This window comes from Hemiscyllium ocellatum, unplaced genomic scaffold, assembly GCF_020745735.1.
Source record: "Hemiscyllium ocellatum isolate sHemOce1 unplaced genomic scaffold, sHemOce1.pat.X.cur. scaffold_103_pat_ctg1, whole genome shotgun sequence".
Taxonomy (NCBI): domain Eukaryota; kingdom Metazoa; phylum Chordata; class Chondrichthyes; order Orectolobiformes; family Hemiscylliidae; genus Hemiscyllium; species Hemiscyllium ocellatum.
In genome coordinates this window covers 1,059,848-1,131,936 of record NW_026867652.1, presented here as the reverse complement: position 1 = coordinate 1,131,936, position 72,089 = coordinate 1,059,848, and positions in this window count along the sequence as shown.

Sequence of the window (72,089 nt, the reverse complement as noted above, 5' to 3'; positions counted from 1 at the left end):
AAAATAGGAATTGATAGGATTCTGAAGAATATCTTAACAAAGTTTTTACGCAGAACTTGTAATATTTTCTGAAAATATGTCAATGGCAAAATTAGGGGGGAAAATGTGCAGCTTTCCTACAGTTCGATACCAGATAATTGAGGACCGGGAAATAGCAGAACTATGGGGCAAATACTTCAGTTATGCCTTCACAGAAGAAAGCAAAACAAAAAAGAAAATTTCCTAGCAATACGAGGGAACTTTAGTCTGTTGAGAAAAAGGGAATTGACTTAAATTATCAACTAAACAGTTTATAGACTGAAATTAATGGGCATAGACAAAGTCAGCAGAGATTCGGAAGCTCCGAGTTAGAACAAACAGAGTTGTAGTCTCTGGTTTGTTACCCGTGCCACGTGATAGAGAGTCGAGGAATAGGGAGAGAGAGCAGTTAAATGCGTGGCTACAGGGATGGTGCAGGAGGGAGGGATTCCGGTTTCTGGACAACTGGGGTCCTTTCTGGGGAAGGTGGGACCTCTATAAAAAGGATGGGCTACACCTGAACCTGAGGGGCACCAGTATCCTTGGGGGGAGGTTTGCTAGTGCTCTTTGGGAGGGTTTAAACTAACTCCGCCGGGGCATGGGAACCTGGACTGTAGCTTTAGGGTACAGGACCTTGAGTGTAGGGAGGTTAGGAATAATGCAGCGATCTCTAAGGAGGGTGCCTGTAACCAGAAAGGTGGATTGAAGTGTGTATACTTCAATGCCAGAAGTATAAGGAATAAGGTAGGTGAACTTGCAGCGTGGGTTGGTACCTGGGACTTCGATGTTGTGGCCATTACAGAGACGTGGGTAGAACAGGGACAAGAATGGCTGTTGCACGTTCCAGGGTTCAAATGTTTTAGTAGGATCAGACATGGGGGTAAAAAAGGGGGAGGCGTGGCATTACTTGTCAAAGACAGTATCACAGCAGTGGAATGGACGATGGAAGAGGACTTGCCATCTGAGGTAGTTTGGGCTGAGGGTAGAAATAGGAAAGGTGAGGTCACCCTGTTAGGTGTTTTCTACAGGCCTCCTAATAGTCCTAGAGAAGTAGAGGATAATATTGCGAGGATGATTCAGGAAAAGAGTGAAGGTAGCAGGGTGGTTGTTATGGGGGACTTTAACTTCCCAGATATTGACTGGGAGAGCTATAGCTCGAGTTCATTAGATGGGTCGGTGTTTGTACAATGTGTGCAGGAGGGTTTCCTGACACAATATGTCGACAGGCCAACAAGAGGGGAGGCTATATTGGATTTGGTTCTAGGTAATGAACCAGGCCAGGTGTTAGACTTGGAGGTAGGTGAGCACTTCGGGGACAGTGACCACAACTCGGTGACTTTTACTTTAGTGATGGAGAGGGATAATCGTGCGCCGCAGGGCAAGAGCTATAGCTGGGGGCAGGGAAATTATGATGCAGTGAGGCATGACTTAGGATGTGTGGATTGGAAAAACAGGCTTCAAGAGAAGAACACTAATGAGATGTGGGATTGTTCAAGGAGCAGCTACTGCGTGTCCTCGATAGGTATGTACCAGTCAGGCATGGTGTAAAGGGCCTTGTGAGGCAGCCGTGGTTTAGTAAGGAATTGGAGTCCCTTGTGAAAGGGAAGAAGGCGGCATATGTAAAGATGAGGCGTGAAGGTTCAGTAGGGCGATTGAGAGTTATAAGGTAGCCAGGAAGGAGCTAAAGAGGGAGCTAAGAGAAGCGAGAAGGGGACATGAAAAGTCTTTAGCTGGTAGGATTAGGGAGAACCCAAAGGCTTTCTATAGGTATGTCAAGAATAAAAGGATGACTAGGGTAGGTATCGGTCCAGTCAAGGATAGTAGTGGGAAGTTGTGTGTGGAGGCGGAGGAGATTGGAGAGACATTAAATCAGTACTTTTCATCAGTATTCACTCAGGAACAGGACACTGTTGCTGATGTGAATATGGAATCACAAATAATTAGAATGGATGCCCTGGAAATATGCAGGGAAGAGGTTTTGGGAATATTGGAAAGGATGAATATAGATAAGTCTCCTGGGCCTGATGGCATTTACCCCAGGATCCTATGGGAAGCTAAGGAGGAGATAGCAGAGCCATTGGCCTGGATTTTTATGTCGTCATTGTCTACGGGAATAGTACCAGAGGACTGGAGGATAGCGAATGTGGTCCCATTGTTCAAGAAAGGGAGTAGGGATAGCCCTAGTAACTATAGGCCAGTGAGTCTGACTTCAGTGGTGGGCAAAGTCTTAGAGAGAATGGTAAGGGATAAGATTTATGAACATCTGGGTAGGAATAACGTGATCAGGGATAGCCAGCATGGTTTTGTGAAGGGCAGGTCGTGCCTCACAAACCTTATTGAGTTCTTTGAGAAGGTGACTAAGGAAGTGGATGAGGGTAAAGCAGTAGATGTTGTGTATATGGATTTTAGTAAGGCGTTCGATAAGGTTCCCCATGGTAGGCTAATGCTAAAACTACGGAGGTATGGCATTGAGGATACATTAGAGGTTTGGATTAGGAATTGGCTGGCTGGAAGGAGACAGAGGGTAGTAGTTGATGGATTATGTTCATCTTGGAGCGCAGTTACTAGCGGTGTACCACAAGGATCTGTTTTGGGACCATTGCTTTTTGTTATCTTTATAAATGATCTAGAGGAAGGACTTGAAAGCTGGGTAAGCAAGTTTGCGGATGACACAAAAGTCGGTGGAGTTGTGGATAGTGAGGAAGGAAGTGGTAGGTTACAGCGGGATATAGATAAGTTGCAGAGCTGGGCGGAAATGTGGCAAATGGAATTCAATGTAGCTAAGTGCGAAGTCTTTCACTTTGGTAGGAATAACAAGATGATGATTACTGGGCTAATGGTAGGCTACTTGGTAGTGTGGATGAGCAGAGGGATCTTGGTGTCTATGTACACAGATCTCTGAAAGTTGCCACCCAGGTAAATAGTGCTGTGAGGAAGGCATATGGTGTACTGGGCTTTATTGGCAGAGGAATTGAGTTCCGGAGTCCTGAGGTCATGTTGCAGTTGTATAAGACTCTGGTGAGGCCTCATCTGGAGTATTGTGTGCAGTTTTGGTCGCCATACTATAGGAAGGATGTGGAAGCTTTAGAACGAGTGCAGAGGAGGTTTACCAGGATGTTGCCTGGAATGGTAGGAAAATCTTATGAGGAAAGGCTGAGGCACTTGTGGCTGTTCTCATTGGAGAAGAGAAGGTTTAGGGAGATCTGATAGAAGTGTATAAGATGATTAGGGGTTTAGATAGGGTAGATACTAAGAACCTTTTACCGCTAATGGAGTCAGGTGTTACTAGGGGACATAGCTTTAAATTAAGGGGTGGTAGGTATAGGACAGATGTTAGGGGTAGATTCTTCACACAGCGGGTTGTGAGTTCATGGAATGCCCTGCCCGTATCAGTGGTGAACTCTCCTTCTTTATGGTCATTTAAGCGGGCATTGGATAGGCATTTGGAAGTTATTGGGCTAGTATAGGTTAGGTAGGATTCGGTCGGCGCAACATCGAGGGCCGAAGGGCCTGTACTGCGCTGTATCCTTCTATGTTCTATGTTCTAGATTCATGAAATAGGAATCATACTTGAGAAAGTGGCTTTTAGCAAAATTATGTAGAAGCTATCAATGCAATACGAGTGGAATTTCTGAAAGAGTTTTGATAAAGCCCCAAGCCTATTGTGCAAATTTGAATCGTGTGGGACTGGGGCTAATACATGGACATGGTTCTCGAAGGACAGAGCTGGCAGGAAACAGTGAGTAGGAATAAAACAACTTTTTTTTAATGGAAGGCTAGGCGTATACAGCAAGGATCGTGGCTTGGGCGCCAGCTATTGCCAATACACTTCATAAATTTGGTTGAGTGTCTCAAATGCAATATTCCCAAGTTTGCTGACAGCACTAAACAATGTCAGCTTATGAGTGGTGAGGAGGATGTAAAAAAGCTCCAAGGTGACTGAGACAAGTGAAATGACTGGGCAAATATGTGGCGGATGGAGAGCATGGGAGAGATGAGATGCTAACTTCATTGATGGGAACAATAGAATGGCAGCCTATCATTTGAAAAGGGAGTGGTTGAACAATGTTGCTCTATAAAAGAACTTAAGCTGCATTTTTGTTTATTTCTGTGCAGCCCTCCGAGTCCATGTAAGGCAGTGAGTTCTGAAACCAGGAGTCAATACTGGGAATAGCATTGGCACGCTGACCAGTGTATATAGACCCAGCAAAAGGGGAGCTGTAACATTGAAAGGAATCTGGATCTCCCTGTACACCAGTCACTGGAAGCAATATTTCAGGAGCAGTAAGTAGGGAGGAAGATAAATGCTGTATTCACCTTCATTTCAGGGGGATTTGAGTACAGGAGTAAGAGTATCTTACTGCAGCTGTACAGGGCTTTGGTGAGACCCCATCTCGAACATTGTGCAGCATTGTGTGCAGTTTTGGTCTCTGTTCCTAATAGAGGACAAACCTGACATTGAGAGAGAGCAGCAAAGGATGAGCAGACTGATCTCTGGGATGACAGACTTATTATGGGATCTGAGTTTGGGAGGGACTGGACTTGTGTGCCATTAGGTTTAGGAAAATGAGTGGAGATCTCAGTGAAATATATCACACTCTGATTGGCGAGACAGATTGGAAGCAGGGATGGTAATTCCCCTGGCTCGGATGTCTAAAGCAAGGGGCCACAGTATCAGGTACAGACAGGCCGCTTTGCATTGAGGTGAGAATAAATGTCTGCACTCTGAAACTGGCGAACCAGGGGTACTCTCTCCCAGATCAGGCTGTGGAAGTCATGACGCTGAATATAAATAAAGACTTCTGGAAACTAAAGGGATAGGGAGAGAGCAGGAGTACGGTGTGAAGATAGAAGATCAGCTATCAGTCCAGGTTGTTCTCCAATAACGCGGTAGCTCTGTTTCTGTGCAACACTGTGTTGTCGAAAATCGTGCAATATTAATAATGGGGTGTAAGGAAAAAAGAGAGTAAGGGGCGAACCCCCAAAAATATCAGTAAAATCTAAAAATTAAATTTGGTCTTGGACAGTCTAAATAAATCTTTAAATCACATGTTGTAATGGAACAGTGCTGTAAATGTAACACTTTCACACTACAGTCACTCACTGGAGCACTGTACCTTTCACCAGAAAGCACGTGGGGGTTGACTGACCACGTGATGCCAATGGGGAATTCCAGGTCTCCTCAAGATTCTCTCCACAGTTTGGAATAAAGGTCTTTCTAAATGTAGTCTACAATTTCCAGTTTCAGGCTCAGTTTCAAGGCTTCGTGAGCACATTGCATTCCTGTTTTAACTGAACACATTGTTTGTACATTTTGCAGCGAGAGGATCCTGAGGCAGGGTTTTGCTGTTCAGCTGGTTCCCGGCAAGGAATCGCGTCACAGAGAATGAGAGTTCACTTTATAGAAAAGGATACACGAATCACATTGCAGCCAAATTGTATTGAATCAACACGCGGTATCGGAGAACTGCCTGTATATTGAATGGAGGAGCAAAACTGATGGGCTGAAGGCACTACAGAAGTTCTCTTTTAAATATTTCACAATGTTTAAACATATTAAGGGATATGAATATTTTATGGGGAGAACTTCACTGAGGAGATGTTCGGCCATTAACGAGCACAGGGAAAGCTCAATATGTTGCATGACCTACCTCTGTCACAATGTTTCTGTGCAGTCTGTTGGAATGCTCTGCAAATATTGTCACAAGCTCTCAGCTGTTAGGAAGGAGACCTCTGCAGGGTCGACAGGATTGTGTTTCCCATTCCCTTTTCTAATAAAGAGGCTGGGGCCTGGTGTTCGTTATAGGTTCATCCTTTAAGACCTTAGTGCAGTATGATATAATTCAGTGTCTTGCTTGGCCGACTGAGAGACCATTGAAGAGTTTATCACATGTCTTTGCGTCTGGAGTCACTTTTAGGCCAGACCAGGAAAGCATGGGAGATTCGTTTCCTGAAAGTACATTTGGGGAAGGAGATCGATATTTACAAGTGATATTGCACCCAGGATCACTATTACTGACACCAGAGTTTAGATCTTGATTTTTTTTTATTGTTTTTACTTTGCACCAGCTGCCAGAGCATTAGCCTGGTCTGGATTAGTAATCCAGTGACATTTCCACAACAGCACCATCTCCACATGAAGACCTATTGGAAACCAAACTGAACAGGTTATTTCTGTGCTGCTTGACAGCTCTGTCAAAGAGAACTCAGACTAATTTAACTGTCGTGATGGGACTGAAGGATAGTAAATAGTCAGATTGCAGTAATCCTCCTCTTAGCGGATTGGACATAGTTGAGTAATTTTCCACATTGCCAGGGAGATGTCAGAGTTGGAGCTGGAATGAAACGGCTTCCCCAGGGACACGGCTTGTTGTGCAGCACAAGTCTTCAGTCCTATTGTAGGAATGGGGTCAGGGCCCATTGACTATGTCGTATCTACTGTGTTCAGCTGTTTTTTTTTCATCTCAAGTGCAGTGAATCGAATTGGTTTGTGACTGCCATCTGTGATTCAGAGGGCATCATGACGAGGGTGAGGTGGATAATCGACTCAACGCTTCTGGCTGAGGATGGTGCAGATACTGCATCTTTTACACTGACGTACAGGGCTGTTCCTTTATTTAGGATGCGGATATTTGTGGAGTCATCTCTTCTAGTAAGTTATTTAATGGTCCATCGGCTTTTATGCATGGATTTGACAGGCTGACAGAGCTTAAATTTGAATTGTTAATCTTGGGATCATTTCTCCCTCTGTATCAGATGTTAGCTGTGCTGTTCGTAGTGTAACCAGTCAAGTCTGTTCGCATTAATGGGATGTCATCAGGTTTAGGTGCACGTGATTCCGACCCTGGCATGTTCACACACACTCGTCACTGAACCATGGATGGTAATGGTAGACTGATGGATTATCCTGAGGAAAAAGTCACAGATTGTCATTGAAAACAATTCTGCTTCTTCTGCTGCTGTGATCTACATCATCAGATGATAACCCAGTTTAAGCCTCAATATTTAAAATTCAATTCTACTGACTGTTCCCCATTTCACACCGAGACCCATTCACCCATCAGCCCTGTATTCAGTGACCTACTCTGGTTTCTGATGCGGAAATACTTCCATTTTCATATTCTCATTCTGCTGGAAGTCTTTCCTTGGTGCCAAGCCTCCAAATTGTTGCATAAACTCAATCCATTTAAGGTACTAATCCGAATCTTCTCCTTTCCAAAGTGCCATGTTCTGTGTTCGAAGTGAACTTGTTTCCCACTGCTTTCTCCCTGACCATGATTCAGAGCTCTGTAGTGTCAGTGATACCAACCTTATGCAATTTCAGAATCAATGAACTTCTGCACCATGCCTTCAGTTCCCAGTGTACGGCGCTCCATGGTGGACAAGATGTTTGGGAATCTTTGACATACATCATTGGAAATTGTTCAAAAGAGTTGAACTTTCAGGTCCAGTGAACCTTCTATAAATCTCCCAGTATCTCCAACATTTTTAACAGTCTTATTTCCAGTATCCATAGTCATTTGTTTAATTTAAAATTTGTTCTGTGCTTATTCATTTCTGGAGAAACTCAGCAGGTCTGTCAGCATCCGCAGAGACAGAGAAACAGAGTTAGCGCTTCCAGTCCAGTGTGACACTTCTTTAAAACTGAATACAATTGCAAAATCCCTTGCCAGAAGAGGGGGATGAGTTGCAGGGAAAAGAGGGTGTAACAAACGATAAACGGGCTTTTAGCAGTGGTGAATGAGAAGCTACTGAAAAACGGGTTTAAATTAAGTTGTGAATGGGGGAAAGGTGTTCTCTCTATTGATTGCAAGACAAAGAAGTCACAACCACACCCGGTCATAGGGAGGCCAGGAGGGAGAATGTTGACTGTGAGGTATTATATAGGTCTGGCCACAGATACGTTTTCACTATAGTGATCATCACACCCTTCAGACAAAGAAATTCAGATGCTTGACTTCTTACTGGCACTAGTAAGCGTTTCATGCCGCCTTAGTATTGTAACATGGAGAAAAACAAATCACAGTATGAAGTTTGGTCTGAGTGTTGGTTACCTGTCATGTTGAAGATAGTTCCAAATTTGCAGTGCTTATCTTTAAATGCTTGTTCTTGAAGTTAGTATCAGATGGAGTGTAGAAGATTGCAGGCTGACATTGTAGAAATTTATAAAATCATGAGAGGGATGGATAGGGTGAATAGCCAAGATCTTTTCCACGGGCTGGGGGAGTTCAGGCATAGAGGGAATGGGTTTAAGGTGTAAGAGGGAAGATTTAAAAGGGACGAAGGGACAACGTTTCTACACAGAGTGTGGTGTGGGTATGGAATGGGCTGCCAGGGTAAGAGTGGGAGGTGCAAGTACAGCTGCAACATTTAAAACTCATTTGGACAAACATATGACTGGGAAAAACTTGGAGGCATATGGGCCAAATGAAATCAGATGGGACTAGTATAGTTTGGAAAACTTGTCCAGCATGGACATTTAGAAAAGCTTCACGCAGAGTCAGTGTGGGTTTGTGAATGGGAAATTATACTTTGCCCTGTAAAATCATGCAAAGTATTTCTGGAATGCCTGAGAATGTAACAAGTGGACTTAATAAAGGGGATCTGGTAGGCACGAGGCTTTCCAGAGATTTTTCACAAGGTATTGCAAAATAAAAGTTCTTACACAAAACAGAAGCCTTAGGACGTCGGATATTGTATTAACATGGGATGTTGACTGGTTAACACAGAAATCGAAGAGTCAGGATTAATGGATCTTTATGATAAGGGAATCTGCTGGAGGACCACAGATATCAGTCCGATGGCATCAGTTATTGACAATCTATACTGATAGCCTGAAGGAGGGAGCTGAGTGCAATATACATCCGAGTTTGTGGAGGACACTGAGAACCAAAAGGCAGGTTGCTATTTAATGGCGAGGACTTCCAGAAAAGGAGCAGTAGAAAGGGATTGGAATCTTCCTGTATATGAAACATAAAGTCAGCATGCTGATACAGCAAGTAACTAGGTGGGTGCATGAGGCAGCTTCCTGGGATGGAAGGGTTTAGTTATTGAGAATCTCTAAAATGGTGAGGCGATCATCCATTGGCGTTTAAATGAATGATGAATGATACTGCTGAAGGATACAAGACACAGAAGAGGCTTGAGAAGGTAGGTGTTGAGACGTTGTTTCCATTCCTGGGCAGACTGTCGCACTCGAGGATATAGATACTGAATCAGGAGTATTGATTTCAATCTGAGATGTAAACCGATGTCTTCTCTCCGAAGGTAGTGAATGTCTGGAGTTCCCTGACCCAGAGAGGTGTGGAGGGATACAAGGCGTCGGCAGGAAAGTGGAGCTGAGCCCTGGATTAGATCAGCCATGTTTGTATTAAATGACAGGGCTAGCTTGAGGAGCCGATTGACCTACTCCTGTTCCTATTTATTAATTTCACGTGCTGTGCTATTGGAAAGTAATGGGTTATTTTCTTGGAAATCGTGTTGTAAAAAGTTGCATTCAGGGAGAGCAGAGGATTTGTTGTTTTAACCCTGGGTGGAGTATGGGGCTGTATTCCCAGCGTATCTGGGGCTGCAATATGTCCCACATTTGGAGCAGACATTACAGAGAGGGGAAGCCTGAAAACAGGGATTGGGGGGTGGTGGGGGCACTTTCTGGCCCAGCCTACATTTTCCAAGTACATTTCCACAACTGCACCTAACTATGGGAGTGGCCTCGATCTGCCCCTGTGTAGCAGGTCCGAAGGGCTGAATGGAACATCAGAACACAGGGCTGAGGGACACGAGGGGGCCATTCAGCCCTTTGGCACTACTCCACCAGTAAATAAGGTCGTGGCTCATCTCATTGTGGTCCCAGCTGCACTTTGCTCTCCATGCACCATTATCCCTGAGTCACCTGTCTGTAGACAATCAGACAAAGCCAGCCTCGGTATAATATAAATATCTGGCCATCCAAAACTTCTGGGAAAGAGAATTCCCACTGGAATGAAATACCACTTTATGAATTTCTCCTAATCCATGCTCTGAATGGTGTTGGAGGGTGTCACTGTTTCCTTTTCTCGTCCCACTCCGCCACTGCTCACAACAAATTTTAAATGTAACCAGGTTGGTGATTTGGCTGATGATAAAGTTCTCAGACTGGGGGAGGTTCAGTGATAGGAACAAGACAGGGAGATTTGTTTAGTCAGCCACACGTAACTAATAGAACTAACGGATGCACCATATGGTGGATCTGTGGTTAGCACTGTTACCTTCCATCGCTATGGAGCTGCGTTCAATTCCAACCTCGGACAACCTGGATTTTGAACATTCTCCCCATGTCTGCGTGGGCTTCCTCCAAGTGTTTCAGTTTCCTCCCACAGTCGAAAGATATGCAGCTTAGAGTGGATTATCTATGCTAAATTGCCCATAGTGCCCAGGGATGTGTACGTTAGATAGGTTAGTGATGGGAAATGCAGGGTTACATGGATAGAGTACGTGGGGGGGGTGCAGTCCAGGGGGTATACAGTTCCGAGGGTCAGTGTGGACATGATAGGTGGAATGTCTTGCTTCCACACTGTAGTGATTCTATAAAAAATGACAAGAAGTTTGGATTTTACAAACACCCAGTGGGTATCTATCTGATCCACTCTCCTCTCGGCTTTGTATGTTTCAATAACATCACCTCTCATTCCAAGAGTAACCTGTTAAAGCCTTCATAATATAAGACACTCTTCCCTGGAATACATGAAGTGAAGCATCTCCAAACTGCTTCCAAATTAATTATGTCTTTTCTCAGGTAAGAAGACAAAAATAATCTCACACTCACTTGAGGTTGATTTTTGTTTTCTCTATGGTGAGAGTATTTGGAACTCACTTCCCAGCAGAGCATTGGAGGCAGAGATATTGAATATTTTTGAGGCACAGACAGAAGGTTCATAAGCAACAACAGAGTCAAGGATTATCGAGGAATGGGCAGCAATTTGTCAGTGTAGGGGAAAATGGAGACAGTGGTGCAAAATCACACTGCTCCAGAACATCCAGGAATATAATGCAAACCGAAATGATAATATCGATAAAATGTTAAAGGGGAAATCCAAGATGGCGGTGATCCAGAAGGTCTTCTTTGTTGGGCTCTGCATTACAGCACGGGCAAAGTGGTTCCCGAACCTACTCTATTCCAGCAATTTACTTAAAATTCAACCCTAAAAGGGTGATAGAATCTTTATTAATCCCGTTTTATCAAGTGGAAATGACAGAATTTGGAAAAGGATGAGTAAGTCGTAACACACGGTGCACCCATCAGAAGCAACGAGCATACCTGAGGCGATATCTGCAACCCACTCTGCTCGTTCCCTGGACCCAGTTACTCACCAGGTCTTGGTCACTGAGTTCATCAAGTTACGTAAAATGATTGAAGGCATGATTAAAGAAAAGTTCAGCCGCGGCTAGAACCACGACCACTCTCAGATGCGCTCCAAAAACTTGAGAAGCAACTTGACAGCTTTGGAAACAAAATGGACGATGTCAAGCGCCAAACTGCATGAGAGAGTCTGCGATCAATTCCTCACAAGAGAGGATCCTCATTGTTGAAAAACAGGTCCGTATCTTTACTGAACATGATGACGACGTTGAGAACAGGGGCAGGATGAAGAATGTTCACATCGTCGGTCTGCTGGCCCAGACAGCAGGTGGTCAGCCAGTCAGTATTTTTCGAGAACTGGCTGCAGTGATTCCTTCACTTCGAAACTGAAGAGACACGGATGAAGACTGATACAGTTCATCGGGTTACGGTGCACAGGTCAGGCTCAGACCAGCGTTCTCACCCTGTCCTCGTGCGGTTACATAGTTATGGGGATAAACAAAGACTAATGGAAGCTTCCAGAACCCAGGGAAAGATCCAATGGCTTTAAATCAAGGGCTCCAGGATTATGTCCTTTTTGGGACTTTCAGTGGCGGTGATTCTGAAAAAAAATCATTTGATGATATAGAACATAGAACATTACAGCGCAGCACAGGCCCTTCGGCCCTCGATGTTGCACCGACCTGTCATACCAATCTGAGCTCATCTAACCTATACCATTCCATGTACGTCCATATGCCTGTCAAATGACGATTTAGATGCACTTAATGATAGCGAATCTACTATCTTTGCAGGCAAAACATTCCATACCCTTACTACTCTCTGAGTAAAGAAACTACCTCTGACATCTGTCCTATATCTATCACCTCTCAATTTAAAGCTATGCCCCCTCATGAACACCGTCACCATTCTTGGACAAGGGCTTACCTATCTAAACCTCTGATTATCTTATATGTCTTTATTAAGTCACCTCTCAAACTTCTGCTGTCTAACGAAAACAGCCTCAAGTTCCTCAGCCTTTTCTCGTAAGACCTTCCCTCCATACCTGGCAATATCCTAGTAAATCTCCTCTGCACCCTTTCCAAAGCTTCCACATCCTTCTTATAATGTGGTGACCAGAAATGTACACAATACTCCAAGTCCGGCCGCAGTAGAGATTTGTACAGCTGCAGCATAATTTCATGGTTCCGGAACTCGATCCCTCTATTAATAAAAGCTAAAATACTGTATGCCTTCTTAACAACCCTGTCAACCTCAGTGGCAACTTTCAGTGATCTATGTACCTGGACACCGGGATCTCTCTGCTCATCCACAATACCAAGAACCTTACCATTAGCCCAGTACTTTGTATTCCTGTTACTCTGACCAAGGTGAATCACCACACACTTGCCCGCATTAAACTCCATTTGCCACCTCACAGACCAGCTCTGCAGCTTATCTACGTCTCTCTGTAACCTCCAACATTTTTCCTCACTATCCACAACTCGTCCGACCTTAGTGTTTGCAAATTTACTAACCCAAGTTCTACACCCTCATCCAGGTCGTTTATAAAAATGATGAACAGCAGTGGACCCAACACCGACCCTTGTGGTAAACCACTACTAACTGGACTCCAGGATGAACATTTCCCATCATCCGTGACCCACTGACTTCTTTCAGCAAGCTAATTACGGATCCAAACTGCTATATCTCCCACAATCTCATTACTCCGCATTTTGTACAATAGCCTACTATGGGGAACCTTATCGAACGCCGTACTGAAATCCATATACACCACATAATCCGGTTTACTCTAATCTACCTGTTTGGTCACCTTCTCAAAGAACGCAATAAAGTTTGTGAGGCACGACCTCCCCTTCACAAAACCGTGCTAACTATCCCTAATCAATGTATTAGATTAGATTAGATTAGATTAGACTTACAGTGTGGAAACAGGCCCTTCGGCCCAACAAGTCCACACCGACCCGCCGAAGCGCAACCCACCCATAACCTTACATTTACCCCTTACCTAACACTATGGGCAATTTACATGGCCAATTCACCTGACCTGCACATCTTTGTGACTGTGGGAGGAAACCGGAGCACCCGGAGGAAACCCACGCAGACACGGGGAGAACGTGCAAACTCCAACAGTCAGTCGCCTGAGTCGGGAATTGAACCCAGTTCTACAGGCGCTGTGAGGCAGCAGTGCTAACCACTGTGCCACCGTGATTATTATAAATCCTATTCTTTACAGCCTTTCCCAACACTTTACCAACAACTGAAATAAGGCTCACTGATCTATAAGTACCAGGATTGTCTCTACTCCCCTTCTTGAAGAGGGGAACCACATTTCCCATTCTCCAGACTTCTGGCAATAGTCCTGTAGACAATGACGATTTAAAGATCATTGCCAAAGTCTCGGCAATCTCCTCCCTGGCTTCCCAGAGGAACCTAGGATAAATCCCATCCGGCCCAGGGGACTTATCCGCTTTCACACTCTGCAGTATTTCTAATATCTCCTCCTTGTGAACCTCAATCACACCTAGTCTAGTAGCCTGTATCTCAGTATTCTCCTTGACAAGATTGTCATTTTCTCGAGTGAATATTGTTGAAAAAATATTCATTTAGTGCTTCCCCTATCTCCTCTGACTAAAACACCACTTTCCACTCCTATCCTTGATAGGCCCTATTCTTACTTTCGTCGTTCTTTTATTCCTTAAATACCTATGGAAAGCCTTAGGGTTTACCCTGATCCTATCAGCCAACAACTTCTCATGTCTCCTCCTGGCTCTTCTGTGCTCTCCCTTTGGGTCTTTCCTGGCGACCTTATAAACCTCAAGCGTCCTAACTGAGCCTTCACATCTCATCCTAATACAAGCCTTCTTCTTTCTCTTGACCAGAGATTCCATTTGCTTCACAAACCACGGCTCCCACACTCTACATCTTCCTCCCTGCCTGACAGGTACATACTTATCTAGGACACACGGTAGATTTTCATTGAATAAGTTTCACATTTCTAATGTGCCTATCCCCTTCAGTTTCCTTCTCGCTCCTATGCTTCCTAAATCATGCCTAATCGCATCATAATTGCCTTTCCCTAGCTGTAACTCTTGCCTATTGCTATACACGTATCCCTTGCTATCACTAAAGAAAACATAACATAAGTTGTGATCGTTATCACCAAAGTGCTCACCTACTTCCAAAACTAACCCCTATCAAGAGAAGAGTAAGGGAACTCGGGAATCAGTATTCCCTCTGATACCCAATGGTTCTCCGTATTGCATTTAATGGATCCATGAACCTGTCTGACTGTGCAGAGAAAGCGAAAACTTTGTGGACATTTTAAATTCCCCGATCGATTTTGTTCAGTTTTTTGGGTTTTTTTATATGTTTAGTTTTGAGAACTTGTCAGTTGTAATAGTTTTAGATTGTGCAGTTTTTAAGCTCGATGAGACTTTGTTTATTAATCAGTAATTCGAGTTATTCCTCTCTCGAGTTCAAATGTTGCTACAGTGTGTTGTGTATAATGCTATACTTAAATGGTGTACTTGGAACATTAAGGGAAGCGACTGGCCACTCAAGAGGAAAAATTTACTTTCTAGTCTAAAAAATAGAGAGGGTGGATGTTTTCTATTGCAGGAAATGCAGCTTGATGACAAGGAACATTTGACGTTACAACAGGGCGGGTTTGAATGTTTTTTTGCGACTTTTAATACTAGGAGTAGGGGAGAAGCCATACTGGATAAGAAGAATCTTCCATTTAAATTACTAGATTGTATTTGATACTCACGGGAGGATCATAATACCCTACGCCTTGAACTATGGTAAATAATCCAATATTTTAAATGGTATTTGCGACCCACCCCCCACCCTGGGCGCACACTCTAAAAATCCTGGTAGATGCATTTTCCAAATGCAGTTATCTTGCAACATGGCACATTATCGTAGAAGGAGATTTCAATTGTCTTATGGACTCCACGGTGGGCAGAATGTCCAAAGGTCTCTCAAAATCCTCGTTATAATGTTAGTCATTGGAAGATTTGTGTGCAGAGCTAGAGCTGGTGGATGTCTGGAGGCACATCTACCTCACAAGTAGGGCTTTTATTTTCTTCTTTAACCCGCTGAACTGCCACACGAGGGTTGATATCTTCCCCATCCCTGCAACAATCTTAGATTAGGTGGCATGCTGCACAATTGGGAATATTACCATTTCTGACCATACTTATTGATTAAGGTTAAGGGCAATATAACAGATTCGAGACACTGGCGAATGTATCCCTTTATTCTGAAGGCTAGTTAGTTCATTGAATATTTCTGTAATTAATTCAGATCTTTCTTAGCCGTTAATTCAGAGTCAACCAGTAACCCATCCATTCTATGGGAAATTGCTAAGGCTTATGCCAAGGAAATAACTATTCCTGAGGATGCAGCAGAAGGGGAAGCAGGAACGTTGGTTTGAGGCACAGCTGAGGGCAGCCGAGAGGGTTTACTGTGATAGACCCTCAGTGGCTAAGCTGCAGTGGATCACAATGCTTTGGTCTACAGTCAATTCCACGCTCACACAGACAGCCAAGAAGGAACTTACTTTTGCAAAACAAAGGCAGTTTGAACATGGTGATAAGCCAGGCAAGTATTTAGCCAGGAAAACGACCGCCCCTCTCAAGCCATTACCTCAATTAGGGAAGGTACTGGGATAATTACCTTCAATTAAAAAAAAGTCTCCTGTTCGAGATATTTCAGACTTGCCATAATGAGGATAGATGGATTAAGATGGAGTCATTTTTCAAGAACCTGGGTCTTCCAGGAGTAACCCCTGAATAAGTGTTTTGCCTCAATGCGCCATTGTCAGTGCAGGAGGGTGTGAAGCAGCTTCAGAATGTAAACGTGCACGTTCCTGACGGATTTCCTAGTCAATTTTATAAATAATTTATAAACCTATTGTCAAGGCTGATGTTTAACATGTTCCGTCACTCATACAGTCACAAACCCCTCCCTCAATCCTTAAGAGCGGCTCATACCTCTGTGATGCTGAAGAAAGGAAGACCCTGGAGGATTGTGCTTCTTACATGCCAATCTCATTTTTAAATGTTGGTTTCAAAATCCTGTCTGAGACCCGTGCATTAAGGCTGGCAACTTTGCTTCCTTCCGTTGCTAAAGAGGACCAAACAGGTTAAATAAAGGGCTGCAGATCTTCCGACATGTAAAGAGTTTAATCAATATGATCTAGAGTGTCAACAACAATCTATCCAGGAATTATTGATCCCTTTAGATGGGAGCAAGCATTTGATTGAGTTGAGTGGCCGGATCTCTTCTGTACATTAGAACGGTTTGGTCTCTGCAAAGATTTTATTAAGGGGGTGAGGGTCATTTACCGCTATCCTCTGGTTGGGTTCTTACTAATGGTGTGCCAACCAGTAATACTAACATTTCTCCAGGCAGCCGGCAAGGTTGACACCTTTCACCATTATTGTTTACGTTGGGGATTGAACCACTGGCGGAGGCCATCCGTAGGGATGCCAACACATCTGATGTTGGGATAGAAGTCACGAAAGATTACATTGTATGCAGATGAGGGCCTTATGTTTTTTGTTAGATCCCGCAATTTCGGTAGTGCATGTGATGCAATGCAATAATTCACTTGTTGCCTTTCCTGGCGATAAGATTAATTTTACAAAGTTGGAGGCCATGCCTATTGGAGATCTTATGGAAATACCTGATACTGAGGGCAAATCCTGGTTTCCTTTTCAATGGTCGCGGGGGTGGAATCCCTATTTCAGTATATTCATTACATCTGTCTTTGATCATTTATTTAACATTAACTATGTCCATTTGTTTGACAAAATTAAACAAGACCTTCAAAGGTGGGAGGCATTTCCTATATCCTGGCTAGGTCAGATAGCTGTTATTAAAATGAATGTCTTTCCTCATTTCCTACACCCCATGTGAATGCTTTCTTTGATATTTCCCAAACAGATGACGCATGTGGGCAGCACAGTGGCACAGTGGTTAGCACTGCTGCCTCACAGCGCCAATGACCCGAATTCACTTCACAGCTCAGGCGACTGACTGCGTGGAGTTTGCTCATTTTCCCAGTGCCTGCGTGGGTTTCCTCCCACACTCCAAGGATGTACAGGTCAGGTGAGTTGGCCATGCTAAATTGCCCATAGTGTTGGGTGAAGGGGTAAATGTAGGGGAATGGGTCTGGGTGAATGGCGGGTCGGTGTGGACTTGTTGAGCCAAAGGGCCTGTTTCCACACTGTAAGTAGTTTAATCTAACATTTTTTTTTAGGAAAAGAATGACTGGTTTAGCTCTTTTATTTGGCACTAGAAGCGATTCTTTATCGAGCTAACAAAATTGCAACTGCCCCACAGATTTTGGGGAGTTGATTTCCCCGTTTAAAAACAATCAATTAAGTTTTTTCTCATCCTATTTGAGTGCCTGGGCCGCTGAGGTCTCGGTATCAATATGGCTAGAGATTGAGCTCTCCCAGACAAAGTGAACCCTTATTAATCTGTTGTTATTAGATAAAATGACAACGTTTATGGAATATTGTCATAAACTAATGATGATCAATACTGTTAAAGAATGAAGGACAATGCGTCAGATTGAGGGCAATACAGCCATTACCATATTTCTTACCCCATAATTGGTATATCGCATTGTCAACCGGGGATGATGGATTCCAGGTTTAAACTGTGGGCAGGTAGGGGGGTACCTAGCTTGGGTGATTTAGAATTAGTAGAATCCCTACAGTATGGAAACAGGTCGTTGGACCCCACAAGTCCACTTCCAATCTCTGAAGAGTAACCCCCCCCAGACCCATTTCCCTACCATGCTATATTTACCCTGATTAATTCCCCAACTTACAGATCCTGGAACACTCTGAGCGATTTAGCAATGGCCAATTCATCTAACCTGCACATCATTGTGACTGTGGAAGGAAACCTACGCAGATACAGTTGACAATATACTAACTCCACAGTCAGTCACACAAGGCTGGTACCAAACCCTGGTGCTGTGAGTCAGCAATGCAAACCACTGAGCCACCACGTGCTACTTGAGGGAGAAACAATGATATCATTTGATCAAATAACTCGTGAGTATGGACTTGCTAATGGAGACTTCTGTTTTTTTTCAGATTAAAGATTTGATTAAAAAATTACTTTTAACAGACTCTTACAGATCGGATAGAGAGAAGCGGGTATTTATTGTTAAGAATACACTCTCTGTCAGCACCCTTTATCATTAGTTGGATAGTGTCCACTCAGACAAGACTGTGCAGCTCCGTGACGTATGTGCGAGAGAGTTGGGGGTTTAGATCTCTTCAGAGACATGGGAGAATATTTGTGAAAATGATCAAAGGATTTTGATCTGTAATAGGACCCATTCCATGCAGTTGAAAATTCTTCATAGGGTCTATCTGACACCTGATTTTCTCTCAAAATTCAAATTGGGATTATCTTCAGCATGTCCTAAATGCAGAATGACTACAGGCACTCTTACTCATTGCATGTGGTCCTGCTGCAGGCTTCATATATACTGGAGCACTGTGTTAAGTGGGGTAGAGTGGGTCTTGGGGACCGAATTGGAGATGGACCCGGTGTTTCTTTTCCTGGGCCTGCCCAGAGTATATTACGCAGATGCACATTGGAAAAAACATATATATATATATACCCTTACTTTCTGTGCTAGGAAAAATATTCTGTTGTGTTGATTGCCTGAAAACTCACCGTGGCTGTTGGGTCTTTGTAAGCTCATCATGGAGAATATCCCTTTGGACTTTCTCACCAGCATGGCGCACCAAAACACAGAGATTAATATAATTCATAGAGTCATAGAGATGTAAAGCGTGGAAACTGACCCTTCGGTCAAACCCTTCGGCTGATCACATATCCCAAACCAATTTAGTCCCACCTGCCAGCACCCAGCCCATATCCCTCCAAACCCTTCCTATTCATTTACCCAACCAAATTCCTCTTAAATGTTGCACTTGCATCAGCCTCCCCACGACACCTGGCAGCTCATTTCATACACGCACCACCCTCTGTGTGAAATTGTTGTCCCATAGGTCTCTTTTATATCTTTCTCCTCTCACCCTAAACCTATGCCCTCTAGTTCTGGACTCCCCGACCCCAGGGAAAAGACTTTACCTATTTACCCTATCCATGCCACTCATAATTTTGCAAACCTCTATAGTGGCACCACTCTGACTGGGAAGATCCAGGGAAAACAACCCCAGCCTGTTCAGCCTCTCCCTATAGCTCAAAACCTCCAACCCTAGCAACATCCTTGTAAGTCTTTCCTGAGCCCTTTCAAGTTTCTGATAAGAGGGAGACCAGAATTGCACACAATATTCCAACAGTGGCCTAACCAATGTCCTGTACAGCTGCAACATGACCTCCCAACTCCTGTACTCTATACTCTGACCAATAAAGGAAAGCATACCAAACGCTTTCTTCACTATCCTATCTACCTGCGACTCCACTTTCAAGGAGCTATGAACCTGCACTCCAAAGTCTCTTTGTTCAGCAACACTCCCTGCGACCTTACCATTTAGTGTATAAGTCCTGCTGAAATTCCAAAAGGGTAGCACCTCATATTTATCTTAATTAAACCCCATCTGCCATTTCTCAGCCCATTTGACCATTTGGTCAAGATCCGATTGTAATCCCCTCTTCGCTGCCCACTGCACCTCCAACTTTGGTGTCATCTTCAAACTTACGAACTGTGCCTCTTATGCTTGCATCTAAATCATTTATGTCAATGACAAAAGTAGTGAATCCAGCACCGATCCTCCGGCCCTGCACTGGTCACAGGCCTCCATTCTGAAAAACAACCGTCCATCACCACGCTCTGTCTTCTACCTTTGAGCCAGTTCTGCATCCAAATGGCTAGTTCCCCTGTATTACATGAGATCTGACCTTGCTAATCAGTCTCCCATGGGGAACCTTATCAGAATCCTTACTGAAGTCCAGATAGATCACATCTACCCCTCTGCCCTCATCAGTCCTCTTTGTTACTTCCTCCAAAAACACAATCAAGTTTGTGAGACATGATTTCTCACGCACAAAGTCATGCTGACTATCCCTAATAAGTCCTTGTCTTTCCAAATACATGCACATCCTGTCCCTCAGGATTCCCTCCAACAACTTGCACACCACCAACGCCAGGCTCACTGGTCTATAGTTCCCTGGCTTGTCCTAACCGCCCTTCTTAAACAGTGGCACCACGTTAGCCAACGTTCAGTCTTCTGGCACCTCACCTGTGACTATCCATATTACAAATATCTCAGCAAGAGTCCCAGCAATCACTTTTCTAGCTTCCCACAGAGTTCTAGGGTACACCTGATCAAGTCCTGGGGACCCGTTTCAAGACATCCAACACTTTCTCCTCTGTAATACGGACAATTTGCAAGGTGTCACTATCTATTTCCCTACATTTTGCGACTTCCATATCCTTTTCCACAGTAAATACTGATGCAAAATACTCGTTTAATATCTCCCCCATACTTCCTGTGTTAGGAAATATATTCGGTTGTGTTGGATGTCTGAAACCCTCCCCCCCCCCCCCCCCCAGGTCTGTTGGTTCATTGTAAGCTTGTCATGGGAAATATCCCTTTGGACTTTCTCACCAGTATGGTGCACCAAAAAGCAGATTTATATAAGATATGGCAACCCTTTTTGGATTACCGCGATACAGGCTTATCTGCAACTTTAAAAAGGGCATTTATATAGCCATGACGATATTGTCTAATGAATCAAATATGAAGAATTATGAACATATGAATGTGTAATGCTCTGAAGAATGAGAGCTATCATTGTGTTATGCTGAGCCGAATTATTTATTGTTTATTTTTGTTTTTCTTCTGTCCGTTTATAGACATAAACTTGTTTTGTATCTATATGCACAAGGGTGTTATTTGAGTTGCTTTGTTATTGGTTTAATATAATAATAAAAATCTCTTATTCAATAAAACTTTTTGTTAAAAAAAATTAAAATGCTAACATTGATAGAAAAGAGTCCCAAAGAACTTTCATTAGACAGACCACTCACAACATGGGTGATGTGGTGAGGTTGCGAGAGCATCCCCTACACGGTAATCTCTGTCAGTGTGGGGAATTGAACCTGCGCTGGAGTCCTCCCTCTGCATCACAAACCAACCATCCAGCCAATTGAGTGGGAGACTGTGTAACTGTTACACGCAGAATCAGTCACAGACAAAGGGCGAGAGAAACATTCATGACAAGATAAAATGTATATTTGATGTAACGGTCATGATAACGGCTGGGGATCAAAACGTACTCTGCTAGAAATTGTATTTTATATTGAGACAAGTGTTTGGAAGGTGTCTTTGGCTGAATACAATAAGGTGAGAAAAGTGAAATAACCAGAATGACTAATTGTGATTGGATATCGATAACCATGAAATAAGTGCATGTTTTTGAATGGTCTGTGGAAAGCATGCTGATTGCTGCATGAATTTATAAAGCAGATGAAATATGTTGTTCGGAGGTTCCGTCCCCATGTGAAATGCCTTCTGAACGCATGCTGGAAGAAAACCGGGGTAAAAAAAACTTCTGAGAATCGTCTGCTCAGTAACAGGAAGCTGGTGGTTGAATGAATGAAATCTCCTGTGACGTGGAGCTGAGAAAAACTGATCACCACCGACCGGAATGAATGTTGGAGCGTATTTGAAGCACTGAATGGCCTCATGATAGATTTTAATTGTGTGTGATTTGAAAAGCGTACATCTCTACTCCACCCTCTTACGTGTTACACACTCAGGCACAGCCGTTTTCCTGAAACTGGGAATAAGTTGGAACATCATCTGGAACATTCCATAATTGGCTTTCTCCAGAATATTCTATGACTGTGTGAGGGGCACTAGAAATGCAAGAGAGAAAGAGAGGGAAGATGATGCATGCAGTAGTGAGAGTGGTGGAGCATGAGCCTTGTTCGGGTGTCGGTGCTACAACAGACATACAGTGAGTGTGACGGAGCAGAGAGAATACGGTGAGCCTTATCCTGACAGAGCGGGGAAGGTTATTGATGCTTGTCCTGCATTGCTGGGCATTTCTTCAGACCGAAGATACTACACTGAGCTGGGTGGGGAGCTCAGACCATGCTAAGTGGGTCTGGTGGTGTGATCCCACTGGGAAGAGAATGGTCCCCCTCTGTACTAGCACATCCACCACGACCTTCGTGCTGCTGTCAATAAACTGTGGTGTAATTTCCCCTTAGCTGCCATGCTCGGGTAAAGTGTGCAGGGCAGCTCTAAACTGAGAAAGGTCAACAGTGTGACAAATGGCCTTTTAGAGATGGCATCATTGCCAGGAATCACAGAATATCCAGGGTCATCCAGGCGACTGTGAGTAGCTGCAGTCATGATGGGTGGGAGAACCGGGCTGGCATTGTATGAGAGGGACACTATGGAGTGGGGTGGGTAGTTAATGGGATGAGTTTGGTAAGATAGCACCAGGAAACTAGCTCGGCCTTGTGCATACAACCCCTCTGTCACACTCAATGAAAATGTCACTGAGAGAGTTTTTTGTTTGATATCAGCCCGGTGAGGCGAAGATTCTGCTGTCCTCACTCTCAGTTACAAAGCTGCAGAATAAATGCTCATCCAAAACTCTCCATCGCCTGAACTCACAGCAATATCCCATTCACTTATAATTCTTCATAATACTGACCCGTGTTGCATGATACTATCGAAATGGCTTCATTTCAGCATTCTGACACCTGTGAACATATCCTTCCATGACATATTTTCTCAGTCTCCCCCACCCTGTCTCCACTCCAAAACACACTCATTTACCGTCATACTGAACGAGGCTGCCAGTATGGCTGACCATTTGGCCCAGCTGGTCCATGCCAACCATAGTGTCCATCCACATTCACCCCATTTCCCCGCCCTTGCTCTGTATCCACACTCACCCCATTTCCCTGCCCTTGCTCTGTATCCACACTCACCCCATTTCGCTGCCCTTGCTCTGTATCCACACTCACCCCATTTCCCTGCCCTTGCTCTGTATCCACACTCACCCCATTTCCCTGCTATTGCTCTGTATCCACACTCACCCCATTTCCCTGCCCTTGCTCTGTATCCACACTCACCCCATTTCCCTGCCCTTGCTCTGTATCCACACTCACCCCATTTCCCTGCTATTGCTCTGTATCCACACTCACCCCATTTCCCTGCCCTTGCTCTATTTCCCTCTAATCATTTCCTATCTGTGTATTTGTCCAAATGCCTTTTCCATGTTTTTATTGTACTCACCTCAATCACTTCCACAGTCTGCTCAGTCCATATGCGTACCACACTCTGTGTAAAAAAGTTGCCCCACAGGTTCCTTTTTATATATTGTTTCCTTTCCAAACATTAATGGTTGTCCTTGAGTCCTCGATTCACCAACCGCAGGAAAAAAAATGAAGTATTCACCCCATGCACGCCTGTCATGATTTTATAAGAGTTACACATCTATAAGAATCCTCTCAGTTTCCTACGCTGTAAAGAAATAAGTTCTAATCTGTCCAACGTCTACCTATAACTGAGAGCCTTTAGCCCAGGAAACATCTTTGTAAATTTCGTCTACTTCCTTTCTAGAGCAAGGTGAACAAAACTGAACACAATACTCCAACTGCAGCCTTACCAACATCCTGTATAATTGCAACATAACGTCCCAACTTCTATACTCAATGTCCTGATGTAGGCCAGTGTGTCAACAGCCTTCTTCACTGTCCTGTGTATCTGGGACTCAAATTTCAGATAAGAGTACACCTGATCTCCAACGTACTTTTGTTCCACTACACTCCTTAAGACCCTCTCATTCATCATTAAACTCCAACCTGAATTTTACTTTCCAAAATGCAAGAAGTCACACTTTTTAAATTAGATTAGATTAGATTAGATCAGATTACAGTGTGGAAACAGGCCCTTCGGCCCAACAAGGCCACACCGACCCGCCAAAGCGCAACCCACCCATACCGCTATATTTACCCCTTACCTAACACTACGGGCAATTTAGCATGGCCAATTTACCTGACCTGCACATCTTTGGACTGTGGGAGGAAACCGGAGCACACAGAGGAAACCCACGCAGACACGGGGAGAACGTGCAAACTCCACACAGTCAGTCGCCTGACTTCTTCATATTAAACGCCATTTGCTGTTTCTCAGCCCACTTCCTCAGCTGACCAGGGTACTGCTGCAATTTCTGATAATGTTCCTCATTGTAAATGATGCCTTCTAATTTAGATTCATCTGCAAACATGCTAACCTTGCGTTGTGTACTCTGGTCCAAATCGTTGATATAGATAACGAACAGCAATGGGCCCATGACCGACCACTGAGGCACTCCACTAGTCACAGGCCTCCAGTCCGAGAAGCACACCTCCACCATAGCCATTTGCTTCATAACGTCAAGCCAATTGTGTCGCCAATTTGCCAGTTTACATTGGAGTCCAGGCGATCTAACCTTCCAGAGCGGCCTACCACGTGGAACCTTATCAAAGTCCTTACTGAATTCCACATAGACTATGTCCACCAACCTGCCCTTGTCAACCTTCCTGGTCACTTCCTTAAAAACTCGAACAAAATGTGTAAAGCATGATCTGCCACGCACAAAGCTACGCTGACTGCTCCAAGTCAAACTCTGTCTTTCCAAATGCATGCATATCTTTTCTCTCCGAACCTTCTCAAGCAGTTTATCGAAAACAGATGTGAAGCTTACTGGTCTATATTTCCCAGGCTTTTCTTTGCAGCACTTCTTGAATAAGGGCATGTTTGTTACGGCTCAGCCTTCCAGGTCCTTGGCCCCTGAAGTGTCTTCTCTCGCCTCTTGCATGTGTCTGGTCAGGACCATCTGACTATAAGCATTCTAATATGTCCATTAGTATCATTCGATATGGACTGTACCAATATATGACAATTAACGTCCCAAAGGTCACAGGTCTTCATGTCTTTCTTCATGATAAACACAGAGGGGGAATTGAGGAACTCAACCATCTCTCGAGGTTTTACACATGCATGCCCATTTTGGTTTGTAAGACGTCCTATTCTCTCGCTGATTATTCTTTTTCTTTACTGTACTGAATTTGGATTCACACCAATCTGCTCAGCCAAGGCTATCTCATATCCCCTTTTCGCTTTGCTGATTTCTTTCTTCAGTAAACTCCTGTATCCCCTGTGTGCCTCTCAGCATTCCCTTGGTCCCAGCAGCCTGTACCTGAGCCACACCTCCTTTCTTATGCTGGTCAGAGCCTCAACATCGTTGTCATCCAGAGTTCTCTCTTCCAACCTCACTTTCCCTTCACCCTCACAGGAACATGTAGACCTTGAACTCGAACTATCTCACTTTTGAAGCCCGCCCCGTTGCTCGGGATCATTTTACCTGGAAACAAACTACTCCAATCATCTCCTGCAACCCCTTGTCTAATTCCATCAACGTATGCCTTGCCCCAATTTAGAACTTGAATCCGTGAACTAATTTTGTCCAACCATAACTATTTTAAAATTAATACAGCTCTAGTCACTTTCCCAAATTCTCCCCCACTTTACCTCCGTCACCTATCCTACCCCTATTTCCCAACAGTATGTCGAGATTGTCCCTTCCCCTGTAGGACCCTCTATATATTGCTGGTGGAAACTTTCCTGAACACACTTAACAAATTACGTTCTATCTAAGATCTTAACCATCTGGAAGCCCCAGTCTATGTTAGAAAAATTAAAATCACCTATTATGACAACCTTATTGCTCCTGCAAGTCTCGCCAGTCTCCCTGCATATTTGTTCCTCTAATTACCATTGATTATTTAGAGGCTTATAGTGCAACCACTATAACATCACCATCCTGCTCTTACTTCTTTGCCCAGTTCACAAAACATGTTTGGATATTATTTCAGTTATTTCATCATTAAATACTAGAGTGATATGCGCCTTTGTCAGAACTATTGGTATTTAAATTGTTTCCATTGACATCTCTTCCTCGCAGTGATTTTCACAATCGCAGCACCCCTTATCAAGGTACAGTGGAGATATGGAGCTGTAACTGGATGGGAACTGCACATCCTGTCACTTCCAGCATTGGTTATATGTTTCCCCACACTGGGCAGTGATCTAACACAGTGTTACTGAACAATGCAACAGCCTGGGTTTATATATGAATGAACAAGTGCGGACTGCACAGCTCCCCACACTGAACATCTAGCCCATGATTATAGATCAAGTATTGGTGTGGGCTGCACAGAATTTCACTCTGGACATTGCTGGGTTGCATACAGCTGTACCCTAGCCGGATCTACACAGTGTTCCATCCTGAATATGTAATGTGAGTTGGATTGCGAATGTGAGAGTACGAAATATCTGACAATACCTTTATTTTCTTCAAATCCTGACTCATCTTGTTAGACCCATCCTTCTGGATGAGTGATGGTGAGTGGTGTTACAGCATCTGGGTCTGCAACATGACCAACAAATGGAGCAGAGGCTGCAGAGAGGGGGTCTCCGTATAATGGAATGAGGGAATCACAATCAGATCAGACGTGGTCTTTGTGAATGGTGGGGCAGGATTGAATGGACCACCAATGCAACTTATTCATATATTTCTGTTTGTTCCAAGCAGAGTGGAGTGGGGAATGAGTCACCTCCTGCTGTTCTTGCATAACAGTATGCTGGGGCCTCACTAATCTCCAGATTTCACTGTCCCCCAGTTTCGAGCTCTGAGTGACTCCTTCCTGTCCCTGTGTCCCAGCCTCAAGCAGTTGAATGACTGCCTCCTGTTTCTGAGTCCCAGTCTCGAGCTCTGAGTGACTCCCTCCTTTCCCTGTGTCCCAGTCTCAAGCAGTTGAATGACTGCGTCCTGTTCCTGTGTCCCAGTCTCGAGCAGTTGAGTGACTGCCTCCTGATCCAAGGTTTGCGATAGTAGATGTCCCGCTCCTGCTACTGAGTAACAGGCTCCAATAGCTCTGTGCTCACCTGCTGCTCCAGGGTGTTGCATTGGAGTTGAGATTCTTAATGGACTCTTCACATTCCTTACAGCTTCTATTGACTAAAAGCCTTTCTCCTGTTTCTGTAAAACACCTTCAAAATCTGAATGATGTATTTTTGTGTTTTACTCACAGTAATTGAGCAAACAAGCTGACTGACAGAATTCAGAAGCTGAATAGCCTCCTCCTGTTCCTGTGTCATATACTCAAGAGGCAATAGAGTCTCAGAGATGTACAGCACGGAAAAAAACCTTTCGGTCTGATCATCCATATCAACCAAATACCTTAAATAAATCTCTTCCCCCTTTCCAGCACTTGGCCCATCTCCCTCTACGCACTTCCTATGCGTGTATGCATCCAAACGCCTTTTAGATGGTGTAACTGAACCTGTCTCCACCACCTCTTTTGGCTGTTCGATCCATACACGCAGCAGTCTCTGTGTGAAAATGTTGTCCCTCATCTCCCTTTTTAAATCTTGCCTCTCTCACCTTAAACTTTTGTCTTCTAATTTTGGACTCACCTATCCTGGGTAAAAGACGTTGACTGTTTACCTTATCTATGCCTCTCATGTTTTTATAAACCTCTTCAACGTCACCCCTCAGCCTCAACACTTGAAAATAGTCCCAGCCTATTCAAACTCTCCCTGTAACTCTAACCCTCCAACACCTGCAACATTCTTTTAAATCTCTTCTGCACCCTTTCAAGGTTGACAACATCTTTCCGACAGCAGGGAGACCAGAATTAAAGGCAGTATTACAAAAGTGGCCAAACCAATGTCCTGGACAGATGTAACATATCTTGCAAACGCTTAGACTCAAAGCACGCACCAATAAAGGGAAGATCCCCAAGTGCCTTCTTCACTATGCTGTCTACCTGTGACAGCACTTTCAAGGAACGGAGAATCTGAACCACCAGGTGACACAGTAGCTCAGGGCTAGCATTGCTACCTCAGAGATCAGGGATCTGGGTTGAACTCCATCCTTGAATGACAGCCTGTGTGGAGTTTCTTCCGGATGTTATGTTTTCCTCTGCAAGTATAAAGATATACAGATAATGGTAGATTGGCCATGCTAAAGTACCCAGGAATGTTTAGACCAGGTGGATCAGCCATGGAAAATGCAGAATCAGAGGTTTAGGGTAGGGGTTTGTCCAGTGGGATACTGTTCAGAGGTTCGGTGTGGCCTCGATGGGTTGAATAGGCTGTTTCCTCACTGTAGGGATTCGATCATTTCGATGGAGTTCTCCCTGATTGGCAGATTTCGAAAGGACCCGACCTATATGTCTTGCCCTGATCTGTCTTGCCAAAATGCAACGCCTCGCATTTAACTAAACTAAAATCCATCTGCCACTCCTCGGTTCACCTCAACAAGGTCCCATTATAATCTGACAGATCATTCTTCACTGTCGACTACACCAACAAATTTGGTATTATCTACAAACCTACTGATCATACATCATATACTCAAATGCAAATGATTTGTATTAGTGACAAAAGGCAATGGACCCACTGGTCACTGGTCTTCAAGTTTAATGAACAAACGTCCACTGTCACGCCCTGTCTCCAATATTCAAGAAAATGTTGGATCTAAATGGCGAGCTCTCCCTGGATCCCAGGCAGTCTGACCTTACTAACCAGTCTACCATGTTGAATATTTTGGTTTTCCTACTGAATTCCATAAAGACAATATCCACTGTCCTGTCTTTATCAATCGTCTTCATCACTTCCTCAAAAAATTCCACCAAGTCAGTTGGACGTGATGTCCAATGTACAGAGCCCTCTTCAGTCCTTGTCTTTCCAATTACATATTGATCCTTTTCCTCGAAATCCCCTCCAACAATTTAATCACCATTAACGTCAGGCTCATCGATCTATAGTTACCTGTTTTTTCCTTACTTTCTTAAATAATGACACAACGATAGCAGCCCTCCAGTCTTTTGACACCTCACCTGTGGAAATCAATGTTACAAATATATCAGCAAAATGCTGAGCATCTCTTTCCTAGCTTCCCAAAAGTATCTGGGATACAACTGCTCAGGTTCCAGGGATTTATTCACCTTTATGTGTTTTAAAATGTCCAACACCTCCTTGTAATATAGACACTTTTCAGGGTATCACTACATATTTCTTCATTCTCTCGCTCTTGTAACGTCCTCTACATTAAATACTGAGGAGAAATACCTGTTTCTTATCCCTCCAACCTATGTATATGTGGTTCCACACATAGGTAGCCTGACTGATCTTTAAGGGGCCATATTCTCTCCCGAGTTAATCTTTTGCCATAAAAGGATTTGTAGAATTTCTTCAATGCCTCATTAACCCTATTTCTAAAGCCATCCCTTGTCCTCAATTTTCTGGCCCAATTTCCTCATTGACTATACACTTGCTGCCCTTATGCACCTCTAGGGATTCACTTGATCTCAGCTGTGTTTACCTGACATATACCTCCTTCCTTACCTTGACAAGAGCATCAGTATATCTAGCCACCCAGCACTCCCTGCACCCACTAGCCTTGCCCATCTCACCAATGGGAGCACGTTGGCTCTGGACTCTCTGAAACCCAGTTTAATAGCCTTGCATTTTCCAACCATCCCTTAACCTGTGAATAGGTTATTTCAATCAGACTTTCACAGGTCTGCATAACACTTTCAAAATTGGCCTTGTTCAAAGTTTGAACTTTAATATTTACATTAGGACTTTCCTCTTCCAAAACTAATTTAAAACTAATATTTATGCGTAACAGACTTGAAAGTTAAATAAATACTTCCAGACCCTCTGAAACAGGCTCGAGAGTCTAAATGGGCTCCTCGTGGCCCTCTGTAATAGACTGGAAAGGCTGAATGGCCTCCTCATGTCCCGGTGTAACAGACCCGAGACATTAAATGACACAGCAACCCATGGATTACGAGCAGCCGGTAAACTGTATCTGATGGAGCCCATCCCTTCTCAGTTACAGAAACACAATCAACACAATGTACTCCAGGTGCCCTCTCAGTAACACCTCATACAGCTGCAGCGACACAGCTCTTTGTTTTGAATGATTCTGTTGGCAAAATGTGCCAATATTCTAGATTTCCACCTTTTCAAGTAACAACTGGCTAATATGGGTTGAATGGCCTTCTCTTATTCCTCTGTAAGTGGTCCATAGGGACAGAATTTCTGCGGCCTGTTACTGAGCAGCAGTCTCAATGCTCTGTCTCAAGGTTATGAAAGGATTTGATAACAGGGCATTAAAACCAGGAGTTGCCTCACACTGGTCAATAAGTACCATACTGTGTGTTCAGGTATCTAGAAATGTACCCACCCGAGTTTTTTTTCTATGCAACCGATCTGTTATTTTATAACTGCCTCCTTTCATAAACAGAGCAGAATATATATAGATCCCTGCAGTGTTCTGTTAATACTCGTATATGCAAGTTTAAAAAAGGTTTAAAAGGTTTAAAGATTTATGGTCCATCCCTCAGCAACCCTCATCCATTCCATCCAAACCCAGTAAATGTTCCCTTTTATTGTGATATTAAAAGTGGTGTGGAACTGGTTAACTGAGCCTGTTTGTTCAGTCATGAATTGGAGATGCTGGTATTGGACTGGGGTGTACAAAGTTAAAAATCATACAGCACCAGGTTAAAGTCCAATAGGTTTAATTGGAAGCACATTAGCTTTCGGAGCGCCGCTCCTTCGTCAGGTGATAGTGGAGGGCTCGATCGTAACACAGAATTTATAGCAAAAATTTACAGTGTGATGTAACTGAAATTATACATTGAAAAATACCTTGATTGTCTGTTGAGTCTTTCATCTGTTCGAATACCATGATAGTTTCACTTCTTTCATGTGTAAGTCACAAAACCTTTTTCTTTTAAAGTTGCATTCTCAGGTTAGCTGTAACATTGAGTGATAGCTAGACAATATGTTTAAGGTGTTCGCCCCCTGTGTTCTCTGTCTATACCATGATGTTGAGATTGATTCTAATCTGAAAAGTGAGGTAATAGAGTTTTACATGAATTAATGCAGTTTTTGAGCTCAGACGTTTACATGAATTCATATAGTTTTTGAGCAAAGTACAATGTAACTCTGCAAGTACAAATTCACCCCACAAAATATATGTGTACATGTGGGTCTTTGTCTGTTTGTTTGTGTGTGTGTGTGTGTTTGTCTTAGTTGGGGGTTGTGAGTGTAAGAGGGAGTGTATATGTGTGTAAGTGATGTAGAGTTATTTAAGTCTGTGACGGGGTGCATGTGTGAGTGTGGGAGTGTGTGTGCCTGGCTGGGGTGGGGGGGGGTTTGAGTGTCAGAGAGAGAGAGAGTGTATATGTGTGAGCATGTGTGCAGAGTGGTCTCAGTCTCTGATCGGATGCCTGTCTGAGTGTGGGTGTCTGTAAGGGTGTGCGTGTGTGTCCGTATGCATGTGTGTGTATAGGAGTGCCTGTGTGTGTGTGTGTGTGTGTGTGTGTATGTGTGATCCGCCACAAGTTCACCTGTACCTCCACACACATCATCTATTGCATCCGCTGCACCCGATGTGGCCTCCTCTATATTGGTGAGACAGGCCGCTTACTTGCGGAACGCTTCAGAGAACACCTCTGGGCCGCCCGAACCAACCAACCCAATCACCCCGTGGCTCAACACTTTAACTCCCCTCCCACTCCACCGAGGACATGCAGGTCCTTGGACTCCTCCACCGGCAGAACACAACTACACGACGGCTGGAGGAGGAGCGCCTCATCTTCCGCCTGGGAACCCTCCAACCACAAGGTATGAATTCAGATTTCTCCAGCTTCCACATTTCCCCTCCCCCCACCTTGTCTCAGTCGGTTCCCTCAACTCAGCACCGCCCTCCTAACCTGCAATCCTCTTCCTGACCTCTCCGCCCCCACCCCACTCCGGCCTATCACCCTCACCTTGACCTCCTTCCACCTATCCCACCTCCATCGCCCCTCCCCCTAGTCCCTCCTCCCTACCTTTTATCTCAGCCGGCTTGGCTCTCTCTCTCTTATTCCTGATGAAGGGCTTATGCTCGAAACGTCGAATTCTCTATTCCTGAGATGCTGCCTGACCTGCTGTGCTTTGACCAGCAACACATTTGCAGCTGTGTGTGTACAGTGCAATGGTGGTCACCTGTAATATACGTGAAACCAATGTCCTGGTTGAGGCCCTCCCTATGGGTCCCGAAATTAGTTATCAGACTCTGCTCAGCCACTGTTCGCTGCTGCCTGTCCCGAAATCCACCTTGAAGGATGGTCACCAGAAGGTCTGAGGTTTAATATCTGGACCACTGAAGTATTCCCCAACTGGAAGGGAACACTCCTGTCTGTTGATTGTTGTGCAGTGCCCATTCATCCGTTGTTGTAGCCTTTGCTCGTTTTCCCAGTGTATGTACAGTGACTGTGATTACTGCCAATCTCCATGGATTCTAATTATCCCAGTGGAGGGTTTCCATCTTTTAATGGTAAATGGGCGCCGTTCAATGTGTTATCCCATAACATGAGCGGGAGCATCACCGACAGCACTGACAGGGATCAGCAGATTTAGAGAGAGGGGGAGGAGAGATCAGAATCTGAGAACATTAGATTGGAATGTTCCAAAAATGTATCCGAATCTGGGAACATTAGACTGGCACGTTCCAAAAATAGACAAGAGTTTATCCGATTATGTTCAGTATCTTTCTGTATTTTATTGGTGGCCATCGCGGATCTATTACGCTCTTCTCATTATTCAACACTTTTATTATCCTTTCCTGGCTATCGTTGGTGTTCCTGGTAAGTGTCACTGTCCAGATTTGTTTTTCTATAAACTGGTTATGACTGTATTACTGTTCCTTCATATAGTCTACACTTCTTGTCACTATTATTGTTCCTGTTGAAAATCTCAATCCAGATATTCACTCTACAGACCACTACTAACTACATCAATGAAGGTGTTCAATTACTGTCTCCCTCTCTGCTCTGGCAGTGTTACTCATGGGTCTCTATGTTGATCGACTCAGTTTCAGCGGAGAACTACAATTTATTGTATCATTGCCTTGTTATTTAAATATTAACAGCATGGAGGTCACTCTCCACTGTTCTGGTTACAAACTCCACTTCCATCCCATCCCTGGCTAATATCTGCGGCTGAAGCAGACAAGTGACAACTGTGGGAGATCCCTTTGACCATGAGCTGATTCCTGACACCATAACCTGACCATTTCTAACTTGAAATACTCACCACCCCAGAATATATCTCACTGGTGTATTCCATCTGCTGTTTGAACCTTGAGCTATGAAATACCGTCTTAATGAAGTTAATAATCTGCTGCTGATGCTCCCGGCTTCAAACCTGCCAAAGGAAATCTGATTCTAACTCACACCAAACTGCCCATCCATCTGTCATTCATGTGCACACCGATGTATATTGCTATTGTGTCTGGCAATGTCTTTATTTTAACATTCTCAAACACTTTATCTCATCTGTCCATGAAACGTCTCTCGTTCTCTCTCTGTTGATTAACAAAAAGCCTGCCAGTAGTTCGTATTTAAAATAATTTCTTCCATGTGTGTTCCTTCTCAAACACTGAGTTTCACATTCAACCACGCCAATCGCGCGCACACACACACACGCACTGTCCCTCAGTTTCTGATGAACACATACACACAGCAAACCTTCCCATTGTAGGCAGTAATCTGTTGCGAGTATAGTTAGCATATGATAGTAAAGTTTGCAATACTCTCCATGCTGGGCAGATAGTGCAGTTTACTGAGCAACACACTCGCATGGTCTGCACAGCCCTTCATACGGGGCTGTCATCTTGTCCCAGTTTATGTTGTTTATGGTGTTCTGTGAAGCAAATTCAGAATTTGATGTAACAAACTATTTCTACTGATCTGACAATGCCTTGATTCAATGTTCTCATTCTTGTAATTTTACTCTCGAAGATCTCACTTCTCCAGTTAGTCCCACTGCCCAATAATTTTCCCCATATTTCCACAACCTCCTCCCAGTTAATTAACTACCTGTTTCTGTCTTTAATGTGAATCTCTCTGTCCCTCTGTATCTTTCCCTGGCCTTGGGTTTTAGCTCCCTAGTGTATCGAGTGCTGACATTGTGTAGATCAGAAACAGTGTAATGGTGTGTGTCAGGCTGTTGTTCACTTCCCGGTATGTCCCATGTGATGATCCATGGACAGGCGTGTTTCAGAAGTTATGAGACACATCCTTGTAACTTGGTCTGTGCCTGTGTTGGTCACTCTCAGGTGTTCATGCGGTCAGGAACACGAGGAAGCCCCTTGAATAAAGGAACAGTCATTTAAATTATGTAGCAATGCTGTCACTTTTTTTAAAGATGAGGTTATTTTCTCCTTTTTTTAGTAAGACGTCTTAAAGGCCAAAGTGCCTACTGAAAACGGCTCAACGAAAAAACTTTTGAGGCTTTTATGTTTTTTTTAAATAAATAGTAGTAACAATGGCCAGCTGGCACAGACCAGGCTTTATAGTTTTTTTCCTTGCAGATGTCACAGTCACCAGGTGCTTGGGTCCCAGAAGGGTTGGAAGTTTTAATAAATTATCCCTAGCTGCTATTCTCTCTGAAACCTCACTTGATACTGTTTCCTCCTGGATTGGAGAACTGTATGCAAGAATGTATGTCTGAATGCTCATTTTTGCCAAGGGGTGTGTTTAGGTGATGTTAGTTTATTGGAACAGTTCATTTGTAGCAGGTTTTGTGTCCATCATTCAGTTAAGGTTTCTAATTGCTAAGTTATTCTAAATTCCTCTTCATCGTGTATAGATTTTCATTAGAGTGTTTACATATAGTGTATTTTGCATAATGGTGAGTGGTTTGTTGAGTGGAATCACATCTGGGACATCCAATTCCCATCTATCTTGTTATTAAGGAAAAGTTGGCATCCAAGCTACCTTCTTAAAATGGTTTGAAACAGTCTGGTTGGTCTATACCAAACTGGGGTCTCTTGTCTGGTTCTAAATCGGTAATTGGGTTTAGAATTACAATCCCTACAGCGTACAAACAGGTTATTCGACCCAACACGTCTACACCCGACCCTCCGAGGAGTAACCTACCCAGGCCGATTCCTCTACCCTATTATGACGCATTTACCCCGACTAAGTCCCTAACCCACATATCCCTGAAAACTGCAAACAATTTAGCATGGCCAATTCACCTGACATGCACATCTTTGGATTGTGGGAGGAAACCAGAGAATCCAGAATAAGCTCATGCAGACAGTGGAGAGTACGCACCAGGAGGCTATTGGGTTCAAAGGTCACGTATGGTAGCTGTCAGTGTCTTTTGTTCCAGATGTTGAATTCGGTTGGTTTAAATAGTGTTTTGTGTATAAAGATTCTTTCAGTCACTAAGAGTTTTCAGGGTGTGGAAGAAGTAAAGTTTTACAAAAGGTAATGAAGGCAAAGCTGTAGGAATTGACAGACAAGATGGAGTTGGGGTTGTGTTTGTCTGTGAGAAAATGAGAGATAACTACAGCTATAGCTCAGCAATTACATTTGGAGGATCTGTCATCAGACTCTTTAGAAATGGCTCGAATTAAATTTCAAATGAGGCACTGTGAACATGAGAAAAAATTGAAACAGTTTGAATTATGATGAAAAGTAGAAATAAAAGAAAAGGACATGAAGAAGAGAAAGAGAGAAGAAAAGCAGAGAGTTTCAACTTCAAAAGTTAGCAATTAGAGAGGAAAGTGGACATGGAAGGCGGTGATGAAGGTAGACTGTAGGCTGGGTGAGGATTAGTGAGGATGAGCAACCCTATAGTAACCAAAGGTCTGATGGGGATGGGTTTACATACATGCAGGCATTATCTAAATTTGATGAGAAGGACGGGGAAGCCTTTTTAACTTCATTTGAGAAAGTGGCTAAACAAATGCAGTGCCCAGTGACCATGTGGATTTAGTTGATCTAAACAAAGCTGCTGGTATTTGCATCCCTATCGGAGGAGGTATCTGAGGAGTATGAGGAGATGTAGAAAGCCATCGGAAGTGCATGTGAGCTCGTGCCAGAAGCCAACAGACAGCGTTTCAGGAATCTAAAATAGCGTCCCTGGTTAAATGCACATTGACTTTGAAAGAATCAAAAATAATAATTTTGAAAGGTGGGTAAGGGTATTAAAAACTGAGCAAACCAATGACACTCTTAGAGAGATTCTTGTTTTGGAGAAGCTCAACAATTCACTTCCTGCAGTCGTGTGAACTCGTGGGGAAGAGCAGAGAGTTACAATGCCAAGATTAGAAGCTGAAATGGCTGCAGCTAGTTCTGAAACCAAAGTTTGGTTTCTGTGAGGGATTGAGAAGAATGTGCAAGATCTTCTTGAAACATATCCCTGTGAGAGTAAGGTTTATTGGCATAGGCCAGGAGAAGCCGGGAAAGAGGTTACAGCACTGAGAGGCACAGAAGCATGTAATGCTTTAATGCTGAAATATGAGGAGCTATGTCATTCAGAGGGACTATTGGAGAGATGAGAAGTGCTCCATTATGTAACGTGTGGTTGAAGTGTCCAGTGGAAACATCAACAGATTTATTCCACAATGGGGAAGGAGGCCTTGAGTTTGACGTTGGCGTTACAACATTTCAGCTTTTAAATTGTGAATAACATACCTGAGACAATTTTCTAAACTGATTGTGACCCCTTAAGGTTTTTGGAGAGGTTTGGAGAGAATAATACCATTCTGTTTCGATTGAGATTATTATTGCTGCCATTCAATTTGAAATTATACAGGTGACAGGGCAAGAAAACCTAAGTTTTGACACTTTGTGGAGACTTGGATGAAGAAAGACAAAGGCATTCTGTGGCGGGAGTAAAATAACTGAAATCGAATCTAGTTGTGAACATTTGTATGCTCAGAGTCAACGTAATATATATGCATTTCAGTCTGCTAATAGAGGAAGGTTAGGAGGTCTAAAATTAATCCATTTTTGTATATTGACGGATCATTTTATTGATGGTGGAGTTGTGAGTATACTATCACTGTAAAAAGGTGATTTTCTCTTGGGTTTTTTTGAAGAGAGGTTTTAAAGGCAGAGTTGCGGAACTGCCGTCTGAACGCAGTTTAAGTAAATAACTGAGAAAGCCTTTAGGTTTCATTAAACGGTCGTAACAATGGAAGGGCAGTGGCCAGCTCTCCCAGACCAGGTTTCCTCGTTTTGTTTTTAGCTGCAGCATTAAGAAGCTGCTGGGCATCCCAGAAGAGTTGGAAGTTTGAATACATGATCCCCAACTGCTTTTCTCTCTGAGATCTCTGTTGATGTTGTTTCCTCCTGGATTGGAAAACTGCTGTAAGCATCTGAATACATTTGAATATATCTTTGTGCCAAGCGGTGTAAACCAAGATGGTATGGTATCTATTATTGGTGTAAGTGTTCCAACATATAAGCCATCCCATTTTTTTCTTTTCTTTGATTGTATTTTAACTAAAGTATTTGAATAGATTATATTTTGCTGAATGTCGAGTAGGTTGACCAGTCACAATATATCTAGAAAGCACGCTTCACATCTATATTCAAAATAAGGGGAGGTTTGGATCTAAGCGGCCTTCTTAAAATATTTTGCGGCGATCTGGTCTGGTCCACAACATTTATAACCAAGGGGTTTCTGACTGACCCCTGTTATTAAAAAAATAGTGGAGTGGCTGGGGATGGTTTCCTGGAAGTTGTGCTGTGAGCTGCCTCAGACATTCAGGGAGACCTGAGGATTTGGTGACTCAACTCTGGATGGAGCATGGGGACTGTATTTACAGCATCTGAGCCTGCAATATGAACAACACATGAAGCAGAGGATGCAGAGAGGGGAAGCTCTGAAACCACGAAGTGAGTGTGTGTGGGGAAAAGGATCTGCTGTATCCACCCCAAGTATTCCAGGAACAACTTCCCAAGCTACACTTAACCCAGGAGCAGATAGTGAGGGGACCCTGACTGAACAAGGAGCTGGGCACAAAACGGTGTCACCTCCTTCACCACGAGCTGCAGCTTCACACCAGGGGGAGGATGGTGCTGCCAGTAGCTGTTAGGGTCACAGTTCCATTCAGCTTCTATAATCCATAACTTTCCAGGCAGGACTAGTGACATATCCATCATTTCCCAGTATCTCAACATCAATGTCACCATTCGGTGATGGAGGATATATATGGTGGATGAGGTATTACATTGTTTCTCCCTTCTGCAGAGTACCCATGTCAATGCGGAGAGGTAGAGGAACTGAAGGAGTTCTCTCTCTGTTAATGTTACAGTGTGACCATGCACAGTACATCATGTTGGTGAATACCCACTGTCCTGGCAGCAGTCACGGCCTCCTCATTCAGAAGCAGTCAGCCATTCCCATTGTCATCGGGTCTCCACGTAGAAAGAAATGAATATATCTTGGATAAATTCTGTCCCCTTGATGCACATTTCAAAACACCATCCCCACCACCAATCAACCACATCAAAGTATTCCATGTGTACGGAGAGCAATAATGTCGCTAGCAGTGTCTGGGAGCAGACGATCAGGGATGGAGCAAAACCTCCCATGTCTGAACGGATCTGAGTGAACCCCCCAGTACACAGTATCATTAAGTCCTGTAATCCCGGTCCATTTCAGGAACATACTGCCTTCCATTATTCTTGTAAATGAAATGACAGGTTATATCATGTTAAATTCCATCTGCCAAACAATTGTCTATTGCCTTTACCTCTCTGAATCTATTTGTAGACTCTCCACCCTCTCTTGATAATTTAATCTCTTGCTTACCACAGCGACATCACCAAACTCAGCATCTGTATATCTGTTCCATCCTCCTGATCATTAATATAGACGGTAAATAGTTGAGAACCCAGCGCTGGTCACTGTGTGACCCTACTGGTTACGTTCTGTCTAACTGATTGAGACTGATTTATCCTGAGTGCCTGCTTCCTGTATGATACCCAGTCCTTCCCCATTCCTGGGCAACACAGTCCAAGAGTTGAATAAGAACAAGGAGCATCTGTGAGGAATCCAACCCCTCGATGAGGCTGATGTTAACGCGGCCTCTGTTCCACTTGCCTGCCATCTCTCCATCCTAAAACTCTAGCCTCTTGTTGTAGATTGCGCCACATGAAAAAAAATCCACTCCACATCTGCACACTTTTAGCAATTTACGGACCTCAAGGAAATCTCCTTTCATTCTTATAAACTCAAGAGTATAGGCCTAAACTGCTCAATTTCTCTTCATAAGACAAACACTTCAAAAATGGAATCAATCTAATGAAGCTTTCTGAATTGCCTCCAATGGAAATACCTCATTCTGCAGGACACCCAAACTCTACTCCAGTTGCAGCCTCACTAATGCCTTGCTTAGCTACACCAACACTCCCTACCTTTCTACTCTATTCTTTTATAAATAAACACTGAAATTATGCTTACATTTCTCATTACTTGCAGTATCTGCAGGCAGGTTTTCTGTGATATGCAAGCAGACACCCAGCTCCCTCTGCACCTAAGCACTTTGAACTTTCTCTCCATTTAGATAATAATTTGTCTTTCTATTATACTGGCCAACTTGAATAGCCCCATATTTATTCACTTCAATTTTCCTTGCCAAATGTTGGCCCATTCACCAAACCTATCCATATAGTTTTAAATCTCTTGCATCATCATTCCGAAGTAATTTCCTACCAATGTTAGTGTCATCTGAAAATGTGGCATCGTATTTTCTATCCCATCAACCGAGTACAGTAATACCATCGATTGCAAATGGTTGAGGCATGAGAACTGAAATCAATGGCACCCCACAAATTGCATTTGTCAAAAGAAAATGACACATTTATTCCATCTGACTCCATTTTGTTGGTTAACCAATCCTCCATCCAAGCTAATAAATTACTCCTAAACCCATGTTGTCTGACCATACCACTTACTCTTTGGAGAAGCGACATATCCGATGCCTTCAGGAAGACCAGATATGTTCCTTCTCCAGGATTCCCACGATCCACCTTGTTTGTGACATCTTCAAATAACTCAAGCAAACAATTCAGACACGGTTTAGCCTTCGTAAACCATGTTGACTCTGACGGATTGAGGTTTAACTTTGCAAATGTCCTGAACAATGGACTCTAACAATTGGCCTTAAATTACAATAGTTTATAGTTACACTTTAGTCCCTAATGTATAGAGTTATTATATGTTCTTCCCTTTCGAAAGCCTTTACGTTTTCTTTGAATTCCTATTTAATGGGCACACGTTTTTAAGAGATCTGGTCCAATTGCTGAGTAGAGCCATGTGTGGCTGAATGGACTCATCATCCTGCTGATGTACAAACTCGATGGGCTGACGTCTTTCTGGTGTTCCCATTTTGCCATCTCCAAGGCCAGAATGAGCCCCTCCTGGTGATGTTTTAGAGGATTGGGAGATTATGGAATCTTCCTGTTGCTGGGTAACATTTTGAGGGGCTGATGGGTCTTCTCATACTTCTCCATAACAGGTGGAAATACTGAACGGTCTCCTCATGTATCCCGGAGATGGGACCGAGGGATTGATTGGTCTTATCTTGTTCTCATACAACAGATACGTGTCGAAATTATCTTTTCCTTTCTCATGAAAGAAGTCTCAGATAGTTTTTATACTTATCCAATTCCCTTGCAAAAGGATCGGTGGGTCTGAATGGCCTCCTGTTATCCCAGTGTAACAATCTCAAGTCACCGTGTGACCTCTTCCAGTTCCTATGTTACAGACGTGAGGAGGCTGAATGGACTGATCCTGTTGCTATTTAACAGGATACTGATGCAGTATGGCCTACTGTTATAGGCTCGACTGGCTGATTGGCCTCCTTCTGTAAACGTATAACAGGCTCCAGGGGCTGAATAGCCTCGTCCTGTTTTGGTGTAACAGGGTCGAAGGCTTGAATATCCTCCTGTTGTTCCTGTGTAACAGGCTGGAGAACGGAATGGATTCCTCCACTATCTGTGTAATTCACTTCTGTCATCTATGTTGAAATAAGATCATCCTTAATTTTTGTAAACTCCAATGGCTACTGGGTCAACCTGATCATCCTTTCATTATAAGCTAGCACCTTCATTGCAGGAATTAGTTGAGGGAACCATCTCTGAGCTGTTTCTAATATAACAACATCGTTTCTTCATTGAGGAGATTAAATCTGCACACACTACTCTAGATGTGATCTCACTAAGACCCGAGACAGCAGCAGCAACACTTTCCCAGCCTGCTGTAAGGTTCCCACCCAGGTTAGAGCAGTGTCAGCTCTCTGGGGAATACAGAGCATTGTTGGAAGATCATTGTCCTTCTCCATTCCACGGCAATACGGGAGATCTGGAACAATTAAAGTTTGAGAAGATTATAAATGATGTGGCGAGATGATCTCTGTCATTAATCTCCCCAGAGCCCACATCGCTCAGATTCTACAGAATCTGGTAAGGTGCAGCACAAAAAACAGCAAGGAGGAGCAAACATTGATGGGGGTTATATATCAAAGTGAAAGCTGCAATACAAATGTTGGACATGTTATAAAACAGGAAATGAGACATACACATTTGTGGGTACTGCAGTAATAATGTACTGTTTACATTATATCTAAACTGTGTTAACCCAATTGAATGCTAATGCTGGGAAAAATGTATGTTATAACCACGTGTGAGATGGTTTACATTAACATTATGTAGAGCACTGAGCTTGAGATCATGTTATTTAGGAATTGGTGTTGGATGATCAGAAGAGCTAATTCAAAATTTGGCTGTAAAGGACCTTTTGGGAATAGTGACCACAATGTACTGGTTTTCTTTTATGCTGTTTGAGTCCACGATAATTTTTGTTTTATTTATAGTAACCGTGATACATGTGAGTCATGCAAGCCCTGAAGGTATGAGGAGAAAGTGGGGACTACAGATGCTGGAGATCAGAGTCGAAGACTGTGGTGCTGGAAAAGCGCAGTCAGGCAGCACACTAGGACCAGGAGAATTGACGTATCGGGCATAAGCCCTTCATCAGGAATTAGGCTTATGGGCCAAGGGGGCTGAGAGATAAATGACAGGGGGGTGCGGCAGGAGGGAGAGAGCTGGGATTGTACTAGGTAGATGAAGGTGGGGTTGAAAGTGATAGGTGATGAAGGGAGACAGAACGTCTATCTGCTGCACCCATTACACCAAATGTGGTCTTCTCTACATTGGCGAAGCAGGATGTCAACTTGTGGATCATTTCAGAGAACATCTCTGGGACAGCGACATCGCCTTGTGGCTGAGCACTTTAACTCCCCTTTCCACTCTGCCAAGGACATGAGGGTCCTGGGCCTGCTCCATCGCAAACCCGAGCCACCAGAAGCCTGGAGGAAGAAAGCCTCCTCATCTGCCTTGGGACCATCCAACCACGGGGGATCATAGTGTATTTCCCCATTTTCCCTACTCGCACCTTATCCCACTCCAACCTTCCAAGTCAGCACCGCCCTTTTGAATGTTCCTATATGTCCACAGTCCTTCCTATCAATCTGGGCCACCCTCCTCTCCGACTATCACTTTCAACCTCACCTTCATCCACCTATTAGATTAAAGAAGGCAGCTTAGAAAAATGCCAAGTGTTGCAGTAAGCCAGTGGTTCAGAGAAATGTAGGACCCAGCAAAGGATGTCCACGAAACTGAGAAGAAAATCAGAAGGAGAAAAAGCGTGCAAATGAAAGAAAAACATAAAGACTGCTAAAAAGCGTCTATCAATGCTTGAAAAAAAATAAAAACAAGGTCAAATGTGGAACACTTGGTGTGCGTTCAGGATAATTTAGTGCAAAGAACAGAGAAATCGCAGGGAAAAGAAACAATTTATTTGTGTCTATCTTCATGGAAGAATGACCAGAAATTCTTCCAGAAATACCAAGAGACCATGGGACTTCTGTAAGTAAAGTCTAAGCTCATTCGTATCAGTGTTGGGGTTATCTTTGAAAATAGAGCTGGATTGAGTATTTATAAATCTGACAGACTAGACGTGGTTCATACGGATTTTCGCTTTATTTTCAGCCACATTCCCAAAATGCATTTAGCCAATCTGGATAAGGTAAAGGGTATAAATATTATCCAACAGTTTAAGAAAGGATGAATTTGGAGAGTGGTGAACTACAGACCAGTTAGCTTGTCATCCGCAGCCGCGTTGGACTCGATTACAAAGAGCATGCTACTAGATATTTAGAAGGTAATAACATATCTGGGGAGTGTGAGAATGTATCGATGAACGGAAAACCAGAAGTGGCAATTTTTTTTTGGAACGGTATGAAGATGATTCTTGTGGTCATAGGCAATGAAGAACCAATGTATAACGTATAGTTAGATATTCATGAGCTTTTTTTAACGAACTCACACAGTAAGCTCACAAGAAAGTTAAAGTGAGAGGTATTGTGAAGAACATATGCAAATGGGAGAGTAAAATTAGGTTTACATTCATGTGAATGAATTTCGAATATACAGGATGTCGTGCACCAGTTGCATCGAGTGCTGGTGAGACTAAACTTCAAGTATTGTGTATCATTCGGAGTCCCAATCTAAAAAAGAATGTACTGACTACAGAGGAACTGCAAACGGGATTATGCTGATTAACCCCTAAGATGGCAAGATTGTCTGATGTGGAAACTTAGTCTGTGATCTCGAGTTTCAAAACATGAGAGGTGATTGCAGTTAAACATAGTGGGGACTGAATAACAGAGGGGCATGGTGAAGTACAAGTACGCAAGATCAAGGATAATCCTACACGGACAAGTCAAACAGAATAATCAGCAAACAGTTAGTGTCCATTAGAAACCAAAGGGGCAATCTTTGTGTCAAGCTGGAGAACATTGATGGATTGTTACATGAGACCTTCACATCTATTTTACTTGGGAGAAGGAGGACGCAGATACAGAATTCAAGAAGGTGGACTGGGAAGCTCTTGAACAGATTGATGTAAAATACGAGACAGGATTTGAGGCTTTGTTCTGTGTAAATTTGGACCAATCTCCATGTCTGAATGAGTTGTATCACAGGCGGCTTTTGGGGTCAAGGGAGGAAAGACCCTGACTGAATATTTTAATTAGAATCTGACCATAGGGGAGGTGCCTGAGAACTGGAGAACTGCTAATATGATTCCACTTCACAGTAAGGGTGGGAGAGATAGACCAGGGAACTATATACGAGTGAGTCACTGTTAAGGAAACTACTGGAGAAAATAGGGAAGGAGAAAAATTAACTCTGATCAGAGTCACAAGGTTTGATCAGGGATAATTATCATGACTTTTTCAGAAGTAAGTCACATCCAATGGTGTGGTTCTGTTCGCCGACCTGGGAATTTATATTGCAAACGTTTCGTCCCCTGTCTAGGTGACATCCTCAGTGCTTGGGAGCCTCCTGTGAAGCGCTTCTGTGATGTTTCCTAACGATCCGCATCCATAAACACCAATTAGCCACGGAATGACACGACCAGCTATCCTTAGTAGCCACACACGCAGATGAATTCGACTGGGACAACACTATATAATAGGGCAGGGCAAACAGAGAACAGCCAGGGAATTCCTAGAGGCATGGCACTCATCCACAGATTCTATCAACAAACACATCGACCTGGACCCAACATACAGGCCACTGTAGTGGACAGCTGGAACTGACAACCGAAAGTGGCAGAGACAAGCCACTACAAATGCCAGAGGAAACATCACATAAGCGCTTCACAGGAGGCTTCCAAGCACTGAGGATGTCACCTAGAAAGGGGACGAAACGTTTGCAACAAAAACTCCCAGCTTGGCGAACAGAACCACAACAACGAGCACCCGAGCTACAAATCTTCTCCCAAACTTTGATCACATCCAATGGATTTGATTGAATTAGTTTGAGGAGGTCGATTGTTTCGTTTTGTAGGAAGGCCTTTAACAAATTTCCACCTGGGAAACTGAAAAATAAAGTAAAATCTCACAACATGAAAGATGACGTGACGAGTTACAACGAAAATTGTCTTAATGGCAGGAGACAGAGGGTGGTGGGAGAAGGCTGTTTGTGTGACTGGAGACCAGTATCTCCTGGTGTAGCACAGGGATCAGTGCTGTGTCCCTTATTGTTTGTGTTATTCATAAGGAAGTATAGATGTGAATGTGGAGGGGGCTAGGTGGCGAGTGGGAGAGGTATGGTAAGTAAATGATTTTTTGACATAAAGATTGGCTGGGTGGTTAGCAGTGAGGAGGAAAGCCTTAAGTTACAGGAAGATGCAGATGGAATGGTCAGATGGGCAGATCAATGGCAGGTTGAATGTAACCCTGATAAATATGAGGTGATGCTCTTTGGGAGAAGGAACCGGCTGGAAGGGACTCAATGAATGGCAGCACACTGGCAAGCTCGGAGTGTGCTTCTCCACACATCCCTGAATGTGGCTGGACAGGGTAATGGGCTAGTTAAGAATTGGATATTGGGTGGTGTTTTTCCTAATCGGGCATAGATTATAAATGCTAGACTTTGTTTAGTCCATGATGGAGTACTGTATGTATTTCTGGGAGCCACATTACAGGAAGGATGTGATTGTACTGGAGAGGTTGCAGAGGAGATTCACCAGGATGTCCCCTGGGATGGAGCATATCAGCTATGGAGAGAGGCTGGATAAACTCGGGTTGTTTACTTTGGAGCAGAGAAGGCTGGGGGGGATGTGATTCAGAAGGATAAGATGATAAGCGACACGGACAGGGTGGATAGGCAGCAGGTGTTCCTTTTAGTCAGAGGGTCAAGAACGAGTGAACACACTTTTAAAGTGAAACAGTTGAGGTTCAGAGAGGATTTAAACATTTTTGTCACCTAGAGGGTGTTATGTTCTGGGATTACTTCTGCTAAACTGGCAAGTGGTGAAGGAACCAACAAGAGGAAAATACATATTGACCACAGCCTTACTAATCTGCCAGTTGCAGAAGTATCTGTCCATGACAGTATCGGTAAGAGTGACCACCGCATAGTCATTGTGGAGACAAAGTCACACCTGCACATTGAGAATAGCCTCCATCATTTTGGGTGGTACTATCACGGTGCTAAATAGGGCAGATTTTGAACAGGTCGAGCAGCTCAAGTCTGGGTGTCCATAAGGTGCTGTGGTTCATCTATAGCAGCAGAATTATACACCCACACAACCTCATGGCCTGGTATATCCCACTCACAACAATTACCATCAATCCAGAGGATCATCATTGGTTCAATGGAGTGTGCAGGATGGCAGGAGCAGCACCAGGCAAACCTGACAATGAGGTGTCAACCTGATGATGCCACCAAACAGGACAACTTGTGCACCAAACAGCATAAGCAATAAGTGACAGACAGTGCTAAGTTATCCCACAAGCAGAGGATCAGATCTAAGCTCTGCAGTCCTTCCACATCTAGTCTAGAAACGTTGGAGACAATTAAACAACTCACTTGAGGAAGAGATTCCACAAATAACCCCATCCTTAATGATGGACGAGCCCAGCACTTCAGTGTATAAGATAAGGCTGATGCATTCGCAACAATCTTCAGTCAGAAGGGCTAAGTGGATGATCCATTTCAGCCTCCTCCAGTGGTCCTCAGCAATTCAGTTACAAGTCATCAACCATTTGATTCAGTCCAAGCGTTATCCAGAAATGTTTGGAGATACTGGATACTCCAAAGGATCCATACTCTGACAACATTCTGGCAATAGTACTGAAAACGTGTGCTCCATAACTTGCCACTCCCCTAGTCAAACTGTTTCAACGCAGTTACAACAATGGCTTTCCCCGATTACCCCAAGTATCTCCTGTATATAAAAAGTAGAATAAATCCAATCCAACCAATCACCACTGCATCAGTCTACTCTCGATCATCAGTAAAGTGGTGGAGATCTCAGTGCTTTTAAGCAGCACCTGCTCAGCAATACCGTGGTCAATGATGCCCAGGTTGGACTCCCCAGGTTCACTCATGTCCTGACCTCATTACCTTGGTTCAAACATGGACAAAAGAGCTGCATTCCAGAGATGGTTTGACAGTGACAGCCCTTTAAATCAAGGCTGCATTCGACCAAGTGTGGTATCAAGGGGCTTTAGCAGCACTGGAATCAATGGGTATCGGGGCAAACACCCCGCTGGTTAGAATCATACCTGACACGTAGGAAGATGGTCATGGTTGATGAAGATCAGTCAACTCAGCTCCATGTCTGTAGGAGTCCCTCGAGCAGTGGCCGAAAACTTCTTCAGGGCTACTTCATCAATGACCTTCCCTCCATGTTAAGGTCAGAAGTGGGGATGTTCGCCAATGATTGTACAATGTTCTGCAACATTTGTGGCTCCTCAGATACTGAAGCAGTCCATGTTCAAATGCGACAAGATCTGGACAGTATCCAGGCTGGCAAGTGGTAAGTAATGTTCAGGCCACACAAATTCTGGTCGCCTCACTTTAGGAAAGATGTGGAAGCTTTGGAGACCGTGCAGAGAAGATTTATCAGATGTTGCCTGGAATGGAGAATAGGTCGTACGAGGACAGGTTGAGAGTTCTCGGCCTTTTCTCGTTGGAACGGCGAAGGATGAGGGGTGTCTTGATAGAGGTTTATAAGATGATCAGAGGAATAGATAGAGTAGACAGTCAGAAACGTTTTCCCCGGGTACAACAGAGTGTTACAAGGGGCCATAAATTTAAGGTGAAGGGTGGAAGGTATAGGGGAGATGTCAGGGGTGGGTTCTTTACCCAGAGAGTGGTGGGGGCATGGAATGCGCTGCCCGTGGGAGTGGTAGAGTCAGAATCATTGGCGATCTTTAAGCGGCAATTGGATAGGTACATGGATGGGTGCTTAATCTAGGATAAATGTTCGGCACAACATCGTGGGCCGAAGGGCCTGTTCTGTGCTGTATTGTTCTATGTTCTATGTTCTATGTTCTATGTTCTAAATGCCAGACCGTGACCATCACCAATAAAATACAATCTAACCTGCCCCTTGGCATTCAATGGTGGTACTATCATTGAATCCCCAGTATCAAAGTCCTGGTGGGTAATCATTGCTCAGAAACTCACTGGTCTCGCCACATAAACAGAGTAAATATAAGAGCAGGTCAGAAGCTAGGAATACTGTGGCGAGTAACTCACATCCTGACTTCCAAAATTCTGTCCATCATCGACAATGCATAAGTCAGAAATGTGATAGATGACTCCCAATTTGCCTGGATGAGTGCAGCCCCAACAACACTCAAGAAGCTTTATACCATCCAGGACAAAGCAGCCAGTTTGACTGTCCCTAAATCCACAAGGCTCCACCATCAATGCTCAGCAGCAGCAGTTCTTTTACTATCCACATGCTGCAATGAAATGATTCACCAAAGATCCTCGGAGACCATCTTTCCAACTCACGACCACTTCTATCTAGAAGGACAAGGGCTACAGATGAATGGAACACCACCATCTTCAGGTTCCCTCCAAGCCATTCACCATCCTGACTTGGAAATATATCACAGCTCCTTCACAGTCGCTGGGTCAGAATCCTGGAATTCCCTCCCTAATGGAATTGGAGGTCAACCACAGCAGGTGGACTGCAGCAATTCAACAAGGCAGCTCACCACCACCTTCTCAAGAGCAACTAGGGACAGGCAATAAATGCTGGCCCAGCCAGTGACACCCAGATTGACGAAATACAGAAATAGAAATTAACAGAGGACGGTTGCTGAGGTATCACAGAGATCGGTGTTTGGGGCCCAGCTGTTCACAATGTCCTTTAAATATTTGGTTGCTGGAATCAGATGCAATACATCCCAGCCTGCTGACAGCACTAATGGATGTGGGATTGTGAGTGGGTGCGGAGGATGTAAAAAAGCATCCAGAAGACTAAGACAAGTGGAGTGAATGGGTAAATACGTGACAGATGGAAAACAATGTGGATAGAGGTGACAGTGTGCCCTTTGGTGGAAATGATAAACTGGAATCCTCCAATTTGAAAAGGATTGGTTGAAATACGTTGATTTACAAAGGGACATATGCTCCTTTTTGTTGTTTCCTTCAGCATCAACCTCTGAGGTCCCTGCAGCGCAGTGAGTTCTGTAACCAGAAGTCAATACTGGGCATGGCATTGACACGCTGACCAGTGTACACAGACCCACCAAGTGGGGAGCTATAACACGGAAAAGGATCTGCATCTCCTTGTACATATGTCGCTGAAAGCAATATTGCAGAAACAGAAAGCAGTAAAGAAGATAAATGGTGTGTTGACCTTCATTTCAGGGGGATGTGAGTCCCGGAGTAAGGGTGTCTTACTGCAGCTGTACAGGCCTTTGGAGACATCCCATCTCGAGTATTGTGCAATATTGTGTGCAGGCTTGGTCTCCTTACCTAATAAAGGACCAACCTGACATTGAGGGAGAGCAGTGAAGGATGACCAGACTGATCTCTGGGATGACGGGCTTGTTGTGGGAGCAGAGTTTGGGGTGACTGGGCCAATATTCCATGGGGTTTAGGAAAATGAGTGGCGATCTCAGTGAAATATACAAAACTCTGACAGGGTGAGACAGATTAAAAGCAGGGATGATATTCCCCTGGCTGGGATGACTAAAACAAGGAACCACAGTATTAGGTACAGGCAGGTCACTGTGCAATGAGATGAGAATAACTGGCTGCACTCACAGACTGGTGACCCTGGGGAATTCACTCGCACCTGGAAACCGAGACACTGATTATAAGTAAGGATTTAGAGACAGTAAAGGGATGGTGGGAGAGCAGGAGTACGGTGAGGAAATGAAGGGGCAACCATCATTACATGGAATTGGTTCCAAACTCAGTGGACCAAACGTACTACTGCATTACCTATTTTATAGTTTCCCAAGGTTACTCACATTAACTGATATGTATATCATGTGGGGTAATTGCATTGAGGAGATTTTTTTCCATGAACTAGAATGGGGGAGGCTCAATGTGTTGTATGACCTACTCCTTTCCCGCTGTTTCTGTGCAGGTTGTGGGAAAGCGGTAAATGTTGTCACAAGCTCTCAGATGTTAAGAAGGAGGTCTCTGCAGGGTCGACAGGACTGTGTTCCCATTCCCTTTTCCGACACTGATGCTGAGGCCGGATGTTCTGTCCGGTTTCATCCATTCAGACCTCGGAGTAGTTTGATACAAATGAGTGCCTTGATTGGTCGTTTCAGAGACAATTGAAATGTTTATCACATGTCAGGGTCTTTGGAGTCAGTTTTAGGCCAGCCCAGGAAATCACGGGAGATTCACTTCCTAAAAGTACATTGGAGAAGGAAGTTCTGTTTACAATCGATATTGACTTCAAGGTCACTGTTACTGAACCCAGATTTTAGATCTCGATATTTTATTAATTGTCTTTAACTTCCACCTGCTGCCAGAGCATTAGCCTGGTTTGGATTAGTAATCCAGTGACATTTCCACAACAACACCATCTCCACATGGGGACCTGTCAGAGACAACACTGAGCAGGGTATTTCTGTGCTGCTTGACAGCTCTGTCAAAAAGAACTCCCACCAATTTGACTGTGGTGATGGGACTGAGGGGGTGGTACAAGATCAGATTGTAATCATTCCCGTTTTCGGGAACAGGACTTAGCTGAGTAATTTTCCACATTGCCAGGGAGATGTCAGAGTTGGAGCTGGAATAAAAAATCTCCCCCATAGACATGGCTTGTTGTGCAGCACAAGTCTTCAGTCCTATTGCAGGAATGGTGTCCTGGCCCATTGCCTGTGTCATATCTACTGTGTTCAGCTGTTTCTTCATGTGACGTGCAGCGAATCACATTAGTTGAAGACTGGCATCTGTGATTTTCTGGGCAACACGGTGAGGGTGAGGATTATCATCGACTCAACACTTCTGGCAGAGATGGTGCAGATAAAACATCCTTCTCTTTTACACTGATGTGCAGGTCTGTTCCATTATTTAGAATGGGGATGTTTGTGGAGCCCTCTCCTCCAGTTATTTGTTTAATCGTCCATCACCATTTATACCTGAATGTGGCAGGACTGCAGGGCTTCGTTCTGATCTGTTGGTCAAGTCAGGTAGCTTTAATGAGTTAACATCAGGTTAAGGTTCATGTGATTCTGACTCTGACATGTTCACCCACACTCGTCACTGAGCCATAGATGCTGTTGATGGTAATGACAGACTGAGGTGTTATCCTGGCAAAACGTTACAGGTTGTGGTTGGATGCTGTTCTGCTTCTCCCGCTGCTGTGGTCTATAGCACTACATGAATACGCAGTTTCCAGCTGCAATATCTGCAATGCAATTCTGCTGTCTGTTCCCCAATTCTCACTGAGACCCATTCACCCATCAGCCCTGCACTCAATGACCTAACCTGGTTTCTGATGTGGAAATACTTCCATTTCAAACTCTCATTCTGCTGAGGGTCTGTCTCCCTGGGCCTTGCTTCCAATCTGACACATTCCGCAAATGCATTTAACTGATCTTAACTCAAATGTTTAATTCACCTGAATCTTTTTCCTTGAGAAATACAATCTTGTGTGTTTAAAGTGATTATTTTTCCTGTTTCTTTCCCTAATCATGATTAAGAGCTCTGTAGTGTCAGTGATACCAGAGTTATGTAGTTTCAGAGCCAATGAATTCTCTGGATTCCCAATCATCTTCACCACATTGTATATTTTCTCTTTTGATTTGATGCCTTATCACTCATGGCTGCCTTGTCCTCCCATGAGTATTGTTAGGACGGAAACTACCTTCCCTGTGTTCGTTTTGGAGAGAGAGAGACACCCGACCAGATTCAGAATACAACCCGCTTTATTTGGGAGAGAGAGAGAGAATCGTCCGTGATACAGCAAGCTGTCTGGTTTCTGGAGAAGGCGCCTTCTGCTCTTCTGTTCGGGCTTGCTCCAGTTATACTCCTCACTGACTGCTCAGATTCCTGGCCGTGTCAAGGTGTCTGTTCGGTTCCTGCTGTGCTGAACAATAGTTCCGACATTCCGGGGCCAGCCGTCCCGTTTACTTAATCAATAAATACATTGTTGGCTTACAAACTCAACATTCCATTTGTCATTTCTATACGTCTCATTACCCTACAGTTTCGATGGGTCACTTAAGTAAGCCAATTTGCAGCTAGTCTAACAGTTACACAATTACACATTTCAATGGAACCATTAGCAAGATAGCAGTGACTTCCTTCATGAGTAATGTCCGGCAGTTACGAGTTTCAATGTTTTAATGGAATGATTTGCATAATGTTTATCAGCTAGCCTTTTCTGTGGTTTGGTTAGAATGGCTGCAGCTTTTAGTCCAGCTGTAGTTTAACCCGTTCAGGCCAGGTGCTAAAAACACTTGTTTGTAACAGGTACAGTTATCTCACCCTCCCTGGATCTAAATTAAACATCGTACTAGTGAAAGCATCCCAACATTCCCTCCCGTGGCCTCTTATTGAGGCCAAACCAACCCATGCCGTAAGAAATGCAAACACTTGCGAGGCGACCGGGGTCTGGTGTGCCGGCGAACGTACCCAAAGGCGTCCCTTTGATCAAACCGAGCACGTTGTCATGACCAGATTCTCCGGTTCTCAGGAGACAGTCATGTTGGGATGAAGGGTGCCCTAAGCAACATGCCGCAACACAAGTAACAAATAGGTAACAAAAGCTACATGCAAAGCCAAGCTAATATATATAAAACAATTCCCACAGGCTTCTACAGAAATGACAAAAACAAGGAATCAATCAAGCAGGGCAAAAGACAAACAGATCCCACGAAAATTTGCGCGAATATGGAAGCATAGTAAACTAGTATGGCAACGAACGCAAGAGATTCGGAGCGAAGAAAATAAAATAACTAGTCTGCCCGTAGAACGCAAGTCTGTAGTCTGTTGGGATGTATATCTATACGCCGAGGGAGGGTGGACCTGTAGTTGCTGCTTGGGAAATCGGGTGCGCTGCAGAGCTGCTGTTTGGACTGTTTACCGAAACTGCCTGTGCAGCTGGACTACCAAGGTCAGACCAATACAATGGCAGCCTTTACTCGGAGACCTTGTTTACAAGACAGACCATCTCGTGGATACCTGCCAAGGCCGAGGCCTGTTCACAGGAAGCCTCTGTCTGTGAGAGATCACGTGTGTGAGTGATTACGTAGCGTTAGCTTAGCAAACAATATATCAAGCAGGGGTTTTTGGAAAGATTTCAGAACGCGCCTTCTCCAGTGAGCAGTAAATATCTCACTGTATTTTCTGTGTACGTCTCTCTCTCATTAAACCAGCTTATATTTTGAATCAGATCCACTGTCTCTCTCCTTCAAACGAACACGGGGACGGTAGCTCCATCCTAACAGTTTTGGTGACCCCGGTCATCCCGGCCGCGCGGTTTCTGAAATTCCTAGGGGTGGTGAGTATTATTGTTTTGGAAAAAAGTCCTCTAGGTGGGCACTGAAAGTCCTAGAGGTGGGTAGTGTTTTAGAGAAAAAAGTCCTCTAGGTGGGCACTGAAATTCCTAGAGGTGGTTAGTGTTTTAAAGAGAAAAATCCCCTTTGTGGGCGCTGAAAGTATTTTTATGGGTAAAGCTTAGGCTTTACCCCGCGCAGAACGAATCCGGGTTAAGCGTATGCTTCCCCCCGCGCAGTACGAATCCGGGTTAAGCGTAGGCTTCCCAACTTGCACTAAGGACCGGTGAGTAAAAAAAATTTTACTTCCCTTGACCGGAGGACGAGCGCTGATCGGGACTGGTCTTGTCGGGAGTCGAGGTGGTGCTTTTGTGCGCCCGACACCCAGGAGTTCCGTGGTGGAGCGTGAGACAAAGACCGCGGACCGGGGACAGTGACAGACACAGATTCATTGACAGATTGACTGTGTGGTGTGTGTATGTATGTACAAGTATTGTGGTGTTAGCAAAAGTGTGTGGGAGAAGAACAGTTTGTGTGTGAAAGTCTGTGAGAGAGGTTTGCATTGTTGCCCTGGAGGGAGAGAGAGAGAGTGTGAATGCTGCTGATCGCTAGCTGACAGTGCCTGTGAAAGAGAGAGGGAGAGAAAGAGTCTCTTGGTGTGTAAAATGTGTGAGTTTAAGTATTTTTAAATTTGTAAAAATCTGAGAGAGTAAGAGAGTTTCTGTGTTTGTGAAGACCTAAGTGTGTATAAGAATCTCTGTGTGTGTAAAACTGATTGCGAGAGAAAGGTAGTCTCTGTGTGTATGTGAGAATTTGTGTGTGTGTGAGAATCTTTTTGTATAAAAATCTCTGTAAGAGAGAAAAAGAAAATCTCTTTGTGTGAAAATTTGTATGGGTCTGTGAAATTAAGAAACTGTGTGTCATATCTCAAAAAGAGAGAGAATTTTACTGCTGCAAGCTTTATCAGTGTGTCTGTCTGTGAACAGAAGGCTTCTCAGCTAACAAGCAGTTTAACACTTTGTGCTCTGGCTTGAATTCATCTGTTTGTTAATGGTTTTATGTTTGAAACTTGTTGTTTGTCATTTGATTCAGTGTGTTTTTTTTATTGCAATTTTATGAATACTTAACGTGATTTTCTTTCAGGATAGAATTTTAATAGATATTGAGAAAGGAGAAAAGATTAGTTGGTAACTGATAAGGTTAAACCCCATTTTTTGAGAGAATATTTTATGTTTAAATGAAAGTAGTATAAGGTGGACAGCAGAAAAAAATATTTTTGACAACAGCTTACAGTGAAAAAAAGGAGAAAGTGTCAAAGAAAGATAGAAACAGAAACAAAGGGGGGGGCAAGCATAGAGTCAGATAAGAGAAAATAAGATGGAGGAATTAAATTTTGGACCACCAAAATTGCGCTACCTCAGGACAGAATGTCCTGGAGTTCCCTGGTGGAGACTCAGTCTAGGTGGGAATACGACCCTAGCGGGTCGACTGCTATTGGACTGTGTAGCTTTACAGAAAGAAACTTTAGACCTCGTCTTAGGACAGGCTTTAAATCAAAAAGAACTTATTATAAAAAGATTAAGGAGACTTTTCAGAATGTTACATTAATGACAAATATACTAGAGGGTCTCCGAGAGTCTCCTAATACTTTAGTACGCCAAGTGATTGACTTGGGCAAACCCCCTACCAAGGGGATAAGTAAGGACACGAATGAGTCTCTGGGGTGGAAGACCAAATTTGTGGTAACTTTTACACCACAATTGGATTTGAACTGTTTGGTAGCGTCTGTGTACATCCCCCCGGAGTTAAAAAATAATGAGTCCAACCCAGCACCTGTAACGACAAACCCGATAACACAGGCAGGGAAGGTTTTAGAAGACATTAAGAAACTTATTGAATAAAATATATTACATTTAAAGAAACTCAAAGAGAAATACAGAATCTGGGTAAGAATCTTAAGCTGTGGAGGAGCAGAAACGGGTTCCCCGCAGATGACCAACTGTTTTTTACAGCTGCTGATTTTGACGAATTTCAATCAAACATTCAGGATAATTTGACAGAGAGAAAAGAGGAAGTAAAGGAGAATGTTTTTAGTAAAATCAAATTGTCAACGAAAATAGATGATGAGGACGTCTATCTACGGGAATTATTGGCACGATTCCAGAGCCACTTACTAACGCTGCCCACTATTGAGACTGCAGAGTTAGCTGGGGATAGACAGGGCAGAGTTGATTATGTTCTATTATAAAAAAAAGTTTTCCATCCGACTATTCCAATGTTCTTATAAATATAGAAGAGACAGTAGGTAATCGTGCTCAAAATTTATCACACCAGGTAACACGTCGGAAAACAAAATTAATATTTCAAAAGAATATCTTGTTTAGAGTGCATCTTATTGGATATGGTCCAAAAAAGCTTGGGATGTCTGTATTGTGGGAATCAGGACGGTAAAGCAACTAAATTAAGATGGAATTTAGTAATCAGTTATGAAATACAAACTGATTTTAATAATTAATGTTCTAAATTAATAACTGTTGATTCAATTTCAAAATATAGTATTAAAGCTGCAGATAAGGATTATAAGCGAAGCAATTTCTAGTCCAGATATTAGAGTATTTGTATTATGGGATTCAGCTATAGCTCAGACACTCTATTTTGCATGAGTAAAGTTTTTAAAACATTACGAAAAAATGCTTTGAACTTTGGTATAATTACTGAACCTATAAAGTTCCCTTTTATGTACTCCCTGTGTCAGTTCATAGCAAGTACAAATTCCAAATAAATTGTAAATATGTTTTAATGTATATATTTTTATGGTTAGGCAGTCATTGACTTTCAATTTTTTTTCTTTTCTCTCTGGTTTCCATTGCCGCCGGGGTGAAATTGCTTGTGGTTTATAATGATTTTTTTCAAGGGGTTTCTGTTTGCACAGCTGGCGGTTTGATTGCTTTTCTCAAGTGGGTGTGAATTTCTGTGATTTTTTTTCAATGGACTTCGGCAGCCAGGTCTGTGTGTGTTTTTTTTCTAAACTCCCATTGAGTTTAATTCACAGTTGTATAAGCGACATTGAGATATTTTTAAAATTAAAACAATATAGAGCCAAAATATGTAGTGCCCTGGACCCAGTATTATGTTGACAGTGACTTCATGGTCAAGTTGCAGAGAGAGTTAATTTTCTTTTAACCAAAATAACGGACTGAAGTTTCAGAACAAACAGAGACAGATAAAGAAAGATGGAAGGGAAAAAAAAAGACAAAGGGAAGAGAAACCAAGAGAGAAGGATAGATAGAAGGAATGCGAGAAATAAGGGTTAGGGGTAAGGGGATTCACAAAGGACTGTGCAAACAGAGAGAGAGCACGCGTATAGCTAGCAAAACATTTAACCCTTTATGATTTGGTTTGAATGCACATTGGTTTGTTGGTGATTGAAGGAGTAAGTTTTGTTTCTAGAGCTTGAATTCCAGGACTGCTGTTTAAATTGATTTCTTTTTATGTGAGCTTAACATGATTTTTTAAGGCTAATAACTTCTGTGCTTTTATGAGTCATGACTCGCTAACTACTTTTCTTACTAACCTCTTTTATTTTTACATAAAAGCAATATATGAAGGACAGTCGAAGTTTCGTTCGACAGTGGGTAATTGTTATAAACGAATGTTTCCATGGTTATTATCGGTGACCTTGGATTCGACCATTGTGCATGCGTTAGAAGTTTTTTAACTTGAATTGACAAATTGTTGTAAGACAGCTCTGATTATTTTTACGACCTAAAGTATTTTAATTGAGTAATGATTGACCAGCAGTACTTAAGAAAACTACTTTTGGATCTCTATTTTCTCGATCTTTTGTTTGTGTTAACAAGACATTTGCACCATCCGGAGTTGTTCGCAGTTTATCAAAATAATCAAACAGCATTTTTTTTCGCTCTCAATTTAATATTTAGTTTTGTGGGTGAAGTTTGGTGGGTCTCTGTGTCTGTCTTTTCTAGGACCTGCAGGCAAGCATTTTTTACATGATCCATCGTGCTTCTGCTTTAGCCTCAGCATTCAATGATTTTGAGATGCCAATATTCTGCCATCGGTTTTGCTTAGATTCTGATTGCGTGGAATGGGTGTTGAAGCTCTATCTGTTCAAGCTTCGCACTCTGCAGTGAATGACATCATTATGGTATCAATCTTGCTAAATGGTTTATTTGCACAAGGTTGATTCGAAATTTAGTTCTAGAGGGAAATGGGATTTTCTGAAGAGGAATAAATTTTAAGTCTTAAGGATGCTTGGATGATAGAGTAATATTATATTTTTGTATTATAAAGTCTGGATTTAAATTTCTGGTTGTTTTATAGTACTTTTCACAGCTATTCACTAACAGGAGGGATTCAGTCCTGGTCTCACAGATTTTGTGCCAATGCCTAATACAACTGTGGTCAAACACCTAATTTTAATTCCACAATTCCAAACCTGGTTATGACGGTTCTAGGAAAGATGAGATAAGAAATCAGTTGGATTTTTTTCCATATTGGTAATATAACACTATGTACTAAAATGTTGCATTTATATTCCTACAGACTTCAAGTCAAGCACTTTCTCTTCATTTTTTCATTTATGCAGATCTGATGGTGGCTAAAACCTTTTTAATACTTTGAACAGGTCTTCGTTATTGAGCATCTGGACACATACCTAGTAGGCTGTACACAGACAGCTATGATTGACTTTAGCCTTTTCATTCACTAAATTTTAGTTGTGGTTAAGAGTAAGAGACTTATTCCCCTTGTTCACTATTAAGTACTGGATATGAATTTAGTACAAGATTTCAAAAAACTGGAAGATGACTGTACCCCTGTTGATGGAGGAGCTTATGGGTCTGTAATTAATTTGTGAATGGATAATGGGTATGGGTTACAGTACAAATACCAGACGCTAATCTCTTCTGAGATTCAACAACAGATCACAGGTGAATCTTACCTAGTTTAGTAAATTAGGACAATCTTTCAGAAAGGAAGTGTATTTGCAATTTTTTGAGAAGATATGTAGCTCAGGTTCTAAGTTTACTCACTGAGCTGAAAGGTTTGTTCTTGAACATTTTGTCATCACGCATTGTTAGGAGGGGCACAGAAAGTGTTTGTAAAGAGAGAAAGGGCGAGTGACAGGAGCAGAACGCGTAAATGATGGTAGCTGCGGTTGATGAGGTAATTAGGGGAAGAATGCAGCCAAAAGTGAGCAACCGGAGCAGCGAGTGATAGCATGTAGGGCAGGGAAGAAAGGGAGTAGGGAGAGACATGGAGGAGCATTTGATAGAGAGTTTGAGCGACAGGGGCAGAGACAAAGGTCTCCACAGGCAGGATGCCATTATTGTGGAAGGATAGGGCATTTTAGAGGAACAGGAGAGGACCGGTTAAACTAATCTACCTCATAGCGGGCAAAGAAGGAATTGCAGCGGCTGTCAGCCTGGCTCCAGACCAAGCTGAGTTTTGAAATCAACGGAAGAGGTGGGAAGTATAAAATGGAAGCTGTGGAAATCGTACAAATGCATTTATGGATTGAATTTAAATTTGTCTTACTGAATTAGATCTAGCAATGTTCTATCAGTGCCACAGTTAAACTTTCAGATATGTTTCATGTTAATAAATGCCAATAATTTTCTATGAGTGATTCTGTGGTATTTGAGCAATTATTATAGCTATGTTTAAAGTCAATTTTAACATTGGAGGTCGGGTTTTGGGAAACTTTATAGGCTTAGACATTGGGCAGGATAAGTTGGAATTGACTTTGAGACAACAGCCTTAAGCTTGTTTGCATTCTGATAAATTCTGCTGGGTCATCACAGGAAGGTGGTTTTGTATCTGAAAGAAGAAAGTTGTTAGCTTGTTTGACCAGTTCAGTTGGGTGTGCAGCCAGTTTTGATGTGTTGGAACTAGGTACTATAATGAAATACGCTATAATTAAGGATGTTTAAGGACCTGTACTGCACTGTATTTTTCTATGTTCTATGTTCTAATATTCAGAGATGTTTGAAGTCGGAACAGAATCATGATAATGCACACGCTAATTGTATAGACGACAAATGAGAAAGGTTTTGGGGCGCATCCTGGACTAGTTGTTAATCAGCAGTTCGCATGTCTGACCAGGAATGTTTCCAGTTTTGGTTCTAAGTGGTTAAACAGAAGAGTGAATGACTTGAAGGTTGAAGGTTCAACTCTTAGCATATGGTAGTAACGACCAGATTAGGTTCAGATCAAAAAACGGAGTCTGAAATATAAAGTCATCGGGATGTTTATTTTAGTGACGACATTTAGAAGAAACAGTTTGAATAGTGAGATAACCGTGGAGAATGTTTTAAAACCAGTTGAACAGAGAGCAAGGTAATATAGTCTGACTGAAGAAAATACATTTAGATTTGAGCTACTAAAGCAAAAGCAACAGAAGGAAAATAAAGGAGTGAGAAAGTGGCATTTGGAATGATAAAATCAAGAATATAATGTAGTATAAAAGCATAGTCAAAACAGATGAGGTAATCTTAAGGTGAAAGTGGTCATTTTTTTTACTTAAACATCGCCAGTACTTTTATTATCATTAAATATTTTCACTGTGCTGTTACAGAGGAAAATGAAATGATGATCTGTTAGAGCTCTTATAAAGGATAGTGATGACTACACTTGTGGAATAATCCATGAACAAACTGTATTTGAAAGGAAAGTGGTGTTCAGGAGTTAGTCCATTTAAAAATGAGATGAGGATTGGAGGTCACTGTTTCAAAGGCCACAGATTTGAACATTTTTTCGTCCTTATGGAAAATGGGGAACCTTTGGAACTGTTCTGCAAAATGTGGTGTTAAATATAGATTCTGTATCAGCAGGGAGGGAAATCTTCTGTGCTGTACTTTTCTATTTGGGTCCTAAGATACGTGGGATTACACAGTAAATTGATCCTCCATAGACTGAATAGCTGAGCATTTGGGAACCATTATCAGGATTGGAGACAGTCAGCATAGATTTATGAAAGGGAAGTCAAGCTTGACAAATTTACTGGAATGTTTTGAGGATGTAAATAATGAGGTTACCGAAAGGGAGCCAGTGGAGGTGGTTTATTGGGAATTTCTGAAGACTTTTAACAAAGTCTCATTACGGGATTAGTGCGTAAAATTAAAGAATGTGGGAATAGATTTAGTTTATTGAGGTGGATATAACATTGGTTGGCAAGTGGAAAGATTATGAAGAAACAGGTTATTTACTGAATGGGAGGCTGGGAATGAGGGACAGTATCAAACAACACTGGCCCGGATGGCAAGCTCACTAAAACCTTGATAAAACTCCGAGCCTTAGCCACTGAGCTGAAGCAACAGCCGGGGGTAAACAAAAACCCAGTGATAGATTGGCTGAATAGCACATTCGGTAGATGGGGAACTATGCTGGGACAGCTGGCCCTTGGTTTATGCATTTCTGTTGCTATCTTTATTACCTGTGATTGTTGTTGTATACCTTGTGACACGTACGATCGACCATGCCCTGACGTGAAAGTATAACCCCCCACCCGCATACCAGGCAGCGGGGCTGGAGGAGCCTGTGATGGGGGCACCCCATGGAAAGATTACGAGATCGGTATCAGAGGGAATGGAGGAGATATGCCTGAGAGGGAAGCGCGGGACAACTTATGATTTTACTTTATAACTGTATCTCTCATTTCTAATCCTTCCCATATTAGGGCCTCAGAATGTGAGGGCTGAGGTGCAGAGACCCCCTAGTTGTGTATTTTTTTCTCTCTCTTTCCCGTTCAAATTGACAACAGGTAAATTTGTGCTTTTATGCTGCAGTTAGAGATTGTGAAGTGCTATATGCCTCGAGACTCAAGAGACTATTGTTCACTCAAGAGATTCCTAGCCATCATCTGGTATTCCTAAATGGCTTTGATTGGTCTCGACGGCCACTGTTCACAATGATAAGCCAGTTACCACTGCCCGTGTCCGTACTTGACAGCTGTAAAATGGATGTGGGTTTTTATTGGTCAAGTGAAGGTGACTGGTTAGCCAATGACGGGTAAGATTCCTCGAGTGAGGGACAACCTAAAACAGGCACAGTCGTGTATTGACCTTCAGAATAATGGCCTGTGGTCATCTGGTTTTAACAGATGCCTGGCTTTTGTATCCGTGTCGGGAATCTGGTCAAGTTTCTGGCTTGTAAAGCAGCTTGATATAAGGAGAATCGTGGACCCAGCAGTTTGACATTGTATTCACTGTATTTTTGACGAAGGAAAATGCCAGTTTTGTGTCATCTTCCAGAACCGACTTAACAACAACCCTTTAGGAAGGAAGGAGAGCTCATTGAATCCTATTGCAAAAAGATTTGACACTATGTCAGTAGTTTGAAATTTTATTTTAAGGTGTCATGGTATAATACGACCGACTTTACTGGGAGGTTGTACAATTGGGTGTTCTTTGAACAGCAGAGCTTCATTCTGCAGGCGTCCGAACTCATCCACTTTGTGTTTTCCTCTGGTTCTCTTCGCTTTTGTTATCATACTCAGTAATCGTTTTGTTGGTTTTGAGGTGGCTTTTTGTATGTGTTTACAACTTTTAAGTTCTTACATCTGTTATGTATTATTTCACTGCTTCTTGTGCCTTAACGATTGTATGCGAACTGGAGAGGCGCATAGAGTAGGGATTTTGCGGCGCGGAATGCTTTGTGTAGTTGTATGCTGCTTAGGGATTCCTATCCCCTATAACTATGTCTCCCTAGAGTCAGACAAGCCGGGTTTAGCTAAATGGTCGGTCTTGCAAAGGAGCGACAGGGGGGCGCCCACCGACCGTCCGGGTCCTGACTGCTGCGCGCGAACTGCTGTATTTTGTGTGGCCTCTTTCGAGGCCAAGGGAGGGAGTGTTGGGATGTATATCTATACGCCGAGGGAGGGTGGACCTGTAGTTGCTGCTTGGGAAATCGGGGGGCGCTGCGGAGCTGCTGTTTGGACTGTTTACCGAAACTGCCTGTGCAGACAATGGCAGCCTTTACTCGGAGACCTTGTTTACGAGACAGACCATCTCGTGGATACCTGCCAAGGCCGAGGCCTGTTCACAGGAAGCCTTTGTCTGTGAGAGATCACGTGTGTGAGTGATTACGTAGCGTTAGCTTAGCAAACAATATATCAAGCAGGGGTTTTTGGAAAGATTTCAGAACGTGCCTTCTCCAGTGAGCAGTAAATATCTCACTGTATTTTCTGTGTACGTCTCTCTCATTAAACCAGCTTATATTTTGAATCAGATCCAGTGTCTCTCTCCTTCAAACGAACACGGGGACGGTAGCTCCGTCCTAACAAGTCCAAAGAACCCCCAAGTGTAAACATTAGTTGTGAGTGTACGCTACCAGTCAGGTACTCGCCAGCGACCGGAAACCCATTGAAAAACTGTACTGTGCCCCCGTCATTCCGCAGGCCAGGATGCTTCACAGGCCTGCAGCTCTGTCCGACACAGACGCAAAAGCCAGGCCTTCCCATAAAAACACGAACGTAGGCCACCACTTCCGAATTCAAGGCGCGACTGTGCCTGTCTTAGGTAGTCCCTCACCTGAGGAGACTCACCCGTCATTGGCTAACCAGTCATTCCTTATTGAGCAGTGGACAACCGTATCCATGTCAGAAGCGGCAAGGACCAACTCCGGGCAGTGGCCAGTGGCTCCCTGGTGGCCCCCGAGACCAGGCGAATCCATCGGGCGATTTCGGATGATGTGTAGTAGTCACTGATGTGACCAGTAGACGAGTCGCCGGTGCACACAGCACACCTCAACCCATGACTGTAGCATACAACATAAATTTAAGTGTTGCCAATGTAAACGGACAAAACAATTAAGGGGTCTTTGGACAACAGGCCTCACAATCCCAGGGTCTGAAGTAAAAGGGTTAGTACTGGGTAGTAGGAGGAAAAGAGGAAGCACAGACACGTACAGTTAGCCATAACACCCGACGGGAACAGACGAACCCGAACTAAAGGCACCGCGCCAGCTGTCATGCACCGGAGATAGAATGATAACAGTGCATTGCATACAGGACGGCAAAGCCGCTTCCGCTCTTCACTCGGAGAAGAGATCTCTGGCAGCGGGGCGCCCAAAAAGGCAATTGAAACCCAAGTTAAACAGTCAGGAAACAGCTGGCTGTACAAAAACACAACAGGAATGAGAGAATAGCTAGTCACGACAATTGAGCTGGACATTGGTAAATGCAGTCATCGTGTAGGGTTTGTACTAACTGCAACTTGTACTTGATCCAAAATCACAAGTCAAAAAGTTTGTCAGGAGTGTCAACACGAATAGACAGGGCAGGCTCTGCTGCAGGGCAGCCAAACTTTCACTGTGACCAGAAAAGGACACTAAGCAGGGGATCAGCAAATGTACTGCATGTAACAACCCATTATACATTCTCACAGGAAAATCTTAAAAGCGGGATGTCCTCATTTGTAGAAGACTTCGCGTCGCGACAAAAATGAGAGAAAAAAACCCAATCTAAGCGCTTCTTCAGTTCGCCCCCAAGAGTACCCCGGAAAGTTCTAAAAGAAAACGCATGCAAGACAAACGTATTCAGAAATCATAACACGGCGGCGATAGGTCGATCTCCGTCTCAGTCTCCGCCGATCTGCTTTTCCCATGGGAGGCATCCGCACACTCATGCAGTACAGCTTGGTAGGGCGGGGGTGCAGGAGATCTAGCATCGTCTTTGCCTGTAAATGCCCGGTCTATGGTCCGGGTCACTAGGGCTCTAATACAGGGAATACAGCAACAGCCACACGTAATAAAAATAGCAATGGAAATGCTCAGCCCTAGGGCTAGCTGCCCTAGGATTGTCCCCCACTGTCCGAAAGTCTTATTCAACCAGTCCACTACCGGGTTACTAACCCCCTCCCCCCCCACCACGACTGCATGTACAACTCAGTGGCTAGAGCTCGCAGCTTCCTCAGGGTTCTAGTGAGCTTCCCATCTGGACCCGTATTATTTGCTATGGAAGTGCAGCACATAGCGCCAAACATTGCGCACACCCCTCCTTTCTCTGCCAAGAGCATATCCAAAGCCTGTCTGTTCTGTAGGGCCATCAGCGAGGTCTGCGCAAGCTGTTCGTGAATTGCGTCCACTGCATCTACAGTCAGGTTGGCCAATCGCTGGACATTATAATGGACGAGATTAATTCTGTTAACATTCTTATTGGTGGTCACGGGGAAAATGGCAGCGAACAAGGGGAAACCCTCGAAGCCCGAGGCTATTTCGTCGGCCAACTTGTACTCGTCAGGGATGTTCCTGGCTTGCACAATAGCATTTATCCAGACACTATGTGGGTTCTTCAAGTCCACTATACCAGTGGACGGGTCTATCCAGGTTTGAGTCCCGATGGCCCGCCTGTAACGGCCATGGGCATCAACTCCCTGGGGGGGCTCCCAGAGGGTGTAGTCTCCAGGGGCTCTTGGTGATAAGAAAGCGGGGCGTTAAGGGATACCAAAACACACCTCCCCTCCCAATTCAGGGGAAGCCAATTGAAAAGATTCTTGCCTCCACAGTACCACCATAGGTCTGCTCGGCTCACAGTCAGTCTAGCGGCCTCGTCCTTGTTTTGGGAAGCATACGCTTAACCCAGTACTGTCAGCGCGGGGGGAAGCATACGCTTAACCCAATCCAGTCTGCGCAGGGGACCTGTCTACGTTCCCCTCTCTATTCGTCCCTCACCAGATCCACACTTCAAAGTACTTTAATGCTCACCAATTCCGACTCCTAGTGTAATTACTCACCGATAATACCCCCCGATTACCGATCCACTCCCGAACCCCACTCTCTTGATTCGCTGGACTCCGGAGTTCCAATCACCGATACCTAGCAGGCAAACAGACTGGCCCGATTCTCTCTCCCCAATTTCGGTTGGCAAAGGCTTGTGAGGCGCCGACTTAAACTAAGAATTTAGAATATTAAAACACTACACAAAAGGGACCTTTACACAAAGGGCGTCCCCGGACCCGATTTAAAGTGGCCGGCCTTTCGGCGACCCTCAACCCCTGCCAACAGGCGTGTCTCTACTCCTTCCACACGTTCAGGCTCACCATCTGTTAGGACGGAAACTACCGTCCCGGTGTTCGTTTTCGAGAGAGAGAGAGAGAGAGAGAGAGACCCGACCAGATTCAGAATACAACCCGCTTTATTTGGGAGAGAGAGAGAGAATCATCTGTGATACAGCAAGCTGTCTGGCTTGCTGGAGAAGGCGCGTTCTGCTCTTCTGTTCGGGCTTGCTCCAGTTATACTCCTCACTGACTGCTCAGATTCCTGGCCGTGTCAAGGTGTCTGTTCGGTTCCTGCTGTGCTGAACAATAGTTCCGACATTCCGGGGCCAGTCGTCCCGTTTACTTAATCAATAAATACATTGTTGGCTTACAAACTCAACATTCCATTTGTCATTTCTATACGTCTCATTACCCTACAGTTTCAATGGGTCACTTAAGTAAGCCAATTTGCAGCTAGTCTAACAGTTACACAATTACACATTTCAATGGAACCATTAGCAAGATAGCAGTGACTTCCTTCATGAGTAATGTCCGGCAGTTACGAGTTTGAATGTTTTAATGGAATGATTTGCATAATGTTTATCAGCTAGCCTTTTCTGTGGTTTGGTTAGAATGGCTGCAGCTTTTAGTCCAGCTGTAGTTTAACCCGTTCAGGCCAGGTGCTAAAAACACTTGTTTGTAACAGGTACAGTTATCTCACCCTCCCTGGATCTAAATTAAACATCGTACTAGTGAAAGCATCCCAACAGTATGTTTCATGTTCTTGGGGTTGCATTTCTTGTATTATCTTCCAAATTATCCCCAGAACCTCCTCCGATTGCTGCTCCATGGTCTTTCCTGCTCAGCTCCCCTTCCAATTAACTCTGGCCTGCTACGCCCGCATGTCTTTGTAGTTACATTGCTCAATTATAACCACATTACATCTTGAAGAGATGTAAACTAAAAGAATGAGCTTTGAGAGATGGGACACGAAGAATAATTGGTGGAATTCTAAACCAGCTACAAAGGGAGAATGAGAGAGAGAGTATATAGATATGGAGATATGGAAAATGAGAAAACCACATTCTCGAAAGAAGCAGATGAACATCCTCCAATATTTTGGCAATGCCTGTGTGCTGTGGTCCTTTATACAGTGCACGTACAGCAGAGTAATATGTTCAAATGCTAAGTCTGATGCCAGAATATTTGTCTGCAATGATATGACAGACACTAGCTTTGGAAAGAACCCAGCAGGCCAACATATTGAAATAAGTTGGGACACCAGAATCAAGAATTTGGAGCACACATCCTGGTAAGAATGAGAAATTAGAGTTGGGAATCCCAGAAAAAGAGGGAACGTTGAGAGGATCAAATAATGTTTTAATATTTTATCAATTTTATACATCATTTGTGACTTATCTGCACACACACACATTGATTAAACAGTGTATATACAATCTTTTATCCACCATTGAAACTGTCCTGTTGTTGTGTTACGAGGATACATGAACACCAAGTAGTCACCAAAAGACATGCCGCACTATCACTATGTTCCATACATACAGACAAAGAAGGGCACCCCTTTGACTGGGGCAAAGCACACACACATACTAAGACACGCAAGGACCTTCTTAGAGGAATGGTATTCTAACCAGAAGTCCATCAATAAACTCATCAATTTAGATTCTGTCTACATTCTATTGTTAAAATAACCGGAAATGACATCACCCAATTTAAGAAACATAGTCATGGTGACGAAACTTCTGAAAGCATACCTTCAAGCTCAGTGAGCTAACTTGCATACATATAAATTGTTTTTTTTTGTTGTTTATTAGTGGAATTTAGGAGTTCTCTGTCGCTCACGTTTTGACAGATTATGATGTGAGGTAAGCTTTTCTGGGTATGTGGTTTTAATTAACAGAGGGGTTTGACATTGATGTTATAACAGTTTGGGGCCTTGCCATATGGCATTTGGACAGACTTGAACAGATCTGTGATACAACAGGTCCCAGCAAATTCCAACTCATTGCAATTAGTGACTTTGAGCTTCAGATGAAACCATTGGGAAAATTTGTTTAATTTTGTTACTTGTGGTTGGTTAAATGAAAAGTGAGGGAAATGGCTTTTAACATTACTGAAGAGGTTCCCGAATTTTCCAAGGAAATTTAGAAAGACAGAAGAAGGACATTTTTTTAGAATTAGCAAATAGGTTGGGATTGGGTTTAACCAGGGAGAAAAGGGAAGCTGGAATTGTAATGGAGTTGGTCAAGCACTTTGATGTATCAGAGAAATAGGCAACTGCAGTAGAGTTATCAAAACTTAAATTGCAAATGTGGCAACTGCAGTTAGAAGATAAGTAAAGGGGCGGAAACAGAGAGAGAAAAAAGAGAAAGAGAAGAGAAAGAAAGAGAGGGTTGAATTGAAATTCAGAAGTTGGGAATTAGGTAAGAAAGTTAAATTAACAGAATGGAGATGAAGGGAGAACGTAGGGATATATACAACTAGGTTAGTAACTTGCCATATTTCGGTGAGAAAAATGTCAAAACCTTTTTTTATTTCATTTGAAAAAATGACACGGCAGATGACGTGTCCAGTGAACTTATGGGTAATGCTAGTTCAGACTAATCTGGTGGGCACAGCTAGTGAGGTATGTGCAGCGCTGTCAGACGAGGAATCCAGACATTATCAAGATGTCAAATTGGCTATTTTGATTCGTTATGAATTGGTACTAGAAGCATATAGACAGAAATTCGGAAAAATAAAGACGGAACCAGGTCAGACTTATATTGAGTTTGAAAGAATTAACCACAGTCATTTTGATAGGTGGGTTATGGCCTTAAAAATGGATAAGACCTGTGAGGCTTGAAGGAAGATTAATCAGCTGGAGAAGTTAAAAGATTCACTTCCAGAGATAGGAAAAAGTCATGTGAATGAATAGAAAGTTCAAGAAGTGAGAAGCGCGCAGAAATGGCAGGTAAATATGCATTGTGGCATGTGATGCAATTTAGCTTCTGGCAAGAATTTCATCCTGTGAGGGATAGAAATTGGGAGAAGGGAAGATCACACATTACAAAGCGAACAGTAGCTCATAATAGTTTACCACAGGTGAAGAAAGGAGCCCAAGGGGGTTGAAAGGTGGTGAAAGGCCTCAGGTACTCTCACTATAAGGGAGTGGAACACATAATATTACAGTGCCGATGGTTTAAGAAGGGCACAGGGAAAAAGTTGTTTTCACTGCAGTTAGCTGGGACACACCGTGCTGGGCGTTAAAGGAAGACACTTTGGCGAAAGATGCGGTAGAAGAGGCTAAGCCAGTGGCATTTGTAAAACTGGTAAAGGAAACCCCAAGTGCAGCCGAGGAGCTGCAGGACATTGCACAGCCTCGGCAAGGGCTGGGTATGGAGGCAGTGCCTGATCTCTCTAAAGAATTCGCCTCTGTAGGTAAAGTTTACTCAGAAAGAACAGGGGGAGAAGGATAAGAAATTATAATTTTGTGAGGTAAGGGATCTGCTCACTCTCTATTAGTTGGGAAGTGAGGCGCCGGAAAAGTATATCAGATCAGGCAGCGTCCGAACAGCAGGACAATCGAATATCAGGCAGAAACCCATTGTCCGGAACGTGGTGGGGGGACAAGGGGGCTGGAAGATAAATACGAGAGTAGTAGCTGGGCTGGTGGGAGGGTCACTGGGAAGGCAATAAGAAGATGTAGGTGGGAGTGACAGTGATATGTCGGAGGGGAGGGTGGAATCGATAGGTGGAAAGGAAGATGGCCAGTTAGGGCAGTTCAAGAGGGCTATGCTAGGTTGAACAGTTGGATCTAGGAGAGGTTGGTGGAGGGGAGATTTGGAATTTGGTGAAGTCAACGTTGATGCTGTACAGTTTGAGGGTTCCAGCTGTCCTACCACCGATAGGTGTCCTGTCACCCTCCTCTCCGACCTATCACCATCACAATGCACCTGCATCTACTAATTGCCTTCCAAGCTCCCTTTCACCCAGCTCCACCCCCACCCTCCCATTCATTTCTCAACCTCCTTCCCCCTCCCTTACGCCCCACTTTCCTAATGAAGCATTGATGCCTGAAACGTCAACGCTCCTGCCCCTCGGATGCTGCCGACATGATGGGCTTTTCCAGCCCCACACTTTTCAACTCTGATCTCCAGCTTCTGCCGCCCTCACTTTCTCTCACCCTCTAATAGTAAGAGTTGAAAGTTTTTTTTCACTCTTTCTGGCATTATAATCAAGAACGTGATAACTTGTGGAATGGGAACAGAAATTAAGCATTCCCTTGTGTAACATCAGGATGGAATGCCAAATCAAGTTTGGGGAAGTAACAGTGACAGTGAGTAACAGAGTGTCAGTTCTAGGAATAGAGCTTGTTCTTGGGAACGATTTAGCAGGAAGCAAGTTGGGAGGGGCACCTCTTGTGGTGGAGAAGACAAAGGAAGATGAGGGAATTGGTGAGTTAAAGGAAAATTACCCAGGATATTTTCCAGACTGTGTAGTAACAAGATCCCACTGTCATAAGTTACAGCAGGAAGAAGAAATGAACTCAAAAGACAAATGAGTTGATGCTCAGTGAACTGACACCCTGTTTGATGTAACGGTGCAGGAAAAACCTGAACAGGCAGAGGATCAGGCAGAGGTGTTTAGTCCAGAAAGTCTAATGGACTTACAACAGATATATACACACACATTCACACACACATATACATGCACACACACAGAAAAGGAATCAGAATATATTGTTGAACGTTATTAACTTAAACATAGAATCATAAAATTAAAATGGAGACCCTGATAGGTTACTGCAGAAGGGAAATGGGCCGAAGTGCACCAGATTGTGTTAGCAGTAATGTACAGTGTTTTGGGTCGCACATAAACTCTCTGCAGGCGGTCACCTAGGTGTACAGAAGACTCAGGCTAAGGTACAGAAGCATTTCTAATGGCCTGGAATGCACAAGGACGCGGTTCATTTTTGTTGTACGTGACATACATACCAAATGGTAGGTAAGTCACAGGCAGTAATAAAACCAGCACCTTTGTTGCCAATTCTTGCATTCGAGAAACCCTTCATGTGGGTTATGATTAATTGTGTAGCTCCCCTTTCTAAAGTAAAAGTGGAAACCAATATTTGCTGACCATAATGGATGCGTCTACCAGATTTCCAGAGGCAATTCCATTATTGGAGTGTTAAGGCAAAAATGAAGGTGGAGGGATTGGTAGCTTTCTTTACTCGCTGTGGACTGCCCAGAGAGATTCAGTCAGACCAAGGGTCTCATTTTATTGCTCAGCTGTTTTAGGAAGTCATGGATATCTTAGGCATACAGCACTTCAAATCAAGTGCGTCCCATCCTGAATCCCAGGTAGCCTTGGAAAGTTAGCATCAGACACTGAGGACCATGTTAACAGCGTACTGTCAGGATTACCCGAATGGTTGGGATAAAGGTGCCCCATTAAATTGTTTGCAATTAGAGATGCCCCAAATAAATCTACTCACTTTACTTCCTTTGATTTAATATTCGTACATGAAGTGAGAGGTCCTTAGAAACTAATTAAATATAAATTGACAGGACCAAAGTCGGAGATCTCACACTTGGATTATGTATCAGAGGTGAGGGAGAGATTAGATGGAGTAGGTGAGTTAGTTAAACAGCACATGAAGAGGGCACAGTGTAGAGTGACGCAGGTGGCAGATAAAAACTCTGAAACTTTGACGATTTCCCGTGGGGATGACGTATTAGTTTCGCCACCAGTGGTAAGAAAACCATTCAAAGCCAGGCCCCTTTCAAATTAAAAAAAAGTGTGAAGTCAGTTAAACTTCCTGGTAAAGATACCGGAGATGACAAAAAAACTTTGTCGAGTATTTCATCTGGATGAATAATGCACCAGCCACATTTAACACTCAAGAATAGAGGGGTGGCCATATGAACAAATTGTGCAACTTATCTGTATGATGTAGTGATCTTCAGCAAGTGATTGAAAGCTCACATGTTACAGTTGGCAGAGCATGTTGAACGATTACAAGAAGCAAACTTGGTAATAAACAGAAAGAAAATGGAATTCGCGAAGGCGGAGGTGATGTTCTTGGGACATTATATTCGACATGGAAGGTTGACCCCATGGAGCACAAAAACGAAGGGCTTTGAGGAAGTTCCACGATCATCCTCGAAGAAAGAGGTGCTTCGATTTTTGGAACTGAGTGGATTCTATCGGAAGTTTGTTCAAAACTTCAGCAGCGTCTTGGCAACACTGATGGATTTACTGAAGAAGAACACAGAATTGTGGTGGACAGAACAATGCCAGGAGGTATTTGAGAATTTTAAAGCAGGATTAATCACTACACCAGTTTTAGCTGCACCAAATATTCTGAAACCCTTTGAAAATTGTGTTTGATGCTCGGGATATAGGGGTCAGAGATGTATTGATATGGAAAAAGGTGATGGAATTGAATGGCTAATTGGCTACTTGTCGAAAAAACTCAATATCCAACAGAAAAAAAAAATAGAAAATCTCCA